Source organism: Trachemys scripta, chromosome 11 (assembly GCF_013100865.1).
Source record: "Trachemys scripta elegans isolate TJP31775 chromosome 11, CAS_Tse_1.0, whole genome shotgun sequence".
NCBI lineage: Eukaryota > Metazoa > Chordata > Testudines > Emydidae > Trachemys > Trachemys scripta.
Genome location: NC_048308.1, coordinates 28,438,753 through 28,510,841, shown reverse-complemented (window position 1 = coordinate 28,510,841; position 72,089 = coordinate 28,438,753). Strand labels below are relative to the sequence as shown.

At 41.6% G+C, this 72,089-nt stretch overlaps 1 protein-coding gene and 2 non-coding genes across 6 annotated transcripts; 2 read left to right on the top strand and 1 right to left on the bottom strand.

The window, feature by feature from the left end:
* Positions 1-1,863: 1,863 nt before the first annotated feature.
* Positions 1,864-1,934, top strand: TRNAG-GCC. Its single transcript has one exon. It is a non-coding gene; the product is annotated as a tRNA-Gly (tRNA).
* Positions 1,935-2,235: 301 nt separating this feature from the next.
* On the bottom strand, positions 2,236-2,307 carry TRNAA-CGC. Its single transcript has one exon. It is a non-coding gene; the product is annotated as a tRNA-Ala (tRNA).
* Positions 2,308-30,165: 27,858 nt separating this feature from the next.
* Positions 30,166-48,652, top strand: NR4A2 (nuclear receptor subfamily 4 group A member 2). 4 transcript variants are annotated; one of them, XM_034786208.1, is made up of 8 exons: positions 30,166-30,705; positions 42,762-42,883; positions 43,328-44,193; positions 44,986-45,115; positions 45,477-45,640; positions 46,364-46,566; positions 46,787-46,965; positions 47,084-48,652. In XM_034786208.1, the coding sequence occupies exons 3-8, from the start codon at positions 43,330-43,332 to the stop codon at positions 47,338-47,340; spliced, it is 1,797 nt and encodes a 598-aa protein (XP_034642099.1). In that variant the 5' UTR covers positions 30,166-30,705; positions 42,762-42,883; positions 43,328-43,329; the 3' UTR covers positions 47,341-48,652. The 4 variants fall into 4 exon arrangements, with proteins under 4 accessions (XP_034642099.1, XP_034642101.1, XP_034642100.1 ...); XM_034786210.1 differs by lacking the exon at positions 30,166-30,705 and adding an exon at positions 40,709-41,095 and having other exon boundaries at positions 43,506-44,193; XM_034786209.1 differs by lacking the exon at positions 30,166-30,705 and adding an exon at positions 40,709-41,095 and having other exon boundaries at positions 45,477-45,565.
* Positions 48,653-72,089: the final 23,437 nt, after the last annotated feature.

Genomic DNA, 72,089 nt, shown 5'->3' with positions numbered 1-72,089 from the left:
GTTCTTCAAATGCCTTTCCTCAACCACCAAGCAGACTACAGCAGGGAATCTCATTTCTTTGGTGTAGGAGACGACAGAACATAAATCAATCTCCAGAGTACTCTGAGGTTTTGACCCATCATGTCACTCTTGGCCACCATTGTCTAGTACCATAGATCTGAATTCATTCTCTTGTTTCATGAACCTTTTCTTTACAACTATTTTTAAAGAGGGGAGCAGGAGCACAGTTTGAGTCTATGATAAGATGTTTTTAAAGGTGCTAATATAGGCATGTTCTAATCTAGACCCATATTTGAGCCGCAGTAAGAATTAGTAGTGTCTGCAAATTGCGCTTGATTTACAGAGGTCACAGGTCACTGTACTATTTCAACCAACTCTGCCGTATGTCCTAAATAGATGCACAAAGTGGTTTAGCTGATTAGAGAAACAGTTTTCAAAACTCTATTAAGTTAGCACTCGTGAGTGCGAATGGGCTTCATTTGTGCTCTGAGAAAGACCAGAGGGTTGGTTGCTGATCGCGCAAGGCTTGCTAACCTGTAAGGCATTCCGGTGGCAAGCTCCCCTGTATAAAATCACTCAAAACATTTTCTTGACGACTGCAATTCAACATAAATAAAACCTGTCCCATTAATCACCTAAAGCCTAATCCCAAAGAGCACCACCCCGGGGATGCCTGCGGCTGTTCAGATCTCTGCTGATTTCAGCAGGACGTGGCATGGATACAGACATCTCGGCCTCCACGTTTCTTTTTGCAGGTTCTGGCCCTTAGAGGTGTATTTTACCTTTTGATGCTCCAAGGAAACGCCTATTATTAGATTAAGTCTTACAATTAATGGGAGCTGAGTATAGGTAATTAATATTTACCAAATATTTTTTTAACAAATGTTGCTATATTTCGAAATCATATATTTGCCTTAGTATGTAGATCTGAGTGAATAATTTTCAAATATATTAGAATAATTTATCTGGAACATTTCATTATTATTTTCCAAAGAAAACATAACATTTTTTCATTATTTACCTAACTCTTGGGGAAGTTAATGCCTATACCTGTTCTGTGGATAAAGTCTCCAATAATCTAGGGGGGCAGATTTCATGCAGACTCTCTTTTTACAAACAGAGAAAACTTGCACAAACATTCCTGTGTGCCTTCTAGGCTATATAATTGCAGACACTGTTCTTACTTTAAGGTCTTATTTTCTCTTGATATGATTCACATAATGGTGTTCTTGTTTTCCCATGAAAATCTTGCTTGCTTTGCATGACCGGTCTTGAGAGTCTGTCCAAGAAGACTAACTTAGGTGTCAAGACTTTATATCATTTGTCACAACACGACATTGCTGCATTACAGTGCAAGTGATGACATTACACTCATACCTCATGAGTTCATAATGCTTACTTTTTAATTAAAATATCACTATACGTCATATTGTATCAAAATGCCAAAATATTAAGACAGAATGTTGCAAATGCAGTCATGATACATTGCTTTGTTGGAGGATAATGTGAGCCCTGGAAGGCTAAAGTCATGGTCCCCTACAACAAAATCAGGCAAGCTCAGGATAAATAAGATGAAAAGGATAACTCTAGTTTGCTACTTCCATTGTACACAGTATCAGTCAATTTCCAGGACATTACACAAATCTTCATATTTATTTATTATTTTTGCATCTCAGAGACTATTTTATATAAACCTAATGTTATTTAGCGGGAAGGTGGATTTAAAAAGTATAGTCTGCTTTTTAAAAAATATTGGATTTTTTTTCCATCGTAAGAAATATAAATGCCTATCCTAAGTACAAATAAAAGATTCACATTTGACACATTCTAAGAGGACAGACTTGGTAGACTGCTCACAGCAGTGCATTGGTGGTTCAGTGGTAGAATTCTCGCCTGCCACGCGGGAGGCCCGGGTTCGATTCCCGGCCAATGCAGCTCAACTTTTGGACAGGACTAAATTCAGTTTTACAACTGTAATTAGACGCCACCCGTTCTCTGTTTTCACTGCTGTCTCCTTTCCAGCTGCACCTCACCGCCAAAGACCAGACCTCACCAGAAACTTTTGCAACGATATTTTCAATATTCCCATTATTTGGCCTGGGCTGGGAAGGACACCCACCCGCTCGGGGGCCGGCTCGGAGGTTTGCGGGAGCCCGGAGGCGGCTGGGGGCACTGGATCAGCCCGGTGCTTGGAAACAATTATTTTCAAAGTGCAAAACACACAAAAAAAAAGGCTGGAGATGCCGGGGATTGAACCCGGGACCTCACACATGCGAAGCGCGCGCTCTACCACTGAGCTACATCCCCCAGCTGTCCTCGTCAGCCCCGCCAGGCCTATGCATCGTTCCAACGGCCTCGCCCGCCCTGCGCCAGCACCGGCCCCCCTTCCCCCGCTAGGCTGCTGAGTGACCGCGGCTACAGTGCGCTCGGCGCGCCCTGCCCCGGCCCCTCCGCGTCCCTGCCCGCCCCCCTCAGCGCTAGCGGCAACGTCCCAGGCCAGGCGCGGAAACCGCCCGCGCGCTTCTCTCCGCAGCTGCGCGTTTGTCCCGGGGACAGCGAGCCCCGCTCGGCCCCGGCGACCCCGCTGCTCCGGGACGGCTCAGCTCTGCGGCGCTGGCAGGAGCCTGCCTAGGAGCAGGGCAGTGGCGGACCCTGGGGCAAGAACAGGTTGGCGGGGGGGGGAGCCCTTCCTGACTCTGAAATCCGTCCCCACCTGTCCCCCACAGCCTCAGCCAACTGCGGACCACCTGCCCCAATCCTCCTCCCCCGCAGCTGCCCCACGGCCCCAGTTAGGAAAGGGATAGACAAGAACACAGACAATGCCACTATATAAATCCATGGTGTGCCCAGACCTGGGATGCTGCCTGCAGTTCTGGTTGCCCATCTCGAATTAGATATATGAGAATTGGGGGGGGAGAGTACGGAGCTGGGCAACAAATTGATTAGTGGGCTAGAAACCCTTCCATATAAGGAGGGAGAAAAAAGGCTGGGAGATCTGATAGAGGTTTATAAACTCGTGAATGGTGTGGAGAAAGTGAATAAGGAAGTGTTATTTACCCCTTCACATAACACACGAATCAGGGGTCACCCAATGAAATGAATAGGCAGCAGTTTTAAAACAAACCTAAGGAAGTGCTTCCTCACACAGCGCACAGTGAACTCGCACAGTGAACTTGTGGAACTCTTTGCCAGGGCCAAAAGTTTAAAAAATAATTAGATAAGTTCATAGAGGATAAGTCCATCAATGGCTATTAGACAAAGTGATCGGGGCTGCAGCCCCATACTCTGGGTGTCCCAAAGCCTCTGACTGCCAGATGTTGGGATTGGACCACAAAGATGGATCACTTGATAACTGCCTTGTTCTGCTCATTCCCCCTGAAGCATGTGGCACTGGCTACTGTGGGAAGACAGGATATTGGGCTAGATGGACCATTGGTCTGAGGCAGTATGCCATTCCTGTGTTCAGTCCAGCCCCTCCCAGTAAGCCAGCAAGCCCCACTCTCCCCAGCAACTTCTCTCCACTGTGGTGCAGCTCATCTTCCGAACTGGCAATGGCATGAACAAGGATACATGTATGCAGCTAGACCCAAGCACCCTCCACTGTTAGCAGCCCCCTGCAGCATCAGCACAGACAGCGCACTCACACCCCAATTGCTGAACGCCTGGTTCTACCCACTGGAGGTAATCCACACATTGAATCTGGTTACATCTCCAGGCAGTGGGTGCACAGGCTCCCTGATGCCTGCGTCCCATCCACTGTATTAGTTAAGGGTGCAATCCACTATATCTCCAGACATAAGGCAGTACCCTCCACCCTTTTCTTTCTGGGTTCTAAAACAAAATCATAACCTTGTGCCTGATGCAACTCCACCACTTGCACCATTGTAGCAACTGAACAGCCTCTAAAGACCAGGTGTGCCTAAAGCTCTCTGGTTAAGTACCAAATGGCCTGTGTTTCCCTTTGAGAAACTAGCTCCTGAAAAATCCCTGGCAATATCAAAGAGCATGTTGCACTAGAGGAGGCAGCCCAGACCAGCTCACCCCTGAGGAAGATTTGTTTCTTGTGGCAGCCACAATGGCAAGAACTTGCTCCTTCCTTTTACCCACACAGCCTTGAAAGTCATCCCAAGAATAAGGCACAGCACTGGGAGGGATGACCAGGGAAGAATCCTGCAGCTCTTGAAGAGTTTCCAGGTTCTCTGGTCCAGAGCCTTGACCAATGAGTGACCAGTGAGAGGCTGACTGATCACTCACCAGTGACAGCATCCCTTTGACTTTATTAGTTATTTCCAAAGAATTCATTCCAAACATTATAATAAAAATATTCTGTTCTTTCACTTAAGATAAGATGTTAGCCAACTTCTCACTCTTCCTAGCTTCAGTAACCTGTTATGATCCCTTCATTTATAGTCTCCCTTTAGACATTTTTTCCCTTTCTCTCTCACTTTTTTCCAGTGAATCTGCGACTCCCATTACTGGGTACTCAAGGCTGTTTTCCTTCTTGCCCATCATGCATCTGGAATAATTTTCATTATTTTACTGAAGGAAGGTCTGCCTGGCCTTGTTTAAACAACCAGCAAACCATCTTTGTTGTCAAAGAAAATTAATACATCTCCAGCAAGAAGAAACTGAGCTGGGAGAAGCATACTGACACCTCATTATCATGTAGGCATGATCTGGCACCGGACTATAATGTTTTATCTTACAAAGCATATCTGTTCAGTATGTCACTTAGAAATAACATAAAAATCAGCTTTAGTAAATTTATGTCTTTTAGAGTAGTGTATTTTCTCATGGGATAAGCTTTCTTGCCATTAAACTCCAATTATAAATGAAAAACCAGCAAACCCTTGTGTAAGCACTCCCACTGAAGTCAACAGCAAAACTTTGATTAGCTTCAGTGGGAACAAGGACTAGTCCCTTAGTTTCTACTCAGGTATATTTCTTGAATCTAAGCAATATCTATCTCATCATAATGTAAGCTATACTGCCTTCAATTTGTATGCATTTATAACAGATGTTAACATAAGGAGTTGTATGTACGCATTGGTGCCAGCACAAACCCCTTAGTTGATGAGGATTCTTTGCCTCTTAATAAAATTGTTATAGTCCTCTAGTATTTGGGGCTTTGAAATTCATATTCTTGGTGTAGGTGCTCTTTTCAGACACTCTTATCATATCATTTTTCCATCCTATAAGAAAATAGTGTACAAATAATTTGACATTGTCTTCCACATTGCAGACACTAACCACCAGCCTTCTAGAAATTACTGAATTTGCTTTTGATAATTAATACAAAACACAAAATAATTAATTTGATTGTTAACAGAACACAAAATAATAATTGTGTTTAGCACCAAGAGCATCAGATCTAGTCAAGTGAGGCGAGAAGCCACATTCTCCTCTCATTCACCTTCCTGTAGGGAGCGGGGTCTGAATAATGCATGATAAATGCATAGTATCACTGTATCTTTAACTATCAGAGGGGTAGCCGTGTTAGTCTGGATCTGTAAAAAGCAACAAAGAGTCCTGTGGCTCGAAAGCTTATGCTCCAATACATCTGTTAGTCTATAAGGTGCCACAGGACTCTTTGTATCTTTAAGGAATGCCTGTTTTGATGGACTGTAAGTCAAATTGCAAAACTTCCTGTTTGGGAGGCAGATCAAGACACAGTATATCCATGTCACTGAGGAGAACAGATGCAGATCTCTAGAGTACCAGCAAGTATTTAATTAATGTTCCTTTTGGCTTACAACATAAGAGGTTTCAGAGTAGCAGCCGTGTTAGTCTGTATCCGTAACGTAAGAGGCTGTTTGCAGATTGTAATAAAGTGAAATCATGCTTCTGACACAGCCCAATTTAAATACCTCCCAGAGCATCCCTTAATAAAAGTAGACTGAATTGAATCACTCAAACAAAACACTACCCTTAGGCCATACTCAGAGAAATGGATAGATTTAGGTTGATCTATATAATATATTTTGCTTTCCTTACATAACTATAAGTCTGTTCAGTACAAAACTCGGATATTCCCATCTACTGAATGCTTTTAAAACTTCAGAAAGCAGAAATCTAACCTTGTTGTTGTTCCCATAACATTATGCAAAACTCCAAATGTTGCCACATACATATCACATCATTGTTCCAGATATCCCCCACGTCAGGCTTGTCCAGATGTCTGGAAGCAACCCATGGTTCCCGGAAATACTGTGCAGAGCAATTTTTAAATTTTGCTGGATACTACAATGCAAACTTAACATTCAGCTTACTCAACAGCTCTCTCACAGGACTAAATTCACCTCTTTGTGTTTGGGTTTCTATGCTGACATCAGGGAAAAACAATGTCACTCAATTATATAGTAGTTTCTCTGCATTTCTTGTTAAGATTAACTCATTCCTGGTACCTCAAAAATGTTGTACTTGTTCAAGAAAGGGCTTAGTTGTCCCTGGGGATATGATCTCCAATGCCGTACCTATTAAAGGCTAGCAGCACCCTCCGTCCCTTAAAATATGGGTTCTCAACATGGCAGTCACAGTGGCCAGAGAGAGTTACAACCACCCTCACTTTCTTTTAAGATGTGAGGGTAAGGTGACCAGATAGCAAGTGTGAAAAATCGGGATGGGGTGGGGGGGGTGATAGGAGCCCATATAAAAAAAAGCCCCAAATATTGGGACTGTCCCTATAAAATCAGGACTTCTGGTCACCCTTTGTGAGGAGGAGTCCCAAAACTTTTCTTCTGTTGTAATATTGGGTCACAGTTGGAAGAAATTATTGGAACCACTGCCCTAAAATATTCCATTCATGAGAATGACAGAGGGTATAAAATTCCATAAGATTCAGGAGGTCTTTTCTGAAACGGTTAGAGAATCTATCTGTGAAGTGGGAGGCTCAGGGTATGTCTACACAGCAAAGAAAAACCCGCAGTTGGCCTGAAACCCTCCCATCCCGAGTCCAGAAGTCTACACAGCAGTGAAACAGTACCACAGCCCAAGCCCCATTAGCCTGAGTCAGCTGTCCTGGGCCAGCAGCTGATTTTTCTTTGCTGTGTAGACATACCCCTAGTGTCCAGTCCCTCTGCTCCAGTTCCTCTTTCATTATTTATCCACAGTGGAACAGCTTCAAGAGGAGAGTTTGAGGGAGCCCCTCACCAGACTATCTCTAACTCAGAGGTTACAGCTCTCCCTTAGGTGGTGGGCAACCCTATTCAAATTCTTTCTCCTCCTCTGCTAGGGAAGGGGACTTGAACCTGGGTTTCCCACATCCCAAGTGAGTACACTCACCACAGAGCTAAAAGTTATAATATGGGCACTGTCTTCTCTGGCTGTTTTATGGGGAGTGAGGTGGTACCAAATTCATTACCACAAGAAGCTAGTTAGGCAACCAAGCCACCTGACTCCAGGAGGCAGATTCCTGTACATGGATCACTAAGCAGAGATAGGCACTTCCCGGCAGCCCAGAGTTAAGTGCATTATGTCTGGTCTACTCTACAGGGTTTGGTCGACATAAGCTGCCTTGCATCAACCTAGCTGTAGAAGTATCTTCACTTAAATTTGGGTCCCGCCAATATAAGGCTACATCTACACTACGGGGGGGGGGGTCGATTTAAGATACGCAAATTCAGCTACGTGAATAGCGTAGCTGAATTCGACGTATCGCAGCCGACTTACCCTGCTGTGAGGACGGCGGCAAAATCGACATCTGCGGCTTCCCGTCGACGGCGCTTACTCCCACCTCCGCTGGTGGAGTAAGAGCGTCGATTCGGGGATCGATTGTCGCGTCCCGACGGGACGCGATAAATCGATACCCGAGAGGTCGATTTCTACCCGCCGATTAAGGCGGGTAGTGTAGACCCAGCCCAAGTGCCTCTCTACGCCTATTTAGTAACACCACCTCCCCAAGTGGTGTAGAGTCACAGCCAATGTAATTGGGTTGATGCAGTGTGACAGTCAGCGTAGACACTGTGTTGCTTACATCAACTATTACTGGAGCCATTCCACTATGCCCCACACTGTCAATACAATCAATACAAGTGCTCCTGGTGAAGACGCACATCACTAACACAAGAAGCCAAATGTGCACACAAACAAGCAATTTAATAACTATGGTGACTGTATGCCAACATAAGTTAAGTCAACATAATTTTGTAGTGTAGACATGGCCTCAGTCTGTGAGAGGGACGGGTCTTAGTACACATCCTTCTTGTCAGCATGTCCCATTGGTTAATTTAGGTAGCTCACTGCTTAGCATGCTGGCTTTGTGGATCACCTTCAAAGGTATCTTTCTCTCTCTCCATTCATTTTATAGGGAGCATAAGAGCCTAATTCAGCCTTTTGGATCTCGGTGTTTTTGTGATTTTCTAAGTGACTAAAAAGTTAGGCGCTGTGACAGTGTTGCAACACCAAAATCCCTTTGTGGATCCCACCCTAAATTCTTTGAAGATCTTTTCTTCCTTTATGTTTTTATAATGTAAACACTGCCAAGAACAAATAATAAATAATAATTTATCATGATGCTAGAGCCAGTTGAACAATGACATCACAGCTTTGTAAATAAACAAACAGCTCAAATTCATTTGTTTCCATTTATAAGTATATAATGTACATTTTATTTGTAAATATTCACATGGGTCATCACAAAATGTTCATGAATCTTTTACATTTCACCAATTTGTACCAAAGTATATTATTTGGTATTTCCATTCTCCTTGTAAAAAGTTTCCATCAGGGATCAGAAACAAATTCATATGACCTAGGTGACTAATTTAGAATAATCCATAGAATGCCAATTACATGCTTGTGTTATTTGTCAAATATTTTAAAATACAGAATGTATTTACAAAATTCGGAGAAAGTTTTATGAACAGTTAGCAAAACCAGCTCTGTTTATCACTTAGGGAACACAGTTGTCAGAGTAAATATTACCAGGGAAGATTTTCAAAAGTGCTTAAGCATTTAGGAGCATAAGTCCCATTGATTTTCAATGGGACTTATGCTCCTAAATCCTTTAAGTGATTTTGAAAATCTGCCCCACTGTCCTTTTACATGACTGATGTTTGATTACTTTCTCTCATTTATTTGGTTTGGATTACTCATCTGAGGGAGGTGGTGGAGCATGCAAAAAAGTCTTCATGTAACTCACATTCAGACACTGCATGCCATAAAGACTGACACAGAGTCTAGATATTTAATGTCCCTAATAGGAATAGTCTAGTACACCACCTAAGATTCAGTTATATACAAATATGGTATTTACCATCCTATGATATGGAGCAATGAAAGTTAGTGACAAAAATGGAGATAGAAAGACAGAAAAACAGTATTAACGCTCTGAACTGCAAATTTTGTCATGGTTGGAGATTGATGAGTAAGTAATAGCCCTGTAGAAATTATTTGACTGACAAATTAACACACAAAACAATAATGGCTCCTTGAGCCAAATTCAGCCTGAGGAAGCAGGTACAAATCCTAATCATTTATTAAAAGGAATCCCGACTCTACTTCATCTGAGTAAAAGTAGAATATTAACATTACTGGATTTGATATTAAATAGAAATTTTGTTGTAAAACTTAAAAACAAAGAGTCTCAAGTAGTTATACAGATTTACGCAGCTTATAAAGCAGAAGTTTCCAGACAGTTAAATGACACTGCTTTTTACAGGCCTTTAATTTATATTATAATCCCACTTGTGAAGCCATGACAGAAGTTGATTTGGAAACAAACACAGCATTCCAATTAGGATAGATATTAAACAGGACACTTCTTATATGATCGGCAAATACCTGATTAGGGTTTAGTTTTGAAAATGATTCATTTTGAAAAGCATCAGCTTATTTTATGAACCTTAGTCCAAGCATGCAATTCTCCCCCTCCTTCCTCCCACTACCCCGTGAAGGCCTTTAGAAAACACACGTCATGAGAGAGAGAGAAAAATTACTTTATTTGCTTTTTAAGTAGTAGGTTATTTTTAAGGAGGAGATGCTGTGGACTCAGTTATTGAAACAAATATCCTCCATACTTTGGTCACCTATTGAAAAAGTTTTGGTGCACTGAAACAAATCATCTTTTTGGCCCATGTAACTGATGATAATGTACATGTGTGTTCATTGGCTCATTCTCAACCAACATATTATTGCAAATACTAGTGAAGACCGAGGCCGACTGCATGAAACTGCTACATGAAAAGTGAAGGCTCATGCTTATCATAGTGACACAAGAGAATGGCCACATCATAAACAGCAAGTAGGGGTCTAATTCCAAATACTTCCAGAGAAATTTCCATCTGTGCTGTTCCTCATTCTCAAACAGAATCTGATGCCTCAATATGCTCGGCATTCTTAAAATCAGAGTTACAGACAGAGTCCAAAACTGTAAGTCTTTTCAGCCCCTCCCCCCGCTCCCCAAAAAAGGCAAAAGGCCCATATGAAATGCTTTGGAAATAAATAATTTTGAAAAGTTGAAGAATTAAACCAAATTCTTCCAAGCTTACATTGCCTGATCTACTAGGTTGAACTAGTGATGTTAAAAAAAAAAAAAAAAGTAAAATGAAAAAAATATGAAGCAAAAATGTTGTAAAAAGAAATACACTCCAAAGGATACACCAGGATATGTGTACAAAAATATTCGGAGCACAATTAAAGTTTCAGTGAAAATGTGGGATAAACTGACACATTAATAACTGAGAAACTCTTGGGACAATAGTTTTCCACTATGAACTTCAACTTCAGTTAATAGATTCCTATAAGGGCAAGAAAGGGAGAGTTATGAAGTCAGTTTAAAGTTTACTTCCTAGAAGACACTACTAATATATGCCTTGGTGATTATGTCAATGGGCCTTGAAGGTAAACTTTCTGTGCCTCTTTACATGTCAACATCCACACATGCTGTCAGGACTGTGCAACAAGTTCACAAAAAAAGATGAAAGAAAAAAGGTCATCCAGGAAAAGAAAGCAGAAATAAAGGAGAGAAACATTAATTTACTCTTTGAAATCACTGGATGGTGGAGGTATCAATGAGCTTAGAGTGTAAATTAGAAAATTTAGTAATAGATGTCTTTAAAAGAGGCATACTCCCAACCTTTGTCTTCCCACCTCAGCACTGCTGAAAATTAGGCGCAAGATGTCTCAAATTAAGCACAAAATTAGAACAGTTCTTCAAATGTTGGTCATAATATTTACAACTTGAATGCCATGCCTATTTATTAAGAATGGTTATTGGATTTTACTAATTATAGAATATTACAGCAAATACCCTACTTCATCATATTTTTCTGACTTACATGATATGGATTTCGCCCATAATTACAAACACTAATTATAGCACTAAAATCAGGCCTTACAACTAAAGGTATTTTGGGAGTCTTTCTCTGAATCTGTAGGATTCTTTTGTTTGTTGATACAAGTGAAAGTGAATGTGTCGGTAGTTGGTAGATGTGTCTCTATGAATTATTTTGTGTGTACCTTCAGAGTCTACATACCTATCTCAGTCTAGCCCCTCTATCTACAAAATTATCAACATTTATACATACAGGCATGTGCATTTTTTTCTCTTTGATATTCAATTAAACACTCATTCACTCGCCCCATTATTGTACCCAGTCCTGCAAACCGTTACTCTCACAAATAATCTGAATTCCTGATAGTAGTCTTATTTATATCAATGGGATTGTGTGACTAAGGATTTGGAAGACAAGGTTGGTTTTTTCAATATAATGCATGTAAGTATAGGTATATAATTACCTCTGAAAAGCACACAAGATGAGTTTCCAGATGTTAATAGTTATCTGTTACAAGTTTGAGTATATTGGCTATTACAGCAAGTATGCAGAGTTATTATTCTAATAGATGCTTATTTGTCACTTTGATCAAAGAGTTTTGCATGGTCTAGAACATTTTTAAAGTGCTCCAGGCTTGTTTTCTGTGAGCATGTACTGTCAAATGTGTAATGAAACAATAATTAGATATACTACTCACTGTTAATTAAAAGTGTGTTAAGCAGTTTCTTCACAGAAACTATAATTATTTAAAGTAAATTCTTAGCGACTCATAATGTGACCACAAAATGTTTTAGTTAAATGGGGAAGAGTAAATGGTTTCCTGTTAGAAACTTTAACATAATGATTTGGAATTCCAATGGCACAGTGGGATTTATTTAGCACATTTTCAAGTCAATGATAAAACTACCCTGGATTACATAGAAGTAGGATTGGATTTTATATCCACAAAAGACTGTGGGCCAAATTCTGCTTTCGGTTACTCTACTGTAAATCCAAATATCAGAGGGGTAGCCGAGTTAGTCTGGATCTGTAAAAAGCAACAGAGAGTCCTGTGCATCCATGCATCCGACGAAGTGGGCATTCACCCACGAAAGTTTATGCTCCAATACAACTGTTAGTCTTAAAGGTGCCTCAGGACTCTCTTTTGTAAATCCACAGTGACTCCATTGACTTCACTGAAGATATTCCAGATTTTCACTAGTGTCAGAGAGCAGAATTTGACCCAAGGTGAAGTCGGAAGTGGGCAGAATGTCACAACTAAATAAAGCAGAACTGTCCATTTCACCTTGAATCATCTCTTGCAATCTTATCTGTTCCACCCTTGTATTTAGCTGTGACACTCTGAGTACCTTTCCCAGACCTGAGAAAGAGCTCTCTGTTGTAAACTTGAAAGCTTGTCTCTTTCACCAGTAGATGTTGGTCCAGGCAAAGATATTACCTCATCCGTCTTGTCTCTGTAATATCCTGGGACCAACACGGCTACAACAACGTAGCAAACACCTTTGAAACTAAGTTTTGATTTAAAAAACATTAAGCATTTTTACTCCAAAGTGGGCTTATTTTCCTTCATAAATTATCCTTCTTTTCATGTAAAGACCTAGAAAATGTTGCTGTACATCATAGAAATACAGTCCCTGCCCCACAGGGTTTCCAGTCTATTGGAAAACTTTTAACCACTGGATGCACACATGCAGTTTGCACTGACAGCAATCTAAGAAACACTCCCACATTTGTAAAGAGCTTTGAAATACAGTGCTTTTCATCTGTAGACAAGGGTTAATTACCACTAATAAATACTTTTGAAAGTAAAGTTTAGCCCATTGTTTAGAGAAGCCACACTGCCTATGATTGGAACTGCAAATCTGTGTCATTTTAAAGTGCAGTTTTGTTCTGAGGAGTTGACTATATCAGAATTGCTCCTTGTTACTCAAGGTGGGGGGGGGCATGGATCAGTGTTCACATCGCACTCCCCATCAGTACCCGGCCCAAGCCAGGGAAGCTAATGATACAACCAGTGGACCAAATTCGGTGATGAATCCTGGTCACATGCCACCTGAGGCATGTGTGCATATACTAAGAAGAAGAAGACTCAAGAGATTCTCCTCCCTTTTCAGAGTATCTGCTTACTTTCATGTTAATAATAGTACCCTGGCCCTTAACTGATTTTTCAATGGTACAACTCACATAAGTAAGGGCTGCAGTATTAAACCCCTTCCATTAGCACTACAGAATCTATGTATCCATGGGAGAACAAGCTGGATTCTATTCTTATTTGCATCTCATGAATGAAATCATTAACTAAGGCCCAGATCCACAAAGGTACTCACACACCTAAATCCCATTTTTAGGTGCCTCTGTGATCCACAAAGCCCTTACTCAGCTGCCATCTAACCTGTAGGCACCTAAACTCAATCAGCTGCTAAGTTTTTACAGTAAGAAATCTCCAGGTACCTACGTTCCTGTCTCTGGGTATGTGCACAACTGCCATACTCTAATCTGTCACCTATCACCTGCCTAAGCCCCAGAGCAATCCATGAATCAGGGAAAATAGAAACTCGTCCTCCTAATTGGCATGCAGGGCCCAATCCAGTAGGCATGCCCAGAGGCAACCTAACTCCACACAATGCGGGTAGGGGGGTAGGGCATGCTTCCCTTATGATTTTTTGCCCAGTGGTCAGAACACTCACCAAGCATGTAGAGAGCTCAGGTACAAGTTCCCCCTCTGCCTTATGAGAAGGGATCTGAATAGGGATCTGTTATGTCTCAGATGATTGTCCTAACCACTGAGCTAGAGAGTTACTCACTCTTTCTCTGCCCCAATTAATAATTATTCAACTATTGAATAATTAGTGGAACAATTTCAATAGGAGAGACTGATGAGAGGCTCGCTACAATATTCCAAGGCCTAGTGGTTAGACCACTCAGCTGAAAGGTCCCTTCAAGTCCCTTCTCCTCACCAAGTAGAGTGGTGACATGAACCCGGGGTCTCCTACAGCCTTGGCGTTCTGACCACTGAGCTACAAAATATAAGGAAAGTCCTCCTTCCTCTCCCTGGATGTTTTTGTGGAGTTATGTGGCCTCTGATCACACCTATTGGATTGGGCCCTGCACAGGAGTCAAGCAGAGGTGCTCACTAGCAGAGATGTGCACCTCCCTGCAGTCTGGACTTAGGTGCCTATCTCCATGAGAGAGGCAGGGTTTAGGACACACCCATTTTAGGAATACTCCACCTAGCATGTTGGCTTTGGAGATAGCACTCTAAGGGGATGTCGAAACAGCAATTTATGCCTGGATCTGAGTCTGGGCTCAAGCCAACTCCCCTTTGCATCCACATTGCAATTGTGCTAAGCCAGGGCTTGGATTCAGGGTCCCAGGACCCTGCAGGACTGGAGGGTCTGAGACCATGTTAACTTGGAACCTATGGTCTGAGCTCTATGAGTTTCCTGTGTACACATGGCCCTGGCTTGACTTGGGTCCCAGGAGCCCTCTGTATGTACCCCACAGTACAGCTCCCGGAGGCAGAGTAGCAACACTGCAGGCAGCCAGCACAGCAGACCAGAAGCACCATTACCGCCTGGCTGAGCCCACTCCCTGTTCCTGCTCCTCCCTCAGCGGTGACTCTGGCTCCTCCTCACTGCTGCATGGAGCTTACCCAGAGCAGGGAGCAAAGTTGCAAGGTGGAAGGTGGCTCTTGGCTGCTGGGATGTTGGGGTTCATTATTCCCTGGGCCAGCTGAGCCAGGAGCTTTGCTACTCCCTTGCTCCAGGCTCCCATTGCCCTCTCTGGGACTGTGTGTGCAGGGGCACCCGGGCTGTGTGCACTCAGGGCAGTGAGTGGGAGCCTACTCCAAGACTTCCCTGCAGCCTCCTGGGGTGTGGCAGGGGCAGGGATAAGGGATCGATGTGTGGCGCTAGAGCACACTGCACCCCAAGCCCTGGAGATGCACTTCACCGCTCCACAGCCAGCAGCAGTCAGGCTGGGGGGGGGGTCCTCCGATACCTTCATTTTATGTCAAAATTTTAAAACAGACAAAAATAAACAAACAAAAACACTCCAATTTAAAAATTAAAGAATTTCAAAGTTTCATTTTAATAGTTTGACAGCCCTGGAGACTGATGTCCTAAGTATCCTCAGAACAGGTGCAGATGGGCATTTTCCTGCCAGTGTGACAGCCTAGAGGTAGAGAGCCCATTTTCAGATTACATGGTAGTTCACTATAAAGCCTTCTCAAACTGCAGTCATTATTGAGACAGCCACCAAAGGGGCTAATTATGTGGTTTATGTAGTCATGTGCTCCTTATGGGCACGAGTCCCATCAGTAACACTGCCATAGTAAGGAAACAGGGTGGAAACAGAGTTTTCTCACAGTGCAACACATTCCTAGGGCTAGAGTATCAACATGGAGGGCACTAGGCACTTTGGGATAGAGTTACTTTGACTCAGGTCTGTGCACTGCATTGTGGATACCAGAGCCCTGGTTCAAGCACAGGTTAGAAAATTATTAACCAAGAGTTAAAATGCAGTGTAGATGTTCAAGCCCAGGGTTCCCTGACACAGGTCAGCTGACTCAAGTCCCACTAACCCTAGGCTTACTTTGCTGTGTAGACATAGCCTAAGGCACCTATCTCCTCCCCATTCATTGTATAGGAACCTAGGTGCCTAACTAGCACACTAACCCCTCCTGAGAGCTGGAGACCTCTGTTCAAATCCTTTCTTCCCCCTCTGCCAGGGAGGGGGAATTGAATTTGGACTTACCACATCCCAGGTAAGTGCACTAACCACTGGGATAAAAGTTATAAGGTAGGTACTACAACATTTTGTGTGGAATGAGGCAGGCACCTAACTCATTCCCACAGGAAACTACATAGGCTGCTAAACCAGAAGAGGGGTTCCTGTTTGTGGATTGCTAGTATAGCTTGGTGCCTCCTTGCAGCCTGGATGCCTATCTGTGAGAAAGGGGCAGCATTTAGCACAGAGGTTCTAAGACTTTTGTACTGATGACTCCTTTCACAAAGCAAGCCTCTGAGTGCGACCCCCCTTCTAAATTAAAAACACATTTTTATATATTTAACACCATTATAAATGCTAGAAGTGAAGCATGGTTTGGGGTGGAGGCTGACAGCTTGTGACCCCCCCCCAGGTAATAACCTTGTGACCCCCTGAGGGGTCCCGACCCCCACTTTGAGAACCCCTGATTTAGCACATCATTGTCTCCCATTGGCTAGTTCAGGCAGAGAGTCACCTGGCTTTTGTGCATTGCATTCTAAGGTGTCCATCTCTCCCTATTGATTGTCTGGGGAGCCCTGGTGCCTAACTTGGCTTTATGGATCATAATGTTGTTCTTGTGATTTTCTGGGCACCTAAAAGTTTAGACCATGACACTCAACATCACAACAGCTAAGTCCCTTTTGTAGATCCAGGTCTAAGAGCCGCATTCTGTTCTAATTTACCAATGTAAATACAAAGTAACTCCATTAACATTGGTGCAGTTACTCAAGATTTGCAGCAATGTTACAGAATAGAATTTTACCTGCAGAATTTTATTGTGGTGATGATGCATGAGCCAGAAAGGACTTGCAACTGATCCCAGGCAAGGATTACAGGACTGACCATCTTTTTACTTGTTAAATGAGCAAGTGCTAAATGACTCTAATGAGGATCAGATACTTATTTGATTTCCCTGGAATTTGAATGAAATCATTTTTAGTTAGCTTTGCTTTTGGTTTGAATCCCTATCATCTGGAAAGCAATATATTTGCATTTACTTACCAAAATGTCAATAAGAGCCTATTTCTGTAGGCTTTCTTGTTAAATAATATGGACTAATTTAATAAGAATTTGATTGATATAAAATGCTGTTTTGATGTCGTTTTCTAATGATTTTTGTATTGAAATGTTGTGACCCAGAAATTAATATATTTGTGCTTATTTATCTTATCAATAGGGGCTAATTTTGTTGGCTTTGCTGTTGAATAATCTGATAAATACAAAAATCAGTTTTGATTTGGGTCCTTATACATTTTTCTTTTATTATTAAAGCGCTTGTATCTGAAGAGTAGTATGTTTGTTTTCACTAATAATATTAATGGGAATCAATTTTCATCTCACTATTAATCTAATTTTTCATATTGAAGAATCAGGTCCCATTTAGCTAAAATACAACAGACAAAAAGTGCAGTTTCCCCCTAGTTGTATACATGTGTTAAATTTCTTTAGCCCAAAATGTCCTTATTCAATATTAGTATTCTTTCTCAAATCAATATTTCTTATTTAAGGTATTCTTAGAGGTAGCCAATGTGTTTCTATTATTTTATTGTGTATTGTTGCCTTAACATTGTAAGGAATATGTTAGTCCATTTTAAAATAATTATGTTATTGATCTAATACACTAAAATTATTAAAAAAAATAAACCGAGCAGATTAAGACCCCAGTCATGCAAAGGGATCCATAAATTCAAACTTCCCTACACCTGAACTGAGTCCTGTTGAAGTCAATGGACTTTGCATTGGCAGAAGGAACTGCATTGTGTGATTGCAGCCTGGATTTGTAGCTCATTGAGAGACAAGATGTGTGGCACCCCGCTATGTCATTTTAAAAGTGCCACTTGTCCGACTCGAATTACACCTTAAGACTGCTATGAAGCTGTAATTTGAGAGCATTTAGGGTGGAAATGTTCACTTAGCCATCTTGAAAGCTCTTCGTTGTCGTGGAGACATTCTGTCAGAGAGCAGAAACAATATCATGTGATGCAGGTGACCAATCACACAGCACAAATAGTGAATCAGAACTAGTGAATGCTTAACACAACAGTCACAACACATAATATGCAAGCAGCTTGTAGGCTGATCTAGGTACACATGAACTATTCATTGAATGTAAAAAAAAATAATGTGTAAAAATCGAGGTCTCTGAGGAAATTTGTAAATCTTATCATAAAAGCTAACTTTGTCAAAATGTTTGCTGTATGTAGTTTGCCCAGCTCTAGTCTGTATGTACTTCCCACATAACAGTACAAAAATCTGCCTCAATATAAATAAACTACATTCACTAATGAAAATGCAAATATGCATTTCAACTGGTATTCAGTAATACCTAATTTCAACTTTTTGAAATTGATAATTTAAAAAATATAAAATTATGTTATGATCACTAAATCATTTTCAGTTTAATCTTCCCTTTTTCTAAGAGTTGGAAATAATTAACTGTTTTAAATGTAATTCCTTCATATTCTGTATTCAAGTCAGGCATTTAAAAAAAGCAAAATGATATTTTAATCACTATTTTCATAATTACAGATCCCATTCTCCATTCAAGTCCCTTTTTCAATTAACATCCCATATTAATGGGCTTATTCTCTCTATCATTTTCAAGTGTAGCTTTCATTATCTCTAATGATAGTTACATTTACATGTATATGTAAAAGAAAGAATGTCACAAATTTGTAACTAACAGAAGTTTTTTTCATTTCCCGATCCTCCAAACTGTTATTTTCAAACTTTCTAAAGTGATGGCTAAAGATGACTGGAGCTATTCAGAATTCTCATATATTCACTCTGAGTTTCTTGTCTGATACTTACCAATTGCTTTACATCTTTGACTGAGTTCTGTCAGAAATTAGTTGCTCATGAGTTACACTGTTCAAATGTGTAGCAGCTGTAAGTCTCAGTTTATGATTAGTATAATACAATGCAAATCCAATTCATTTATGCACCATTCCTAGTCTTCCTCAATTGATTACTCCAATTATTTTATCACTAAAAATTAATTTAAAATAAGTCTCTGGTCAGAAAAGTGACTCTCAAAATAGGTTAATGTTTCATATTTATTCCATATTAATGATTTCCAAATGAAACTTGCTCAATTTACAAATCAAAAATAGATTTGTCTAGCCACCACCTCATCAAGCACAACCTGGTATTGGAAAATCAAAAACAGCTTGTACATTATCATCAACCATAAACATTTTTAGATATCAACTAAGGCCTGGATCAGAGCGTAATTTCAGCCAGAGCTGTCTGGAGTGGAGCGCCAGTAAATATTTTCAAACCCACGGGAGCCCCGGTGCCTTTTGCGAGGCAGAAGCCCCAAGCCCTGGCACGTTCCATGGGGCTGAAGCCCCAAGCCTCGGCACCTCCCGCAGGGCTGAAGCCCCAAGTTTGAAGCACCAGGAAATACTCGAGAATTTAAGCCTGGCCTTGATCCTGTAAGATGTTCCACATGGGCAGACCCCTATGCCCTGCAAAGCTCCAGTGGAGTCTGTGTAGAGATAAAGATCCAGTGTACAGAACAGCTTGCAGCATCAGGGCTTAAGGGTCCAAACCTGCACGCCCTACACAGTCAAAATTTTCATTAGTTTCAGTGGGAGTTTTGTCTGAATCAGGAATGCAATGTCAGGTTCTTAGCTGACAGGTTTGTTGATGATGCATGAGAGAAAATGACATATAGCTCTGGCTTTTCTGTAACTATTCTGATTTTGTGGTGCTGACTCCAGTAAAAACCTGTTTGTCAGCTTTCCACTGAATCTAGGTAGCTATAACTAAAAAGAAACTTAGCAAACCGTGTTTGGGTGATGATAATTACACTTTGGGTCCACTCTTGCAAGCCCTCCATACACAAAACTCCCATTGAAGTAAATAGGAATTCCATGCATTTAGGGCTAGTGGAATCTCACCCCTAAATTTAACAATTTACAAAAATATGGGATAAAATACTCAATACATCTCCTGTGGGGGTCTTTAACAATTATAACCACCAATGATTGAAAAGACTTATTTCTAGCCAATACATATCAATGAAAGAGAAATCATTGAGGACATATAAATAATGCTGTGTTGAATTGGATAAAATAATCCATGGTTTTTGGTATGTAATGGCATTTCACAGATACAGAATCAAAATCCTTTATTTTCTACCCCAAGGTAACACATAGATAAATTGTATAAAAGAGAACAGGAGTACTTGTGGCACCTTAGAGACTAACAAATTTATTAGAGCATAAGCTTTCGTGGACTACAGCCCACTTCTTCGGATGCATCCGAAGAAGTGGGCTGTAGTCCACGAAAGCTTATGCTCTAATAAATTTGTTAGTCTCTAAGGTGCCACAAGTACTCCTGTTCTTCTTTTTGCGGATACAGACTAACACGGCTGTTACTCTGAAACCTGTATAAAAGAGGAGTCACATTGTCATATTTACTATGGATGTTCACTGTAATTAGTCCCTGGCATATGTTCACCTGTGGACAAACAACTCATCATTCTGGTAATTTATCTATTCAAAGGGAAAATGTTTGAGAGAGGGAGTCTAATGAGTTATTTTTAAATTAAGAAACAAAACAGAATGTGGGGTCCGATTTTCACTCGTCATTTCTAATCCCAACTCCATCACTGGTTTGCCATTCTACCTTGAAAAAAATCACAATCTCTCTACCTCAGTTTACCTAAGTGTAAAATACCATAAATACAATAATACCAATCTTAAAGGATTATTATGAGTCTTAGTTAATGTAAACACACTAAGAACCTTGGATGAAATGCACTAAACAAATGAAAAATATTTTTATATTCATCATGCTCGTCTGGGTCCCTTGAAAATTTTGTAATAGAGTCTTAAATGCCAAAAAATTGAGAGAGAAAATGAGGGGCAAATTCTGCTCTAGATTAGTTTATCTGGAGTAATTCCTTCATTCTTTTATTAGTAATTCCATTGTTAACAGTTACATCAGTGGCAATCTAGAGTAATTCTGTTATTATTCCAGTGTTCCCAATATTTCAATGGGTCATTCTAAAGTGTGCAGAACTTCCTGAAATAAATTGTTCAGTCTGTAAATACACAATTCAGCACCTTTCAGGAGCACTAAATTATCTTTTTAAATGAACCAGAAAAAATATTTCAAACTCGAGTAATTATAAATCCTTTCATCACCACCCTCTGGAGGCAGCAAGGAAGGGTGGTCCACTGGTGAGGGTTGCAGTCTGTGATTCAAAAGGCCTATGTTCAATGTCATGTTCTCCACAGATTTCTGGTGACTTTAGACAAGTCAGTTGGCCAAGATTCTTGAAATCAATGGGATTTAGATGTCGCCTAATCCTGTAGGTGCCTCAACTCACTTGGTGTCTAAAGTTTTGCTTTAAAACATCCCTCCATGCCTAAGTTTCTGCCTCTGGCCATAGGGTGGCCAGTCACACATTTCTGGAATAGCAAACATTTTGGTACTTCTTGGAATGGGGTGCGCCTTCCCGCCCCCCCGTGGGATCCTGCCTCCACCACATGACCTCACAGGCATAGTGTGTGTGAGGTCACACCCCACAGGAGTGCCTATCTTGCCTGTGGGGCCCAATCCAGTCCCATTCAAAATCCAGCTAGAGAAGAAGAAGCCTCCATAATTTTTAGCCCACTGGTTAGAGAACATCCAGGATGTGGGAAACCCACATTCAAGTCCCACCCTCTGCCTGATGGGCAGAAAGGATTTGAATAGAGCGCTAATCTTTTAAAAAAAGATTGTGAAACATTTAGATACCATGGTAATGGTACCTAAATACCTTATAAATACCTAAAATGAGAAGCTGTGAATTTTACATGTAATCCATAAATATGTGTGGGTGTTTTAAGATTTTGGGGGAGTGGGTGGGAGAGGGGTGCATTTGTATAGCATATGCCTAGATTCCCAGGCCAGAAGGGACCATTGTGATCATCTAGTCTGATGTCCTGTATAACACAGGTCATAGAACTTCCCCAAAATAATTCTTAGAGCATATATTTTAGAAAAACATCCAATCTCGATTTAAAAATGTTGGAAAATGCACCATGACCCTTGGTAAATTGTTCCAATGGTTAATTACTCTTACTGTTAAAAATGTATGCCTTATTTCTAGTCTGACTTTGTCTAGCTTTATATTATGCAGCAGAATAATTTCCTTTTTACATCTGTGATTTTTTTAAATGAAACATTTAAGGTGTTTTTAATGGAAGAATGAGGGAGGGAATCACAAATACATAGGAAGATATACAAAAAGAACAGGAGAAAGAAGGCTGACAAGACAAATTAAGGGATCAGATTTTAGAGGGATAGCTGTATCCACAAAAACAACAAAGAGTCTGGTGGCACCTTAAAGACTAACAGATTTATTTGGGCATAAGCTTTCGTGGGTAAAAAAACACTTCTTCAGATGCATGGAGTGAAAATTACAGCTACAGGCATAAATATACTGGCACATGAAGAGAAGGGAGTTACCTTACAAGTGGAGAACCACTGATGACAAGGCCAATTCAGTCAGGGTGGATGTGGTCCACTCCCAGTAATTGATGAGGAGGGGTCAATACCAAGAGGGGGGAAATTGTTTTTGTAGTGAGCCAGCCACTATCAGTCCCTATTCAAACCCAAATTGATGGTGTTAAGTTTGCAAATAAATTGTAGCTATGAAGTTTCTCTTTGAAGTCTGTTTATGAAGTTTTTTTGTTGAAGTATGGCTACTTTTAAATCTATTATTGAATGTCCAGGGAGATTGAAGTGTTTTCCTACTGGCTTTTGTACGTTACCATTCCTGATGGCTGATTTCTGTCCATTTATTCTTTTACATAAAGACTGTCCGGTTTGGCCAATGTACATGGCAGAGGGGCATTGCTGGCACAAGATGGCATATATCACATTAGTAGATGTGCAGGTGAATGAGCCCGATTTTTCCCCGCAGCACCCACTGGGAAAAATTAGCAGATGCTCCACACCCACAGGCAGCCAAGCTCCCCCCACCTCCCAGCACTGTTTGTCGGCGCTTAGGACTTTCCAGGAGGGAGGGGAGGAATGGGGACATGGTGCACTCAGGGGAGGAGGCGGTAAAGAGGCAGGGGCAGGGACTTGGGAGAAGGGGGTGGAATTGAGGTGGGGTGAGGGTGGGGCAGGGGTGGAGCCAGAGGCATGGGGGGTTGAGCACCAACGGGGCAGAGGGGAAGTCAGCACCTACGGTCACTAGAGTAGATATGGGGACAGAGTAGGCAACAGGGTTTGTTACAGGGATTGGTTCCCGTGTTAGTGTTTCTGTGGTGTGGTGTGTAATTGCTGGTGAATATTTGCTTCAGATTGGGGGGCTGTCTGTAAGCGAGGACTGGCCTGCCTCCCAAGGTCTGTGAGAGTGAGGAATCATTTTCCAGGATAGGTTATACAGTAGATTGTTGATGATGTGTTGGAGAGGTTTTAGCTGGGGCTGTACGTGATGGCCAGTGGTGTTCTGTTATTGTCCTTGTTGGGCCTGTCCTGTAGTAGGTGACTTCTGGGTACCTGTCTTGCTCTGTCAATCTGTTTCCTCACTTTCCCACGTGGGTATTCTAGTTTTAAGAATGCTTGATAAAGATCTTGTAGGTGTTTGTCTCTGTCTGAGGAATTGGAGCAAATGTAGTTGTATCTTTGGGCTTGGCTGTAGACAATGGATCATGTGATGTGTCCTGGATGGAAGCTGGAGGCATGTAGGTAAGTATAGTGGTCAGTAGGTTTCCGGTATAGGGCGGTGTTTATGTGACCATCACTTATTTGCACTGTAGTGTCCAGGAATTGGATCTCTTGTGTGGACTGGTCCAGGCTGAGGTTGATGGTGGGGTGGAAATTGTTGAAATCCAGGTGGAATTCTTCAAGGACCTCCTTCCTGTGGGTCCATATGATAAAGATGTCATCAATGTAGCACAAGTAGAGGAGGGGCACTAAGGGACAAAAGCTGAGGAAGCATTGTTCTAAGTCAGCCATAAAAATATTGGCATTCTGTGGGGCCATGCGGGTACCCATAGTAGTGCCGCTGACTTGAAGGTATAAGTTGTCTCCAAATCTGAAATGGTTGTGGGTGAGGACAAAGTTGCAAAGCTCAGCCACCAGGTGTGCCGTGGCCTCATCAGAAATACTATTCCTGACAGCTTGTAGTCCATCCTCGTGTGTAAAGAGCTTCTATATCCATGGTGGCCAGGATGGTGTTTTCAGGAAGATCACCAAGGCATTGTAGTTTCCTCAGGAAGTTGGCGGTGTCTCGAAGATAGCTAGGAGTGCTGATAGTGTAGGGTCTGACGATAGAGTCCAAATAGCCAGATAATCCTGCTGTAAGAGTGCCAATGCCTGAGACGATGGGGAGTCCAAGATTTCCAGGTTTATGGATCTTGGGTAGCAGATAGAATACTCCTGGTCGGCGCTCTAGGGGTGTGTCTGTGTAGTTTGTTCCTGTGCTGTAGCAGGCAGTTTGTTGAGCAGATGGTGTAGTTTCTTTTGGTACTCCTCAGTGGGATTGGAGGATAGTGGCCTGTAGAATGTGGTGTTGGAGAGTTGCCTGGCAGCCTCCTGTTCATAGTCCGACCTGTTCATGATGACTACAGCACCTCCTTTGTCAGCCCCTTTGATTATAATGTCAGAGTTGTTTCTGAGGCTGTGGATGGCGTTGCGTTCTGTACGGCTGAGGTTATGGAGCAACTGATGCTGTTTGTTCACAATTTCAGCCTGTGCACGTCTGCGGAAGCGCTCTATGTAGAAGTCCAGTTTGTCATTTCGACAATCAGGAGAAGTCCATGAAGAATTCTTCTTCTTGTAGTGTTGGTAAGAGGGTTCCTATCCGTCAGTGTGCTGTTCAGTGATGTGTTGAAAATATTCCTTGAGTCAGAGATGGCGAAAGTAGGCTTCTAGATCACTGCAAAACTGTATCATGTGCATGGGAGTGGTGGGGCAGAAAGAGAGTCCTCGAGATAGGACAGACTCTTCTGCCAGGCTAAGTGTAAGGTTCGATAGATTAACAGTATTGTTGGGTAAGTTAAGGGTACCACTGTTGTAGCCCCTGTGGCATGTAGGAGTTTAGATAGTTTACTGTCCTTTTTCCTCTGTAGAGAAGTAAAGTATGCGTTGTAAATGTCTTGTCTTGTTTTTTGTAAAGTCCAGCCACGTGGACGTTTATGTGGAAGGTTGGTTTTGTATGAGAGTCTCCGGTTCTGAGAGCTCATTCTTGATCTTCTCCTGTTTGCTGTACAAGATGCTGATCAGATGGTTCCTCGGTTTCTTTGAGAGTGTGTGGCACAATCTCTCACCATAGTCAGTGTAGTATGTCGATTGCAATGGATTTTTTACCTTCAGTCCATTTGGTATGATGTCCATCTGTTTGCACTTGGAGAAGAAGATGATATCTGTCTGTATCTGTGCAAGTTTTTTCATTAAGTTGATGGATTTCCACTTCATACGGCTAAATTCAGTGCCTTGCATGGTGTCAAGTATCAGGGGGGTAGCCATGTTAGTCTGTATCCACAAAAACAATGAGGAGTCCGGTGGCTTTTTTACCCATGAAAGCTTATGCCCAAATAAATCTGTTAGTCTTTAAGGTGCCACTGGACTCCTCGTTGTTTTTTGGGGGGGATCAGATTTTGTTATTTATTACATTAATGTATCTCCCAAAGAACATGTTAAGCATGTTTAATAATTTCACTTTGGAGTTCTGATGAAATAAACAAATCACTTGTGTCATTTTTGTGATGTTACCAGAACCTCTTAACAGGAGTTGGTGGGACAGTATTCCTGAAACGTACAGCCACTGAGAGAGTTTACAAAAACAAGCAATTTACTAGGTAGGAATCATACATTGAGTTTTCATCTTTTTTATAGAGTGGTTTAAGCCTCAAGAAATATTTTATTTTAATTTGTTTAACATGATGACTTTTTCATAACTAGCTACTAGGGGAATCATGATAAAAGAAATAGAGGCAAACAGAAAATGTTCACTTTCAAATAAACTACATTCAGCTTTCTGACCATCTGCAGAAATTTGAATCAGATGTCTGCTGTTCAAGTTATTTACTATCTACTTAAAGCTTCTGGCAATGTTATCAACAGGAAAATGAGAAATGAGGTGGGAAACAGTAAGAGAACTTGAAAACAAAAGCTTAGGGTAGTGGATCCTTTAAATGTAAATAGTTTCCTTTATCTCCAGGCTTATCTACTCAGCTAGCCACTTGGCACATTGTACAAAAACTACATACATACAGCCCCCTAATTACCAACTTCTTAGTGATTGTGTTGGCCTTGATAGTCAGATATTACTGTTTCAGCATCAGCTTAAATTTAGTTCTTAGCATATAGTCTGAGATCTAATTGGTTGGAAACTTCTGCTTTTCTATACGCAATCCCATGGCTTTCACACATAAATTCATAAAACTTTCAGATTCATTCAGAAGTTCAACAAGAAGCAAGCTCATTTCAAAATCCTGGAAAATCCCAGTTCTAATCATTTATTGTCATTTTCCCTGTAAATTACCTATGTGGAGATAAGTGGTTGTTTTATTTGTAACCTTGAATGCTAATTTCCAGTATAAAATTTAAATGATCAAAAAGTACTGTACAGTGCATGACAAATACTTGTGGTTACTCGTCTATAGAGCCAACCCTGTTGGCTTCATTGTCTGATGACAGAAAACAAAAATGAACAAAAGAAGCTATGATGCTTGCTCTAGTAATTCCTACAATATAGTTTCTGTATTGTGGTCTTTTCAAAGCATTCAGGGAACTACTATCAGGTTATAAATCATATATATATATTTTAAGGAACACCTTACTTGTGTTACTAATTCCACCACATATAATTAAAAATGAAAAATTTTGAAAATCTATTCTCCTGATTCTGCAGTTGGAGCTTCCCATATGGAGCTCCACTGACATCAGTCAAGCAGGAGCAGAGCCTAATTTGGCCCAATCTTGTTCTGCACAATGCAAGAGGTCTGTCCACAGAGAGCAGTTTGGAGGATCAGGGCCTTAGTGTTCACAAGAAATTGATTGTTTACCTCTGTATTTCATGCCACTTAGATAATAAAAGCAGACTAATTTGTTTCACTTTTGTTTATATATAGTCGTTTTCAGTCTGGGGCTTTGGCACACTAGGTCAATTTGCAGCATTTGTATAGTTAAAAACAGCAGGGAGAGATTTGGCTTTAGGAAAAAGCTATTTTCATTTGAATTTTTAGACAATTATACATACAATATGATGGGGGCTAATTTAGCTACAACGAATCAGGAAAAAGATCTTGGAGTCATCGTGGATAGTTCTCTGAAGACGTCCACGCAGTGTGCAGAGGCGGTTAAAAAAGCAAACAGGATGTTAGGAATCATTAAAAAGGGGATAGAGAATAAGACAGAGAATATATTATTGCCCTTATATAAATTGATGGTATGGCCACATCTTGACTACTGCGTACAGATGTGGTCTCCTCATCTCGAAAAAGATATACTAGCACTAGAAAAGGTTCAGAGAAGGGCAACTAAAATGATTAGGGGTTTGGAACAGGTCGCATATGAGGAGAGATTAAAGAGGCTAGGACTTTTCAGCTTGGAAAAAAGGAGACGAAGGGAGGATATGCTAGAGGTATATAAAATCATGAGTGATGTGGAGAAAGTAGATAAGGAAAAGTTATTTACTTATTCCCATAATACAAGAACTAGGGGCCACCAAATGAAATTAATGGGTAGCAGGTTTAAAACAAATAAAAGGAAGTTCTTCTTCACACAGCATACAGTCAACTTGTAGAACTCCTTGCCTGAGGAGGTTGTGAAGGCTAGGACTATAATGGGGTTTGAAAGAGAACTGGATAAATTCATGGAGGTTAAGTCCATTAATGGCTATTAGCCAGGATGGGTAAGGAATGATGTCCCTAGCCTCTGTTTGTCAGAGGGTAGAGATGGATAGCAGGAGAGAGATCACTTCATCATTACTTATTAGGTTCACTCCATCTGGGGCACCTGGCATTGGCCACTGTTGGTAGACAGGATAACTGGGCTAGATGGACCTTTGGTCTGACCCAGTACGGCCGTTCTTATGTTCTTATAATTCTGAAAATAATATGATCTGAATTGTGAACCAAATTTGACCTGATACAGCCCTTTAAATATTAATGACTAGAAAATACTTATATATTTCAAGATACAAAAATGTTTTATCTCAGGAATGAAACAAAGGGAAAGCTAAGAAAAAGCATAGCTGCAATACTACTAGGGGTATGTCTACATGATGGAGCCTATGCTGGCCTAGCTATTCTCATATAGCCCCCTAGCATAGACACAGCCTACACTAAGGCCTGGTCTACACTGCAGGGTTAGGTCAACGTAAGCTCTATAAGCTGATTAAGTAACACAGCCTCCCCGAGCAGCATAGAGTCAAGGTCAATATAATTAGGCTGATTCAGTGTGACAGTCAGTGTAGACACTGTGTTGCTTACATCAACTGTTACTGGCTTTCAGGAGCCATCCCACAATGCCCCACACTAACAATACAATCAGTACAAGCACTCCTGGTGAGGATGCGCACTGCCAACACAAGGAGCTGTGGGCACACACACAAGCAATTTAATAACTGTGGTGGCTATATGCCGACATAAGTTAGGTTGACATAATTTTGTAGTGTAGACATGGCCCAAGAGAAGAGTTTTGGGGTTGTTGGCTTTTTTTGGTTGGTGTGGGAACACCACCTCCCCAAACATCATTAGCTATGTCAACAGAAGCACTCTTCTCTTGCATAGCTGTGACTACACTAGGGGTTTTGTTGACACAGCTATTTTGGTCAGGGGTGTGGTTTTTTCACACCTCTGATTGATGTAGCTATGCCATATAATGTTGAAGTGTAAACCAAGCTTAAAAGGCACAGAGCTGTAACCTTTAGCAGAAAAACTGCTAAATGACTCCCTCAAGTCGTCAGCTAGCTAGCTTTCTCAGATTTAAAGGGCCAGCTGCCAGTAGAGACCATACTGGGAAAAACACTCCTATAAAAGGGAGCTCCAAGTACAGTGCTTATTGATATGGTACCTGCTTTTTGTATATTTGGACCTATGATGAAAAGTATGGCAAAGTTTTCATAACTAAAGTTAGGTGTGTGATCTATAATTTAAATTTATCAAATGTGTTAAGTAGAACACCAGCACAAGGAGCCAGGTCTTGATGGTGTGTTTTCCAATCCTGTTAGATCAATAAAATTGAAAAAAACCCTCAAGATGCAAGATAAAGTGTTTAAAGCTGTTAGATGGGCTTCAGACTTGTTAGCCTGCATATTGACTGGGCTTTTCAATGTGTGTTAAACTAACTTGATGAGCTAACAATTTAAAAATCCTTTTTTGCCTGTCAAGACAGGGCCCAGTGAGAAGGAGAGGGGGAAAGAGAGAGGCCCTCATTCAGCAAGTTACTTAAGCACTCCTGAAAATGTAAACCTTAATCTCTCTGAGCCTCCGTTTCCCCCTGTTAAAACAAAGATGATGCCTACCCCCCAGGTTTGTTATCAGGCTTCTTCATCAATGTTTATAAAGCATTCTGCGTGCCACAGAATTGGAAAGTGCTCTACAAAGCATGAACTATTACTGAATATGCACTAACTTCTGTTTTCAAACAATCATTTATGCCAGTTCTACTTGATCATGAATCATGATAAACTTTACAAAGTAAAGAAACCCCAGGAAGAAGAGGCCAGTGAATTTTCATGGGAAGGACTCATCTTGTGTGGTTATTAAAGGAACTTTGCTGGGGGGGAGCTGAGACCCAACACCTCGGCCTTGTGAAAAGATTTTACAAAACCCAGGATTCCTAGAAATGGTTTTCGCTTAATAAGCGGTTTGGGTTTAGAAGTTCCCCTTGCGGTGTTTTCACCGAAACATCGCAGCACAGGGCCGCTGCTAGGAGCGGCAGCGCGCGTGGCCTCCCCGGCCGAGCTCAGCCGCCGCGAGCAAGGAGCGCCAGGGGGGAGAAGTTCTGCGGCAACTTTGCTCGTCTCCTATTGGAAAGGGGAGGTGAGCAGACGTGGGGGCGGAGCGGGATTTCCGTCGCACGGGGGTAATGCCGGGTTCTCCAGAGAGGCCTCTGGGGTCACAGGCGGGGCAGAGCCCGAGCTGCGCAGGCTGGGGGTGGAGCTCTGTGCCAGCCTGCTGCCGCCGGGGGAAGCCCTGCGCCGGGCTGGCCGGGAGCCAGGCCGCAGCCGCAGGAGGCTCCTCCGTGCCCGGCCCCCACTGTGCGTGCGGGGAGCGCGCCTGACCCAGCCATTGTTTCCTATCTCCGCACCGGCGTCAGTGGAAAATCTCCCCACCTGCCGCGCCTGGGTCGGGCTATTTATCCGGCAGCGCTGCCGTCACGGAGAGCGGCGCTGCTGACGGGGGAGCTGACGCTCTTGTCCGCTACCGCTGGGCTTGTGGCGGTGACAGTGGGGCTCTGGGTGGCGCTGGGAACGGGGCGCGGAGGAGCGAGCGCCCCGCCGCAGCCCCCGCTTTGGCCTCCTCCTGGCCCCGGCTGCGGCAAGTGGGGGCCGGGCGCTGCTGCTAGCGCCGCCCCCGGGACGCGCCTGGCCGTGTCCTGCCTCCCCTCCTCTGGCGGCGCCCGGGCTGAGCCTGGGGAGCGCGGCCGGGGCACGGCGCGGATGGGAGGGACGCGCGGCGGACAGCGCAGGCAAGAGAGGAGCCAGGTAATGTCACAGGCAGGTGCGGGGGGAGGGGTGCGCGCGCCGCTTTATGGGGGACCAGTCCTGCAAGCAACACACAGAAACTTCGGCTCATAGCATCCTCCCCTCCCCCCCCGGAGAAAGGGAGGCTTCTCCCCTTTCCCCCCCCCCGTAGGCGCTGCCCGGGGCTGTGGACGTGTAACGATGCTCCTTCAGCTGCCTAACTCTCTGTTGTCCCCACACGCCCACTCCACCAGTGCGGGGCTTCCGAGAGAGTCCAGCTGCAGTCCCATAAAGTAGCAATCGTGGGGTGGGGTGGATGACTGCCCTGTCTGCTTCCCCAGTAAAGGAGCGAAGGTAGGACCCGGCCTTCCAGCCAAGCGTAACTGCTTTTTCTCGAAACAGCCCCGCGAATTTAAAGTTGAAAATTAAACTCCAATAAAGCTTTTGCCTAATTTAACTTAACCGAGGTTTCTGTCGCCCTGGCAGGCTGCCTGCCTGTCTCGATTTAATGGCGTTAAGCTAGGCTTTTTTTTACACAAGTACAATTCCATCAATAGTTTTCTGCACAGCTGGATTTCTGCTGGGTGCAGATGTTGCTAATGGCAGCTTAAGCACGGATGGGCAGATAACATATGGAATGCAACATGTTGCCATATGGTCCGTTTAGCCTTTCACCTCCAAGAGTATCAATCAAATATGTTCTGGGAGAAATTTAATGACTCTCTGAACAGGAAGATGAATTGCTTGGTACGATTTATATTCCTTGACCTGATGCTATATAACAATAAGACAGTAAATGGAACTCACAGTTTTTATAATAAGAATGTGGCCAAATGGGACTAGATTTCAAATACTATAAACATTTGCATGTTAGGATCTTGACAGCTGTCAAATTATTCAGACAGTGAAGCGTGCCCCAATAAAAACATGTCCACAATAAAAATGGACAACCACAGCTTCCACAGTCTTCAGTAAAATTGCCTACATGTATCTCTCAAAACATTTGAAAGTATAAAACATTATTATTTATAAACATTCCAATATCTAAAACTATCCACACTTGTACAGCGTGCTAGTATGGACCAGGAATGGGGAAGAAAGGAGAGGTGCTATAGAACTAAATATTAGGATTCTCCAAAAAAACTAGGGAAAAAGATCCTGATAAATTTGTTGCTTCTCAGTAACTTCAAACAGGTTTACATCAGGGACCACATTTATCTTTTTATGACCTAAAGTTTTTGACTTCAGTATGATTGATTAAAACTTTTTGGCAGGAATTGCACTTGCAGAAAAATTAAGTAGCTAACAATTCTAACTGGAACGGGTATGTGTACCCTTTCATTTGTTTATCTTATACTTTGAGTGTTACATATATCTTGGATGTAAAATACTTAGGTCCCAAACCAACCCCCAAATAAATAAATGGAAAGCCTCCTATTGCCTCCAGTGGCTGTTGGATTGGTCCCTTAGAGAATTTACAAAGCCTCTAGTGTTCTATTTTAGTGTCACAGTTGCAGTGTTTTGAAGTGTGAGCAGACTCTAAAGGACCTGCCTACCTGAACCTCTAGAGTATTTATTTATAAATGGTTGGTTACCTGTGTATAAATAGAATAATTTAAGATTAAAAAATATCAGTGACAGACTCAAAATGGTTATGTGACGGATTAGAAATCTCTTTCCTTCTTTTATTGTATTAATTTATTTCCATCTTGAATGACATATCAGAGGGAAAGAATACAATACATTAATTAATGTAAAAGTGCCTTTGAAAAACTCTGAGTTAATTTTTCAAAGGCACTTTTACATTAATTAATGTATTGTATTCTTTCCCTCTGATATGTCATTCAAGATGGAAATAAATTAATACAATAAAAGAAGGAAAGAGATTTTATAATCCGTCACATAACCATTTTGAGTCTGTCACTGATATTTTTAAATCTTAAATTAAATTACTCTATACACAGGTAACCAATATAGATTGCAAGTTCCTTGGGGCAGGGACTGTCTCTTTGCTATATGTTTATACAATGCTTAGAACAACAGAGCTCTGGCCTCTAGGTGGTATTGTAAGACTAATAATAAATATTACTATATATCTTTCTATTATGGGATAAACCTGATACATTAGTAAGAACAATTTGGTCAGCTAATAGAAAATGATGTTTTATGCTCCCCAAAATAGATATACCATAAACAGGATATGTGATCATATTTTAATTAATATACCATATGTTTGGAGGTGTGTATGTATCATGTGAAAAAATTCTGTGTTACATGAAGTTATTTCCTTTTCTCAACAGAAAACTAGACTCTTTCTCTCAGTATACTGGCACCATTCTTTTTCCATTGGCTGCACAAAGAGTAGAATTGAGCCCCTATTCCTAGTACATAATTACAGAAGCCTTTCCATCTAAATATGTGTAGGCAAAGTTTGAGTTGCCCACATATGAAATAACTTATCATGTTAGGCACAATGAGTTATTGCCATTTTGCCAACAAGGATAAAAAATGCTGTAGAGCCAAGATTATCAAACCACATAAAATAACTCGTTTGACTTAAAACAAACAAACAAACAAAAAAACATTTTGATCAGAACATGCTTAGAAAAAAATGGTATTCTGTTAATGCTTCTTGTATTTAACAGGATTTCCAATGGATGAATATTGTGGCAAGTACATAGGGGGCAAGTGTCACTGTGTTGTGATTTAATCAGTTATTGTGTTCCTTATACAACTACTGTCTTCCTTATACAACTCTGCCTGATTGAGAACTTTTAAAAACAAACAAATAAAACTGCACAGAATTATAAAGGTCCCTTTGAGGGGACCTACATTTCTATGAGTCTCTATGATTTTTGTTTTTACTCATTTTCACTTTTAAAAAATGCAAACCTCTTCTACAGGCATTAGTTCTGTGGATTTGTTTGTTTGTTTGTTTGTTTTGTTCTCTATGAACTGATTCTGTTCATGCATGTCCCACTCCCACAAATGACTTGTGTAGAATTACTGTTTTAAAGTCCTAGGTAACATCCATTATAATTTTAACTTAATCCTGTAGTCCTAAACTCAGATAAAGGTCCTCATTAAAGTCAGAGGGGAGCTTTGGCTGAGTAAGGACTGTGGAGTCAAGGTCTATGTGGCTGATTGCCAAAATTAGCCCTATAGAAGGATTGAACTGCATTTGAACCTGTCACCATTATTCTAATGACCTGGAGAGGGAATCACATTGTTAGTGATTGGTAAAACATTGGATTTTAAAGTATTTGTTTAGATATGGGCCTTCTAAAATTTGGACTTCAATGCCAACAAGGATTCATTATTCACATTCTTATCTCTTAAATTGCCAACTGACTGGAACATTGATTACATAATGGTGCATATACTTCATCTGGGGAAGGAAAGGAGAGGGAATTTGAAAAAATTCAAACATCACATATTGTGGATCCTAAATGCATTAATTTCCTCATAGCGTAATTCTGATTGCATTACAACCACAGCTGTTTATTGTTCACTCTGATGTATTAAAATATTTTGCACTTTTGCTTCTCATTTTGATGTAAGAGCTATAGCAATATGTGACAAACTTTAGAGAAAATCAACATTATGCTGCTCCCCACATTTGAAAGTGTGCGTCTGATTTGTATAGTAGTACTATAGTACTTCTTTGTGTATAATGGTGGAGAGATTGTCTCCCATCTTTAGTAATAAAAAGTGACTTTTTAAAATGAAAGTGACCAGTACACCTCTTCTAAAACGGTTCAATCTATTAAGTTACAAGCATGTATAGACAATCTCACATTGATATACAGTTTTTAGTTTATCCCGTTTTAGTGGGACTATCATGTAAATATATAATGTAAAAGTGCACTTCCTATTTAATACTTTATCAGATTGACAGTTGTTTTAATTGTGTTCTTGTATTTAGATACCAAAATACAGCATTTCACTATATTTTATAAAATTGTGTTTGCATTTATTTAATGTAAGGTTCTTTTTTAAAGCATGTAGTCTTGAATGTTTGTTCTCCCTTTTTTCACATCATTACTCTGATACTGCTTGATTAGCTCCCTCCCCAGTCATGATTGGTAATTAAAATAGGCATTAAAATTAGTCACTTAGCAATTTTGCTGTTCAATTGGCAATTAAATTACTTAATTGCAATTAAAGTCCTAATTTTAATTGGCAAAATGATAGATGTAGATTTAAGATAATATGTATAAATACTTTAATAAGTGTCTATATAAGGATTACTTAATTACTCAACTTCAAGTTTATGCTGTTAACTTTAGAACTTTTAAGTGAGCAATGAAATTTATATTACATCTATTCTAAGGATATGATAATTAGATGTATTACTTTATCATGATAAGGGTCTTCGCTATACGTTATTTCTCTTAAAACTATGGTGTGGGCTAACCATTGAAATATACACTATTCATCGTATTACAAACTAGTCATACTTTTAGTTTTGTAATTCAATGGGACTTTCATTCAAATGGCAGATTGGCCTACTGAAGTAGTCTAAGGTTATTCTGCTGAACATAAGTGAGATTGAACTACAGTAAACCGGTTATAATTTCAGGTGAGAATAACTAAATCCTATATTTTATTTCAAGTTGGAATTTTCAACTATTTAATGGATATCTGTTGAAATAAAGGATCATTAGAAAAAGCAAACATGTTTTAGAAAGAGATTCTGAAGATGAAACTTAAAATATTGTTGTACATGTGAATTTTCACTTACTTTACTTGTGGTCACTTTACCATAACACAGGGTTTCAGTGAGACTTACTCAACAAATCTATAGTTAAGAACTTAAATCACATGCTATGAAACTTATTTGCATTATTTCCCTTTATTTCAGTGGGACTAGATATCTGAGGTAAAGCAAGCAGTTTGGGCCTCATGTTCATATGTCAGGTGCCATATTTACAATATGTAATATAAAAATATTTTTAACTCTTAAATTGAAAGCATTCTCAGTTTAGACACAGTATAATGGAATAATTATTGATTGATACAGATTGCATGTTTATGAGTAATTTTGGACTTGTATGTAAATATCCTCTTAATATTTTAGATGCGTTAGAATGCACAAGTACTCCTGTTCTTTTTGCGGATACAGACTAACACGGCTGCTACTCTGAAAGAATGTCTATTGTATGCATTAAAAATAGGGGGGGTTCTTTTAAAATATTTCTCTGTAAAGTTCTTTTTGTTCAGTTCATTCTAAACTGATTATATTTACATATAATCCTAAAGATGTTTTTTTTTCCTAAGTCAATTTTTGTTAGTTTTAGTCTATTTACATTCATAATAGAAGAATATAATCGTTTTCAACAAGTCAAAAACAAGGCAGAAAAGAAAATTGCATGCAAATTGCCAAAGATCTGGATCATACATATTACAGAAATACCAACTTTCCTTATTCTTAAACTGTCAGTGAAAAACAATGAAATAAACTGATTTGTGTGGTTTTTTTTTTGTTTGTTTTTAAATATACAGACTTGATTGCAGCAGAAAACTCAATTTGAAGACACACAGCAATTCTCAGAAGTCGCATTCTCTCAAGAATTCAATATATGGGACAAATTTTTATTATGAAACTACTGCCAAAGTCAAGCTACCTCTCTTTGCTCCTAACTCCAAGTGTGGTACATCACTACACTGTTTAAAGTGATTGTTATGTTGCCTTTTAAAACAGATTCCTAAAGTGGTTTTAATGAAAAGGTAGTGCTCTTACTTTCACTCTATGTAACTTTACTCCGTGAATTAAGTTTTTGCTTTTTTCAGAATTCTGTTCCTGTCATTGATCCCACTGAAGTCACAGGGAGTTTTACCATTGACATCAATAGGGTAATGCATATACAGTGTTTCATACGTTTTTGAGATGAGGGAAAATACTATTTCATGCAAACCTTTATTAACCATTTAATTAAAAGTTCCCTGGTTACAGTTTAATTTCTAAATTGTGATGTATTTTAAATGTATATACAGATTATGTGAAATATATACAATAAAATATTATAATTGAGTTCCCTAGAGTGGCCTTTCTTTTTAGATTTTTAACACAGTGGTATATAATTATTATAAAAATGCACATATAACTACTGGTCTTTTGCTTATTTTCATGGTCAAATTTTCAAAGTTATCAGAGCAATAAGACCACTGATCTATTATTCTAAAAATGTTACTTTAATTTTTTAAAAGATGGCATACATTGTGGATTTAGAGGAGGGAGGGAACAGTGTCAACAAAAAACAACCCTCATTGTTGAAATGTTATTGGTCTGAGGAGAAAAGACACAGTGAAAACATCACTGCCATCAGTCTATTCTTCTTAAAAACATATTTGCTATTTTTGAAAATCAAAGCTTTTAATTTTGCTTAGGCTCTGTAGAACTTTTCATTTATTTTAAAAGGACAAAGGCCAATAATTTTCATATTTTTATTCCCCTCTGTATTTTTTTCAAGAAGATGGCAGCAATGGAATAATATTTAGAAATACAGATACAGTGTTTTTTAAGAACTGTATGAAGTCTTCCCATTTGACTAAAAATCTTTATAAGGTTAGTCATTAGGCTTTGGGCCTAAAAAAAGACTGTACTTCCTGTCAAACTGCCACATCATGGTTCCTCGGTATACACCATTTTGAACAGCTGGAGTCATTTTTAGCATGGGGAAATCACTTACATTTAGCCCATTGTTTTACTGTTTATAGATATTGCTCAACTGGGTGTGGGTGTACGTACGTGTACACACACATACTTTCTACAGTCAGGAATCCTCTTGTTATTTTATTGTTTTAAAAAATATGTCTTTGGTTTTCCAAACCTGATTTGAATTTTGTTAGGTGATTAAAAAGCCACTACTTCAGATGGCATTTATGTGGACATAAAAACTCTTCCTTCTGAGGAGTTAGATTCTAGGAATCTGTCCCAAAATAGAGAGAGCACCATGCCAATTTATTTAGAAATGATTTAAAGGCTTGAAGCAATACACAAGTTGTTATAGTGATGGTTTCTATGCTGCTGTTTCAGATCCATATGCCATTCTGTACTAGGGAGACAAGGTGGGTGAGGTAATATCGTTTATTGGACCAACTTCTGCTGGTGAGAGGGACAAGCATTTGCGCTTACACCGGGCTTCTCAAATGTTTGTCTATCTCACCAGCAGAAACTGGTCCAGTAAATGATACTCCTTTATCTACCTTGTATCTTTAATATCCTGCGCCCAACACAACTACCCCACCACTGCCCAGGTTGTCTAGGTGCAGTTTTGTATTGATTGTGAAGTCTAGCCTCCTACTGGTGGGATCCCTGAACTGCAGTGGCTGATGGTTCTGATTGGACTGCTGCTGCTGTACTTCCACCACTTTGGTGGTGGTTTAAACTTCTTCACACGCTGTGTGCGTGTGTTAACACATGTGGCTGTTGGACATCAGGATTCCTACTTAGCATAGGAGTAGCTGAAGCCCATTTTGTCACAACTACTGCTATCCCTTCCAGAGGCAAAAAGAAGACCCAAAGATGTCAAGTAGAGGTGTAATTTTGGTACAGAGCAGTGAGGAGAACTTTCAGTAATTTTTTTCCCATGGGTTAAAACAGTACCTTCCAAGTCTTTCTGGAAAGTAATTGTCCTCTTAGAAACTTGCTTCTCTTGTATTTTAGGAATGAGAGTGATAAGGAATCAATATAGCTACATGAAACCAGTAGACAGATCATCATCCTTACCTGCAAGAAATCATGGGGAACTCGCAACGTTGCACAGTTGCCACTGCCATTAAGAAGAGCTAACACAAAACACTACAGGGGGGAGAGGGGGTGCGATACACTTGTGAGCTCCTTTGAAGTACAGTGGCTCAGGGGAGCTTGTAATAAATAAGAGTTTTGACAATGGCAGACACATAGCTTAAAAAAAACCCCACCTCTCCTTCTTTCATAGTTACTTGCAGTGCTGGTGTAGCCATGTCTGTCGCAGTGTATCAGAGAGACAAGGCAGGTGCGTGAGGCAATATCATGTATCCGACCAACTGCTGTTGGTGAAAGAGAGGAGCTAGTATCCTAGTGCCAGTAGCACACCCTGTCTCGGATTGCTAAGGTACCAAGCACACAGCCCCTAAGGAACTTTGCGGAAAGCCCCTTTTGAACGAGGGTCCTTCCCGTTTTGGGGTGGCTTTTAACCAGTGACTCCCACTGGCAACCCGGGAGCCCGCGGGCACCGAGCCTTGGGGGCTCGCGAGCTTCCGCCCGGGGATACTTAAAATAGCCCCGCCCACTCTCGGGCTATAAGCGGCTCCCGCCACTGCAATGGAGCAGGGAGCCGGCCAAGCAGCTGCTATTTTTGGCGCAGCCGGCTGGTTGCGTCAATAGCGGCGTCCCCTTGCGTCACGCGCCGCCCCGCCCAACTCTCACTTTTTCCCTTTCGTTCGCTTCAGCCCACGGGCGGCGGCTGACGCTGCTGCGTTCATGCTAATGAGCCGCCCCCCCCTCCCCGTCTGCGGCTAGCCCAGGCTGCCGCCGCCGTAGAGCTTAAGGTGGCTGCCTCAGGTTCCCCTCGCTCGGCGCGCCTGGGGCGCCCGGGGCTATTTATAGCGCTGCCAAACATAGCTCCCGTGACGGCCAAGGGGAAGGGGGCCCCCAGCGCAGGCACGCGTCCTGGCTGCAAAGAGGGCTAGAGGGGCTGTAGCAGGGCAAGCTCCTTCCCGCTGCTGAGAGGCGGATAAAGCCATCCAAAGGGAGCTGCTTCCCTGCACCGTGGCCGTCAGCTGAATAGAGCTTTGAACCCCCGTACAGGGAGGTCAGATGCTGCAGTCGTCCGGGGAACCAGGATAGATGAGGTGCTTCTCTGGAGCGTGACTAAAACCCCACAGGGCAGGGGCTGGGCGGGGACACCCGGACTGTCTCCGAAGGGGCCATGCCCTGCAGGAAAAGGGGATAAAACATGAAGCACAGGTCATACCCTCAAGTCGAGAGCCAGCTTTCCTCCGGCAGAAGGGGAGGTGGGGGCAGGTGTGGCTCTTGCTGGGTCCCTATAATTGTTCCTGTTACGTACGGGCAAGTACTTCTCTTCTTAGCAGGCATTTTCTGCGCGCCTTCCTTTCCTTTCTGAGAGCTGGAGTGCCCACTCCGAGCCTATGTCAGTGGATTAGCATGCAAAGCAGAGACAAGGCTGTGTGACAGCTTCTAGTATTACCCTGGTCTGAGTAAAGGGCACCCCCACCGTCACCCTTGCTCTGCACTTTTTCTCTCAGTAGAGCACAGAGGTATTGACAGCCATGCTTTTACATTGCATAAGTTAAAGTATAATGCGTATAACTCCGTACAATCGGGTTCTTCTTTCCCCGCGTACGGAAAGAAACGGTGTCCGCGGCGGGACAGGAACTTTCCTCCCAAAACAAACATTTATTTCCAAGGCCTTTAATTAGCACTTTTAAGTGGTGCTGTGGGATGTAAACCAACCGCCCCACCACCTTCCTGACAATTGGACAACTTGTTGCGTGAAGCTGTATGGTTTTGAGAGAAGGATGATTTCAAGGCATCGGCGGACTCCGATTTTATACGGTGACGATTGCTCTGCGCCGCGTAATAAAACATTCTATCAGACAGGCCTGGAGAGAGTGAATCTGGTGCTAACAGGCGCTGCTGTTTGTTTTTTTTGGGGGGGGGGAAGAGGGGGTCCTCATTTCTAGCCTGTAGAAAATGCTTCCATGGGTCACAAAGAAGGGGAAAAAACTGTATCTAGAAAATGCATGAAAGTAGCGATGTCCGTATGTATGTACGTATGCAAGAAAAATCCCCGTACCGTACTGTGGTATAGACACACAACTTAGCAGACCCCACGCAGACAGAGCAGCACACGTTATTATACAGTGTGCCTGCGTGCGGAGAGCCGCAGAGAGATCCTCTAAGGTTTATGACACGGAGTGGGGGGTGGAGGGAATCTAGTTCTTTGTTTACAGTCTTGCACATCTAGGGGGGTGTACGTGCGGGGGGGGGGTTGCACCTATTTTGGAAAAGCTGTAACAAGGTGAACCGAGGGAGCTTGTTCCCACCTTAAAATCTGCACTCTTGGTGATGTCACGTCGGAAATTTACCAAAGCAAGAACTGGCCAACTGTGCAGAGAGATCCAGCCCCTCGGATGGCTGATTGGGCGGGCAGCACTGACGTGCACTGACGCTTGGAGACTTTAGGTGCATGTTGGCTGTGGAATACGGAGCCCACATAAACAAAGGCACATTGGAGGGAAGGGCCAGTCTGTCCGGCTTGCTCGCACTGTGCTTTACTAGTACTGTACTTCCCAACAGAGAATAACTAGCAAGTGCTCTGTCATCGGTTGTTTTGTCCGCCGATCTGCCCTTGGGAAACTGTTGTTCAGACGGTTGAATGAATGAAAAAGACATTGCTAACAAGTGAGTATTGATTTTTGTAAAATTCCCCTATTTAATCTTGTCGTTGATTTACAGCCATCTGCAGGATGCCCTCAATCTTCAATATGGACTCCAGTGGAGGGGGCTGGGAGGGTAGATGGAAATAGGAGGCGTTAAACTATTTTGTGTGTGGCTTTCAAATGCAACCTTTTTCCATACTGTATTTCCAAAGTGTTAGTCAGTTAATTCATCACTCAGTGAGTCTCGGATCTGGTTCTGTAAAAGATGCTAACGTGAAATCAACTTTGGTGCAAGAATATGCCCCTGACTTTCTGCTGTAACTTTCACCTGTTTGGGGGACATAGGGTGTCGAAGTTGGGCTGTTAAGGTAAACGTGTGTAGCTGGGACCTGAACTTCCACGGTTACATAGCAGGAGAAAAGTTCTTCAGCGTATGTGTTGCTTGGGAACATTTTTCTTTCTCCATCTCCAAGGCTAGCAAGCGGTGCTGGTGTTATAGGCAGCTCTGTAGAGTTCTGTGGTGTCCTATCACTTAGTTGCCTTTGATATGTATTGCTGCCGTGCGCGTGTTATAAGCTTGTGTGTGTGTGTGTGGGGGGTGGCTTGCAAGGCTACCTGCTTGTTTCATCTAGCGTAGTTATTCTTTTCGGCGGTGATCCTTCGCCCCCCCACCCTATTTACTTAGTGTATACTGACCATCAACAGAGCAAGCTGTCATGCCAGGCGTTAATTAGCAGAACGCGGAAGAGAAAGGAGTGAATATTTTGATCAATTGGAGTTAGATTGAAGATGCGTAGTCGCTGCCTGTGGTATCAATGAAGTCTGGAGATTTTAGGGATGTTAGCGTGGTTTGTTTCACCTGGTAGGGTAAATATTAAGTTTGTGGTTGTACAACTGGTAATGTATTACATGTGTAAGGTGTCACACTATGAAGCAAATAGTATTGGTGCGGGTTTAAAGTCACTCCTGCTTAAAGAAGCTGCGAGTTCTGTTTATTTCACATGTCCCCTTTTAACTTTAGTTGTGCATATTTACAAAACAAAGCGAAAATATATTCGGCGGCGTTCATTTATTGTTAATTAAGATTTCCCTGGGTCAGTGCATCCACTAAAAGCATTTTACACCTCTGTTAACCAGGTTTCTTTCATCTAAAACTCCTTTGGCTTCTTTGATTGTCTAGTTACCTTATTTAACGTGGTTTGTTGTCATTTATGCCCCTTTTTAGAGCTGTCGTTAAAAAGTCACATTTGGATTTTAGGGACTTTCAAGGGAAGGTGCAAAAATGTGCCTTCCCCCTTTTATTCTTCAATAAATGGACTCAGATGTTATTTGGGGAGGGGATAGGTGTTAGAAATCAAACCAATCCCCCCCGTAGACATAATAGAACAAAATAATTAAAAATAATAATGTAAATAACAACCTGCTTTCAGTAAGTTTTCTTCCCGATAATAACTCATTGGGGGAAGTAGTTTATATGCCAAAATGCCATAAGGACAACATTTCATATTAGCTCTGACTAGCTCTTTTCTTAAACTATTTTAAATCTGATTTCTTTATTAAAAGGCCGCACCATGTCTCTTACTAAAACAGGCAAGCTTTGTCCTAGAGAAGCTCATGGTTTTGTGATACATTTGTTTCAAATCAATCCTTAGCAAATCTGAACATAAAGTCTATTGTGTCTGTTTCAGAGAGCGTACTGGGCAGTCTGGAGTCCTCACTGATTTTCTAAAATCTTGGAAACTTTGCCTCCATTGAATTCCGACACTGTCCACCTTTAATTCCCTCGAAAACGCCTGTAACTCGGCTGAAGGTTTGTGAGCTTAATTTCTTTAATATTCAAAAGAAACAACTTCACACTGAAAGCCAAGTAACATAAGTAAGACACGTGCGTAGATGTGTTCCAAACAACTTCACATTGTGCAACTCACTTCATCGTGTTTCTTTACAAATGAACTAGCTGAAAATATCATTGTACACAGAAATAAAGCGACTGGTGCTCATTCGGTCTGTTTGTGGGGGACTGAAAGACATTTTGGGGGTACACTATGCACTTTAAACATTCACAAACATCAGAGCTCTCTGTACTTTAGTGTAATCTCTTTTTTTCCCCTGTGAACACGTTTTCTTTGCGCAATAAGAAGTGTGTGCGGCTTCCTAATGTGGCCCGCAGTGTTGTAGAAAGCAGGTGTACAAAGCAGGGGAGAAAGTATGCAGTTGACCAGGCTGAGTATATATTACACTGTTTCATTTCCAGCCATGCCCTGTGTTCAGGCTCAGTATGGGTCATCGCCTCAAGGAGCCAGCCCAGCTTCCCAGAGCTACAGTTACCACTCTTCAGGAGAATACAGCTCCGATTTCTTAACTCCAGAGTTTGTCAAGTTTAGCATGGACCTCACCAACACTGAAATCACTGCCACCACTTCTCTCCCCAGCTTCAGTACCTTTATGGACAACTACAGCACAAGCTACGACGTGAAGCCACCTTGCTTGTACCAAATGCCCCTGTCCGGACAGCAGTCCTCTATTAAAGTGGAAGACATTCAGATGCACAGCTACCAGCAACACAATCACCTCCCCCCCCAGTCGGAGGAGATGATGCCTCATTCAGGCTCCGTTTACTACAAGCCTTCGTCGCCCCCGACTCCCACCACCCCCGGCTTCCAGGTGCAGCACAGCCCCATGTGGGACGACCCTGGCTCCCTCCACAACTTCCACCAGAATTACGTGGCCACCACCCACATGATCGAGCAGAGGAAAACGCCAGTGTCCAGGCTCTCCTTATTCTCATTTAAGCAATCACCCCCAGGAACCCCAGTGTCCAGCTGCCAGATGCGATTTGACGGGCCCCTCCACGTGCCCATGAACCCCGAGCCATCCGGGGCCCACCATGTAGTCGATGGCCAGACATTTGCAGTGCCCAATCCCATCCGCAAACAGGCATCCATGGGCTTCCCAGGGCTACAGATTGGCCATGCTTCCCAGCTGCTGGACACCCAGGTGCCATCCCCTCCCTCCCGGGGATCTCCATCCAACGAGGGCCTCTGTGCAGTGTGCGGGGACAACGCGGCCTGCCAGCACTACGGAGTGCGCACCTGTGAGGGCTGCAAAGGGTTCTTCAAGGTGAGCTGGAGGTGCTGAGAGCGCGTGGGGAGGGTTGGGGAAAGGGTTAATTCACACACTCCAAAGGGATCCCCCTCCTGCGCTCACCCATACAAATGCAAAGCAACAGCCTGGCCAAAGAGCTCAGGCGCAGATCCCACTGGGAGGGAGGGAAGAACCGCAACCACAGAAGGAGCTAGCAGGAGAGGAGAGCAAATGTTTGCAAATAACAGCGCCTTGTGCTCCTCTAAGCCCGAGGTCGTTTTTTGCAAAACTCCCCGCTGCAATGGGCCAAGACACACTGAGGTCCTTGGTGCCGGCCCCAAATGGCTGCAGGTCCTTGGCGAGAAGTTGCGTGCAGGAGTTGAACAGGAGGCATTTGCATGTGCTAGAAGCTGCCTTCCCCTTCAGATTGAAATTGGTTAGGACAGAGAACCGTGTCTAAGCTAACCAAGTGGAACAGAATTCCCTATGGTAAAATTAAGTGATCTCTTTATTTCACCATCCTGATTGAATAATCTTATCATTTTAAATAGAGAAGGTCTCCAAGGAATGTAAATAATATGAATGCCCACGGATTTGTATTTACTGAGCGTCTCCTTCTCCTTCTCTTGGCATATAAAACACTGCTAGGAGCTGCAAGGTTAGCTCAAATGTTAACGCTATCAATTTTCTTCTGTTAAATGCCCTGGAAAAAAAAAGGAAGGGGAGGGGGGAATCCCAGCCATGGAGACACTTTAACTTGATCAGTTGGGGGCTGCAGAATTTAATGGAAAGTAACAAATAATTTGTCATTTCCTTCTCTCTGTGTAGCGCACTGTCCAGAAAAACGCAAAATACGTGTGTTTAGCAAATAAAAACTGCCCAGTTGACAAACGCCGCAGAAATCGCTGTCAGTATTGTCGGTTTCAAAAGTGCCTTGCAGTTGGCATGGTCAAAGAAGGTAGGTCTTCAGCGACCCACGGATACACCCTCTCCTTTCCTCTCAGATACACCCTCCCCCACACATACTTTCTGTTCCCTCCCGCCCACCCCAGAATTTCTTTGTGTCAGGCCTCAGCTGGGAGAATGATCTCTGATTCCCTGAGAGCCATACAGATTTTTATTTAAATAGGATCCCCTTGGAATAAGAAATAAAATAAAGCAGCATTTTTTACCCTTCTCGGGTGTAGCTCTTTGCAGCCTTGGCGATGTATACACAAGAGGCCTAGGTACCTTTAGCGGAGGGGGGGAGGGGCTGTGTGTTTCACTCTCGTGTGTTATATGTGAGGGGAAGGAACGCTGAACATCCTTTTCTTTCGCAGTGGTACGCACAGACAGTTTAAAAGGCCGAAGGGGTCGCTTACCATCCAAACCGAAGAGCCCCCAGGAGCCCTCTCCCCCCTCTCCCCCGGTGAGTCTGATCAGTGCCCTGGTGAGAGCCCATGTCGACTCCAACCCGGCTATGAGCAGCCTGGACTATTCCAGGGTAAGCTGGAGACAATATTAACATACAGACATAGCTGCAAACACGCACACACATGCCCATATGCAGAGAGAGAGAGAGAGAGAGAGAGACTATAACCAACCCCCCTTCGCTCACTACACGCTGCAGATGTCGGTCCCATTTGTTCCACAGAGTTTCGGGACTCTCGTGACATTGTCACGCACTCCTGTATACTCTGAGCACCTGCTTTTCAGCTTCTACACACCCGAGTGCTGGTAGTCCATGCACTGAGTAGTGATCCTGGGGCAAACTGGACTGGGAGTGAGGCAGGAGCATAGCAAGAATATTGTGTGTTATTCCAGCTGCGCGGAAATATAGGAGCTAATGAAAGGGGGGTTATTAAAATACATCCAGTGCTATAATTTTTATTAAGGGGTTACCAGGCTTTCCAGGAGGCTAACACTGGGACTGGCATGAATACTAACTTGCTAATTGTGTTGTGTAGATAAGAGTGAACGCTTCTCAATGCAGGGTGACCCTCTGTTTAGTCTGTATAGAAATGGCAATTTACATATTCAAAGCAACGACCTCATAGCACCATCCCTAATTGAATTAATTGCCCTGGAACATCTAATTTCCTTACTGGTCAGAGAGAGGTTTAATTGTTATAAAAACCTGGCTCCCCTACTAGAAATGGGGTTAGCAATTTCACGGGTTATATATTTTAGAGAACCTCATTAAGTGCTTTTTAAAATGAAATTCCAGTTCCAGGCTAACCCTGACTACCAGATGAGTGGAGATGACACTCAGCATATCCAGCAGTTTTATGATCTCTTGACCGGCTCCATGGAGATCATCCGAGGATGGGCAGAAAAAATCCCTGGTTTCACTGACCTTTCTAAACCAGACCAGGACCTCCTCTTCGAATCCGCTTTCTTGGAACTGTTTGTGCTGCGGCTAGCATACAGGTAAATGTCCAAAATTCAAAAGGCAACTTCTGGATTATTATGAAATCAAATCCTTTCATGGTCCACTGATCTGCGTTTTATTAACTCCTGGGTAATTAGGTGCCTCTTAAATCCTCCATTTATTGCTCTTCGCGTAATTAGTTGTTTAGCTTATCTTTTATTTTTCCCCCTTTTCTCTTTCTTGCCTCCACCACCCTCCCTCCCGTTGTATTAATTGCAGGTCCAGCCCAGTGGAGGGCAAGCTTATCTTTTGCAATGGGGTGGTCCTGCACAGGTTGCAATGTGTCCGTGGCTTTGGAGAATGGATTGATTCCATTGTTGAATTCTCCTCCAACTTGCAAAATATGAACATCGACATATCTGCCTTCTCATGCATCGCTGCCCTGGCTATGGTAACAGGTCAGTACAGCTCTACCTTCTTGTGTTTGGTGTTTCAACATCACTACACAGACCATTTGCCCTGTTCTGGTATCCACATTGTCAAACCTGTGATGTCCTGCATCCTTGTCTTTTGCAGAGAGGCACGGGCTAAAGGAACCCAAGAGGGTGGAAGAACTTCAGAACAAGATTGTAAATTGTCTCAAAGACCATGTGACTTTCAATAACGGAGGTTTGAATCGCCCCAATTATTTGTCCAAACTCTTGGGGAAGCTCCCTGAACTTCGCACCCTTTGCACACAGGGGCTGCAACGCATTTTCTACCTGAAACTAGAAGATTTGGTGCCACCTCCAGCAATAATCGACAAACTTTTTCTGGACACTTTACCTTTTTAAGACTCTTCCCATGCACTTAAAGTGAACTTTAAAGAAAATAAACTCGACCTGTCTGAAGGGGAATTCACCTGTGCGCAAAGCAGCACCTTTGGGTGCCAGATTCCCATCCCCAAAACTGTTGCTAACCTCTTGAAGGCAGAACGTGAATGGGCATTTTGGCTCTGGGGCATCAAGGATTCAGATGATGGACAACTTAAATACCATGGTATAAGCTTTTTATTATCGGCTCAAAATATTAAGAAGGACTTCTGATTAAAAAGACGATCATATTTGGCAACGCCGGGCTAAGACTCATATGATGACAAAGTATTAAGGTGACCGACAAGTCTCACCCTCTTAAAGACTAAAGTTTTCTGATGTAAAAGAAAGCTGTAATATATACTAAAAACTAAATGTTGCGTGGGTGGCATGAAATTAAAGAAGGCAAAGACTTGTAAATTTATCAAATGCAGTTTGGCTTTTTAAATTATTCTGTGCCTATTTATGAATAAATATTAAAACCAATTCTAAAAGAAAGAACATAGATGTGTTTGCAAATAAAGAGAATTAAGTAACTCAATGAAATGGGAAAGCATGATGATTCTAGGATGATAATGTTATAGGCACTTGCTATTTCAGTAATGTCTATATTCTATAAATAGTATTTCAGACACTATGTAGTCTGTTAGATTTTATAAAGATTGGTAGTTATCTAAGCTTCAAACATTTTCTCAATTGTAAAATAGGTGGGCACAAGTATTACAAAACCGAAATCTTGGACAAAGGGGCACATAGTGTTTGTAAACACCGTCCAACATTCCTTGTTTGTAAGTGTTGTATGTACTGTTGATGTTGATTAAAAAAAGTTTATATCTTGATTATTTTGTTGTCTAAAGCTAAACAAATCTTGCATGCAGCAGCTTTTGACTGTTTCCAGAGTGCTTATAGTATATATAACTCCCTGGAAATTACTGAGCACTTTGAATTTTTTGTTTTGTTTTTTATGTCTAAAATTGTCGATTAATATATTATTTTATGTTTGAGTAATATTTTTAATATTGCCATATTCTGTAGTATTTTTCTTTGTATATTTCCAGTATGGCACATTATACAAGTCACTGCCTTTTTTTCTATGGTGTATGACAGTTAGAGACGCTGAATTTTTTTTCTTGATAAACTCTTTCTTTGAGGAAAGACAATTTTAATGTTTACAAAAATAAAACCATGTAAACGAATAGAATTTCGTCTTCTTTCTGTCTAAGCGAGAAGTACCAATACCAAAATCCATTGCAGATAAAGAAAATTGACTGTGACGATATAGTAATAAAAAGTGAAAAGGAGAACGGATGAGCTGTGTCACTTATTTAGTAATTTGTGGAGATGAATTTGCAAACTCTGAAGGAGGAGCAAGAGGAACACTTAAAACTGAAAGGTTGGTCCAGATTTTATTCTTAGGAGGTCTCTGTCCTTCTATTGAGTTCAACAACTACTTTTAATGGCATAGAAGTCATTTAAATCTTCGTGTATATTGTTTTTGTAAAAGCAAGGCACTTTTATGGATTCTATTTCCGAAATCCTGTACTGTACCTCTTGGGGTCTGTTTGGGATGGGGAGAGAAGTAAAGGGGACAGACGCTGGTGACAATCCCACAGACGTTGTTTTCTGAAGTCTGAAGATTTTTTTAAAAAATGTGTTTAAATATTGTTTACATGAAAATATTTTCATTTTAGGGATCAGTGGAGCCTGGCTTAGAACACTTAGAGTTCTCTTTGAAGAAAGTATCTGAATAAATAAGACAGGAATTGTCTGCTTTGACTCCGGCTTGCTATAAATAAGTTTTGACGCAGTCACATATTTAGCGACTTTTAAAGTTTAAAGAAAATGAAAGCTAGAAAAGCTAATTTAACTGTTTATAGTGACCCCAAGCCTCTTGTATTTCAGGGTGAGACTGAGAAAAGATCTCTTGTTTCATAGCTTTGAACGGTGCAGGCTGCAAATTGGTACAGAAACAAAACATGGATTTGAGAAATTGTGAAACAATATAATGTATTTAAAATGTGGCTATTAGAATGATTAGCGCCAACATATTATATGTGGTAAAATTTACAATGAAATGAAAGCTTTGGTATTATGTGCCGGGAATTGAGATAACTTCAGTCTCTTATGTTAGGGAAGGAAAATGTATGTGGAGATGTATCCCGGAGTCTATGATGAAGTCTATTATTTTCAATTTGTTTTGAATATATTATTTGCAAAGTATAATAAAGAAAACGGATGGACAGATTAGGGAAAAGGAGATAAGACCAGTTTTCCGGGTTTCCAGAAAAGGGGATTGAGGAGCGAGAGATTCTCAATCTATTTTCAGAGTCTAGGAGCGTGGGAGGTAAAAGCCCAGGTCACAGCTAACAAACCTTATTAAAATAAGGAAATCTGCTGAGCCCCCGTAGTTAACTAACTGGAGGCAAAGGAATGAGAAGGCGAGAGACAACGCAGGGGAAATGCGAGTGTGTAGTTTAAACCTATTCCATCACATTGTGCGGCTCAAGACTGCGCAGGTATCATCATCTAGTTATTTCACTTCTTACCTATTCAGGCTAACAGTGAATCAGGCTGATGCTGCACTAGGATGTGCTGTACAGCGTACAACCCCGGGTCTCACTGAACTCCTGTCCCCGGGGCTGTACCGCAGCGATGCCCCGGGATCTTCATTGTCTTCTCTTCTGATACAGGCTCTCCGATTCTCCGCTTCACCCCACAGGCTGCGCTTGGGCTAAGGTGGGCAGAGGACTGTCCAGCTCCAGAGCGGAGAAGAGACAGGTCCTGTGTCCAGCTTGTCTGTTGTTTGTCCCTAAAGGGAGAAGGACCGGGGGCTCTCTGCGGTACAATCTGCTCTCCCAGACTCTGACTCTTAAGCAATACAGGGGATGCAAAATCTTCCTAATGTCTCATCCCCCGTGTCTCTCCCCAACCGCAGCTGTTTGGGGCCAGGGAACTGAAAGTCTTTGAGCAGGAAGCTTCTGTCGCTGCGGATCAAACTTTTTTAAATTAGTGCTCTGACCGATCCCTTAAGCGGAGAAAAGGCAAAGGATCAAAAGGCAGGGTCTCTATGATACCCTCACGCAGTCCTCGAAATCCAAGCCGCAGTGAGGTTCTCCAAAGATACTCGAAACTTTCCAGGGCAGTGTTTAGGTTCGGGGTCATTCGACTTCTTATCCCCAAATGCACTGAAACAAACGCTGAAACTATCCCCCCGTTGGGCCAAATTCTGTTCTCATGATGAAGTTATTTCGGATGTACCCAGGTGTAGTTTATAACGGAGTTACTCCGGCTTTACCCAGATGTGCATGATATCAGAATATAGCCCAATGCTTTTAACAGATTAATGTTTCTCTGGGTAAATGTACAGATTATGCAGAATACACGTCAACAGAGGGACAATACTATTAATTTATGGAGACACCTATTGTTAAATCAATTTGGGAAGTAAAGTTATTTTTATTTCCTGATGCTGATCGTCTCTCTTAGCATCTCCAAAATGATTTCCTCCGTTTCGTGCGCTTCTTCTGAAAGTCTTTACGCTTCTCATTCTCTGGCACGCCTCTACCGTGACTTTGCTTATTACAGTTACTTTAAATGTAAAGATGCTGTTATGTCAAAAACCACGTTTATATTTAGTTACGGACTCGCATCGGTCTGAAAGCTAGGGCACAAGGACGGAGCTTGTGTTTTTACAAGTGAGGAAGAATTCACTTGTGCCTGTGTGACTTATTTTCTCAGTTGCTGAACACAAATAGCTCAGCCTTCCCTTTTAGGTGCCTCCTGCACATCATTGACGGACAATAAGTGTGTCTTGGGAGTTATTTTATATCTCTCTGTGTATCTAATACACGTAGCTTTCGAGAAGAGAGATCCATTGTCATATGAACACTTCACTTCATGTACACTTTATGTAAATACCTCTAAAAAGAGAGGATTACTTAGCTCCATAATATATAGCTCTGTGCACACAATTAACAATTATGGGAAGAACTTTCTATGTTTTCTGTGTTGTTATGGATTTCATGTTCCCAGGGAAGTTCTTTGAACTAAAGAAAAATCTCCAGTTAGCCCAAATATGCAGCGATTCTTTCACAGTGACCTTTCGTTGTTCACATACTCCCATCCACTCATACCCCTTAATCCAGAGCTCATCTGTTGCCTCTCTGGCATGGAGGCTGCTGAGCCAAAGCCCTTTGCAACAAGGCCTAGCCTCTTCTGGGAGGCTGCAGACCTAATCACTTTTGGAGGTCAATAGGGGCAAAATATTGCCCCAGCAGGGGACAATATTCTGAGACAAAAACCAGAAGGTGAAGGGACAATATTTTGCAGCTTTTAGTTGATGTAATCTTATCTGTTGTTTTGCATGTGTGCATTGTTCTAAAATGATAGATCCTGGCTATATTCAGCACGTGAAATGCTTCCAATTCTTTACACAGCAAACACTCCTATTTTGCCAGAGCAGTTATTTGATCCTGATCTCTGATGGACCATTCCATTGTCATAGTCAATAGAGGGGTGCTGGGCATGTAATGAAAGGATACACAACAAATCTAACAGGTGCTCAAGGCCTAATGTGCTCTCCATCCAACAACCTAACAAATAATACCACGTGCAATAATGTCAGGGATGTATTTCTTTTTATTATATAATTTACTTTTTTGGTTCTCTGTGTGAGTTTTAAAGAAATCAGGTCAACACCTTTGCACTTACCGGTAGTTATTGGCATATTGTAAACGTCACTCTTTGGTAGCTACTCGGAGTGCATGATTTGTTCTTAGTTCTATAATCGTATTTTGCAAATCATTTAGATAGAAAACAAAAATCCTAGTGTGATTCCTCAGCCCCCCCAAACCCTCATAACTGATAATAAGTTTAAGATGATGAGGCAATACATCTTAGTGGCAATCTTTTAACATGTCATCAACCATTCGCATCCCTTAGCTCGAAGAGACCCCGATCTTGCTTCCATCGAAGGCAATGGCAACCATCTCATTTACTTTAAAGAGCGTAGGGTCTGCCCATAAATCGTTGATGTACCAGCGTGCCTGCAAGTGTGGCCGGACTTGTGAGCATGTGCGCTTCATTCTTTTGTCCTATGGATGTTCCATCGCCTTCTGAACTAATTTTTCAGGCACTATCACAGATCTTAATAGTCAAATGAAGCCTTTCAGGCATTGAGAACGGAGGGAGAACTCAGGCTGTCTCTGGGATGGTACTCATCAGAAAGGAGGTGCCACACCTGTACGCATACATTTCCAGAAGCGTGAGTATACACACCAAGAGCGAAACTCCATTTATTTTTTTGTTCGTTGTTTATAATACATCGTCACTGTGCAAATAGCATCGTTTCAGCTATGCCTATAGGTCATGTTGCTTCCACAGCAGCAGCTATGTCATATGTCACAATAACTCGGCTGGTTATTGCAACAGAATGGAAAGGATACTGGTTTGCCAGGCTTGGGAAGAGTTTCATCTTCTACTCAAGGCTTATTCTCTGTAAATACCCTTAAACAATCCGGAGGTCACTGACTTTAATGGGAATCCCAGGACTAAAACCCGGCGCACCATTTTGAAAATATAGGGGATAACCATCAGTGTCATTATAAAAGAAGCCAGGAAATTCAGGTTTCATCTTGAAATGCCGTTCTTACAACACATGTGGGTCTCAGTTTTGTTCTTAGACAGATGGGGCTTATTGCCACATACTCTGTAAAATCGGCAGCTGCTTGTGCATGCATATGCACTAGATGGTTTCATGTATATGTGGCGACAGGCACCCACCTACTAGGAGCAAGTATAAAACAAATGCAATTACTCACGGTGCAAACACCCCTGCAATAAGGACAGGACGCTAAAGACGTGTAGGAATCTATTCTCCCCTGGGTACCACAAGGAACTTCCATTAAAGTGAATGGGAGTAATGCACACATTAAAGGGAGGATGCCATTTCAGGTTACTTCAGAGCAGTTGTTTGAATTTAAATGTTACATGCTAGTATAGACTGGAGTTTATATCCCCGAAGCATTTTAATAATAATACACAAATTCAGACAATTACCAATAATTTCTGTGCACATTTACTATATGTTATGCGGGCTCACCTATTTTCAGGATTTTCAGAGTGCCGTATAAGGCAAGTAAAAGAGCTTATGAGACTTCACGTCAATTCATTATAGTCTTTTAAGCATATTTCTTTAGTGATAGCCATAAACTGACATGTGCAGCACACACACCTGGGTAAAGTGAGTGAGGTTGCATTTACTCATGCACGCACACGTTTATGTAATAGGTATTACGCCTTTTGTCAAGTCCTAAGCATATCGGAAATGATAGCAAGTCCTTAAACATCTGCCAAACGTCCAGCTAAATCTATCGCTGAAAGTTTTTGTTAGACATAAAAAGCGATCCCATTTTCAGTAGGAGAAAACTGTCTATTTGATCAAACCACAAAACACTTGCAAGTATAAGGAATGGATTACCCCGCCCCATAAATAACAAGAAATATAAATGCTAAGGTGGAGAAATTATGGCAATCGATTGGATTTCCCCCACTGCTTCTTTATCATCAACTATTATTTCGGTGATCGGAGAAAGAAACAAAGGCTGTGGACAATACAAGCGAGCACAGCCAAATTGTGCTGTGATTCGAGCTCAGCTATTGCAGGGCTCTGCTGCTGTGGGGGTGACAGATATTTGGTAAAGGATTGTTTTACTTCCAGCAACTAGGGAAAGTGCCTGTCCCACTTCCAGCTCAGAGGGCTCGCACAGGGATCTAGCGCTGATGGAGGATGCTGTCATCTTTAGTAGGCAAACGCCGAGCGCTCGCGCTTATTATGGGGGAGTCTGCTGTGGTGTTAAAATGTGAGGCGGTGTCAGACAGAGGAACAGGCAAAATGTAACCCTCCGGGCTGCTGTGGAGAAGGAGAGAGAAGAGAGAGACCGAACTTGAGTTAGATGGGGAGGGAGATGAGCCGGGCGAGGAAAAGAAAGAGTGGGACAACTGGACACTGGGAAAGGGGCGGGGAGTGGCGGAAAGAAGGGACAGGAGAGAGCAGACGGGTAGGTGCAGTGGGAGGAGAGATTACGTGGGGTAATTGAGAAAGAAGAGGGAGAAAGAGGTCGGAGGGGGCAAAGAGATGGGAGAAAGCAAGAGACGGGGGAAGAGAGAAGCAAGGGGTCTTGTGGGTTGGAGGGTAGGGAAGAGGGCACCGAGTCCTAGGGGGAAGGAAGGAGAGATATGGAGATTGATCCGCTGGAAATGGGGGAGATCAGAGACAGCCGCTGACCTTGAGCCTGGGGTGGACTTGGAGGAGGCAGAGTGAATCCGAAGGAACTCAGGCATGTGTCTGGGTCTGGTGATCCTCTTCCCATTCAAGTTTCCTGCGGACTTCAATGGGAGGATGGAGCCCGGGGAGCAGAGCTGTGAACAGATGTCAGGATAGACACCAGCTGACAGTGGGTATCTGGGCACAGGGGACAGCAAAAGGGAAGCGGGTGTCATGCTGAGAGCAGGAGACGAGGAGCCAGGAACATGTGTGCCTGTGAACATGTGCACTCTGCCAGCGACCACTGTGAATTGGCTGCACCCTTAGGTGCCTCCCTTCCCCCTCTTTTTAGGATCATAATTGGGGCCCTTTGATTTCCTTTATGTTCGGCCCCGTCTAGTGAACTGGGCGCCTGGAGTTTGCCTGGGAAGGGCCTCTCCGAGAGCGGCTGGGGTGGAGGAACGAGGCCGTCCTGCGAGGGAGGAAGAAGCAGACACGCGGGGAGACTGGCGGTGGGTCCCTTCCCCACAGCGGTCTGGGAGCAGGTGTCAGGCACATACCGACCAGCGCGGCTCGTTGTCACACGGGCGGAAGTGGGCCCCTGACGCCCAAGGAAACCCACGGGCCCTGAGGCAGCACCAGGCTGCGGCGCTAGACCCCTGCAAGTCCCTCACATCCCCCAGCGTCCAGAGGTGGGAGCTCAGCGCCCCCTTGAGCTCCTGTGCCGCTCACCCCCCTCCGCGCCCACGTGCTCCGCTGGGAGCTGGCCCTTTAAGTCTGGCAAAGAGAAGCCGCTGCCTGCCTAGAGCGGCCATTTTGTGGCTGGCTCCATTAGCCATCGCCTTTCCTCGCGGCTCCTGGGCGCTTGGGTGTGGTCGGGAGTGTCCCTTGGCTGGCTCGGGGCCCGCAGAACGAGCGGGCCGGTGCATTAGCCAGGCAGGGGACTGACTCCCCCAGCAGCGCCGGCCGGGCGCGGGAGCCTACCGGCTGCCCGGTGCCTCTGCAGCAGGGCAGTGGGAGGGAAGCGGACAGTGTGTAAGTAGCCGGGGGCGGCGGCTGTCCCGCTTTAACGCCGGGTGGGGGGAAGAGGTTGGGGAGTAAAGGGCCCCTTGAATGGGGGAGAGAGACCGGCTGCTCCTTAGTTTGGTTTCTCCAGCCCCAGGGAAAGGCCGAGGCAGGCAGCCGCGTGCAGGTGTAGTTCAAAGAACGCAAACATCAAGCGGAGCATCAAGTTGCAAATTGGAGGAGTGACTGTACATGCGCTTTACCAGGCCCTGTCTATGGGCAATGCAAACATTTGGACTCTTTTTACCCCCAGTTTCCAGGTCACTGTCTTAGCTATTGTAGCTCCATAGCCGGTGATGGAAGTTCTCTCTCTCCTGGGAGCAAGTTGTCACATGATGGTAGAGGAAGAAAAGCTCCAGCCAGGCCTGAGCTGGCCCCGAAGTCTCCTTTTCTCTTGCACCCACCATTTGAACTCCTTAGGCCTGATTCTGACCTTATTCATATTAGTATCACTTCATTGACTTCAGAGGAGTCATGAACTCTGTATCCTGATGTGTAAGTGAAAGGAGATCCAGGGCTGTTAGCTTGATTAATCTTTCTTTAAAAGCCACACTTCCATTTCCAGCAAAGTCCATACAGCATTTCCATGTGACGGCAGTGGATTGTCTTTGTCTGCCTCCTTCCAAAAGACAGTGGAACGCCTAGCTGTGTCTACTTTGGAAGGATGATGGGGTTACACAAATATATTAATTTACCAAGTTTATTAGAATTTGCGCATTTGACAAAAATATGGTGGATTTAGGTCAGGTGTTTGCTTTTACAATAGATTCTGTTCCTCTTTAACATTTAATTTAAGCTTCATTTATCTGAGGGCCAGGGCCGGCGCTTCCACTAGGCGACCCTAGGCGGTCTCCTAGGGCGGCAGGATTTGGGGGGTGGCATTTTGCTGTCCTCGGCAGCAATTCAGCAGCGGGGGTCCTTCCGCTCCGCATCTTCGGGGCGCTTCGGCGACGGGTCCTTCACTCGCTCCGGGACCTGCCGCCGAAGCGCCCCGAAGATGCGGAGTGGAAGGACCCCCGCTACCGAATGCTCTGAGGAGGAGCGCTACCGCCTAGGGGGGCAAAAACCCTGGCTCCGCTCCTGCTGAGGGCCCAGGGCCACCAAGAGCAGGTTCGGGCCCTGGTGAAAATTTTTTTTCAGCCCTCCCTCCCCCCCCCCCACAAGGGCGGACCGGCTAAACAGGGCCGACTGGGGGGGGGGGGGGGAGTTGGGGAAGCCAGGCCTCGGGTCCCCTTCCAGACCGCTGGGCCCCAATAATTTGTACTGGCTTTCCCCCTCCCCCCCCTCCCATCAGCTTTGTGAGGGCCTGGGTAGTATAAAAGTACGCTTTGCATGTATTATGCTGAGTCCCATAAAACTATACTTGTCTGCAGTTATTCTGAGATAATTCACAATTGGTGACTTAGGGACAAGAAAGTTATGCAACATTTTCTGAGACTGCCTTTTTAAGATGAAGTATTGAAAAGATATATTACTGTAGGCAGATTTTTACAGGAGCTTTATTAGTTTTGGAATGCAACCAGCAATGCTTGCTTTATTAATCCTTTACTTAATTACCATAATTGCCATAGGATGTACAGTTAGAAATAAGTCAGTAGGAATTCATGTTTGATGTAGTCAAAACTTGAAGATCCCTGTTCTGTGTACTTCCTCCTGTGCCCTCTCAGTTGTAGGAATCCCTGGGTTGGCTGCATACCTCAAAACATATTTGACACACCTGTGGCTCATTTTTAAGTATAAGAAAAATAAAATCCATAACTGCAAAATCTGTCCTGGCAGGGGTGTTAGCCCTAAATAACCTTTACAGCTGGTTATGGTGTGGTGGGAGATATTGGTATTCATTAATGTTTTGACATGTTTGACATTTTGTATATGGTGTGCTGCTTTGTCTCTCTGCCTGATTTTCTCTCTCTCTCTCTCTCTCTCTTTTTAAGTAAAATATAGCTTTTGCCAGGTTGGTGTGGTGGGCTGGGTTGGAGACAGTGAGCTCGGTCTGAAAAGAAATGTATGGGATTTAAGCTTTGTTTTTGTTTTAAAAATGTGTTTATGTAAATAACGGGATTATTTCTATTGAGCATGACATAACTGTAAGCAGAGCAGTTCTTGTGAGGAAAGAAGTGATTTGTGTTTTCTTTCAAAAGTAAGACATATCTATCATGAGCCATTGAAAGACTTGAAGGCAATGGATTATGCATATCTGAAGTTTGATGTAGATGCTCTATAAATATGGGGTTCTTATTACTGAAAATCAATTTAAAGTAGGGAATGCTATTGTAAATACATTAGGATGATCATACTCACAAAAATTATGGGTTTGTCAGCATTTGAATCTCAAATGCAATGTTTTCTACAAGCTAGGTAGCATACCTGACCAATAAGTGACTTTTTTGATTGTAAAGGATTGATTGTGGATTACAAACTCACAAATACACCTTTGCTGAGTAGGCTGCAAATATGATGAGATTATGTCTAGAGTGGTTGTGTGGGTGTATATTTGTTCTTTTTATAAGAAATGAAACCTAATTTGTGTAGGATCAGGAGGTTGATCTGTAATCCTGAGTGTGATAGAAGAATTGGTGTGACATTTTTGGCCCTTTTATTTTGATACTTAACCTATATTGTACATTTTAGAGTAAAGGGATCTTTGAAACAATGTAAGAGTAATTTTAACCTTTATGCATCTGCCCATTTATCAGAAAAGATATTGTAATAAAATAACACGTTCCCCCTATATATACAGTGCTTTTTATTCACATTTCCTTCACAGAGTATCCATGGAAGAAACAGAATCCAGTGCCTCTGACAACCAGTCCCTTGTAATTTTTAAAACATAGTGTGGGCATGGTTGTGCATGTATGCTTGACTGTAGTGCTTGTGAGAGATGTACCTCAGCCCTGCGGATGGAAGTACTTTATCAAAACAAACAAAACCTTCTCAATACAGTATTGTCACATAATGTGTCCATTCAGTTACACTTAAATGAATAGAATACATTTTCAACATTAAATATCTACTAGCCCTATGTTATTTTGTTTTCTAAAACAACACACCCATCCAAAGCTTTAGACAGTCTGTCATTACTTAAAATCACATACAAAATAATACAGTATAATACAGTCACCCACTCAAGACCTACACGTTGTCAAAATTTAGCTGTAATCCAGTAATAAAACAAACAAAGCAAAAAATCATTGTTTGTGCTCCCACCCTCCACAAAAGTCTGGGCAAAGAGATGCGACTTGTGATGTGCCTAAAATATTAAGGGAAAAAGTGATTAGTGGTACATTAGTTACTGAATTAAAGGGTTGTGCTATTTTGGACCTAGAGGTACGTAGGTAAAATATCCAGAATGGAGGGGCTCTCATAGACAAGTCCAGTGAAGGGCAGCAAGGCATACTGTTAGGCTCACTTTGATTTAATATCTCTATTAATGGTTAAAGTATCTCCTTTAAATCAAGAACAGTCTCTGCAGAAGAGAAGAATGAGGGGGGATTTGATAGCTGCTTTCAACTACCTGAAAGGGGGTTTGAAAGAGGTACCAGATGACAGAACAAGGAGTAATGGTCTCAAGTTGCAGTGGGGGAGGTTTAGGTTGGATATTAGGAAAAATTTTTTCACCGTTGGTGAAGCACGGGAATGGGTTACCTAGAGAATTGGTGGAATCTCCTTCCTTAGAGGTTTTTAAGGTCAGGCTTGACAAAGCCCTGGCTGGGATGATTTAGTTGGGAATTGGTCCTGCTTTGAGCAGGGGGTTGGACTAAATGACCTCCTGAGGTCCCTTCCAACCTTGATATTCTGTGATTCTATGAACAGCCTCCCCTTCCAATTCTCTCAAACAATGGCTCCAAAAAGAGCCTACAAGAAGGGGCAAGCTTTGCAGCATGTCTTAAAGGCCAAAAAAGATGGGCTTTGCTGGATGAAGGTTGAAGAATAAATTGTGGAGTTGAGTTCCCCTTTGATAATGTTCTGCCTCCATCCTCCACATCTAGGGAATGTGACCTTGAGAGACTGAGATGTTCTCTGTAGTTGGATTATAACATGGGGAGTGAAGTAGTCTCTAAAATACACAGCATCCAAATTCGAGAGGTCTTTATAGATCAAAACCAATACTTGGAATTGCACCCAGAAGCAAACTGGAAGCCAGAGCACACGTGTCATTCATGAAAGAATTATCACTATGTAAGCAGGCAGCCACATTCTGCACCAGCTGAAGTTTCTGAGGTGGACTCCAGGTAGAGACCCAAAGAATAACTATAATTTAGTCTGGCACTCACAAACGAATCAATAACTGTGACTGCACTATAGTTGTGGCTATGTAAGTTAGAGAACGTGGTACACTGTATGGTATAGTGTCTGCTGTAGTGTGTGGCTGTGTAATAGCTGTGTGTTTATTTTAACATGCTCATAGGTAACTGCCAAGTGTAACAGTTTTGAATGAAAACTATATACGGACACTTATTTCCATAGGTGATGAACGTAAATGGTATGCAAAACCTTTTCTCTGTGCCAGATCTGTGAGATAGACTTGGCAGAAAGTTCTGCAGGTGATTTAGTAACTATAATATACCACTAATCACTTTTTCCCCTTAACCCTGTTGCTAATTCTGTAGGATTATTTTAAATGTTATTCTCTTAAGAATGTTCCTAACTTTGTAAGGTCTGACATTTTTTTCGTCCCACATATTTCTCCTGTTTTTATCTCCACTTACTTCTTGTCAGCTGCCATGACAGCTCCTTACCTCCAGGTGGAAGGGCAGGTGAGCAGCTTTCTCTGGAAATGATGTCAGGGTTGGTTTACTTCATGGAGTTGCTAGGAATGGATGCTTTATGAGCAGTTTGGTCTGTACGCTTTCCCTGGGGTCTGAACTCATCATTACTATGACATGCTCAGCTTCAGAGGCCTGGGGTCTGGGATCATAAGTCCACCCCCAGTTTGCAGTGAAATTTATTGTCCATCTGCGTCCAGGCAAGCTAAATTAGTCTATTGGCATTAAAGCAGGGGTGCTGGAACAGTTGTTATAGTGGAGGGTGCAGAAAGCCATTGAACCAAACTGCAAATGCTGTATATAATGGAACCACTTCAAAGTAGGGTGTGTGGCAGCACCCGTAGTTTCAGCACCTATGCATTAAAGGATCAGTTTGAAAAGTAATGTTCGGAAGGTAGCCTTACAAATTCTGCTCTTTGTTATCAGAATGTGAAGCTATAAATTCTGCACACTGGTTTAAAAATTCCTTCTAAGTATCAGCATATCTCCTTAATTATTTGGAGATTTAGGGTAAAAAATTACTTAGAATCCAAAGTGTCTTCTGCGATTTTGAAAATTGTATCATTTCCCTTTATATGGAAAGTAATTTTAAGTTACACTAGGAGTGTTTGTATGCCTGAAGAGACTTCTATTATAAGACTACAAATGAACATGGTTCTAATTTCCAAAGTTAGGGTTTAGGGAATTAAAATAAAAATGTTGAATGAATTGCATTTTCCTGGTTAAAAAAAATATTGAGCACAGATACACCACTGTCCTTAACTGGAGCCCATGAATAGGATGAAGCCATATCTATATCTGCTTTCTAGAGTGCATTTTTTTCTAAAACTTTATATTTTGAACAGATTGACAAAATAAAACAGTATAAGCAAAATGGCATAAATGAAGTTGGATAACCATAAGAAGGTGCTGGTGTAGGTATCAAAATAAACAGGATGACATCATGGTTATTTAGCATTAACCTGATGATCATGGTTATCTATTAATTTGCTGATATCTTCTGGGTCATCAAAAAGAAGGGAGCATCAGAAAGCAAGGGGCTCGGTGTAGGCATCTAGTCATTGTTAAGAAATTTTTGTATCCCTGGAAAGGTTTGTGTCATGCAGATTTCTTTGTAAATTTTAGTTCTGGAATAATATTCCCTTTGTGAACAGAAAACATACATGCAATTTCTGGGAACATTTATAATATGTTTTAGATGCAGGTGAACTAAGTATTCAGTTAGTATGAAAAATGCAATATTTATTCAGGAAAGTTATGTAAATAATATGAGATTTTTTTTTTATACGGAAGAAATCTTGCCAGTCAAGCTCAATCATTTTTTATAATTATTTACAAAGTTAGTGGATGAAAGGGAACACATTAGATGTAATATATGTGGACTTTTGATACAGTGCCTCACAAAATCTTACTTCAAAGATTAATTCAAACTGGCTAGGTTAGGATACGAGCACTTTCACGTGAATGAAAACAACCGAAGAGCGATAAATAAAATGGTAAGTAAGATAAACAACAATGTATCGAGTTGTGAGAGGTGTAGAATGGAGTGTTACAGTGATCAGCATCTTTATAATGATTTCAGAGAGAAGAGGTGAACAGAAACTGAATTTAATTTGTAGATAATACATTACTTGGGAGGAGTTGCAAACATCAGTGAGGACAGATAAATAATACAAAGGGGACACTGAGAGGTTAGGAATATGGATCTTGCTCTTGTAAGCAGATCCATGTGGAGTCACACTGAATGCAGTAAGGTGTTCCGTATGGTCTGCCTCAGTGGATCTGATTAAGGTCATGGTCAGGAAATAGATTTAGATTTTTTTTTAAGGTTGATTCTCATTTTGTTAGCTGGTGAAAAATAAACACAAAACAGACATTTAGTGGGAGGGAGATGTATGGAAAGTAGTGATGTTAAATCAGAGCTAAGAGTGAACAGCAAGTTTAATTTGTGTTTGTAACTTGATACGACGACAAAAGGAAAAAGGCAAATATGATTTGTAGTTGTATGTGCAAAGGCATTGTGGGACAGACCCGGGCAGTGATAGTCCTTATCTATATGAGGAATCTGTACCTGCAGAAATATTGTAGTCTGTCCTGAGTATTTAATTATTAGAAGACATCAAAAAGTTAGATGGAATTTGGGGAAGAATAATTAATTAAAGCAATTGGGGAAGAGTAAAATAAATAAAGGGCCTCAATGGCATGCCAAGATCTGTGCCTTAAATGAGTAACCTTAAAAATGGGTAAGTATTATTGTATGTGTGATAAGGTTGCAATACTAGAATAATTTTGCTTCTACTGCCTTCAGTCCATTTCCTGCCAATGCTTGCCCTATATTTTAGAGCTTGCTTCCATTAAAGTCAGTGGTTAAAGTATTCTCTGCTTCCCTAAAGGCATGTTTCAAACACTATTAGACTATAGTAAGGCACTACTCAGGGTGAGTAAAGGTGGAATAATTGGACTTTTAGTGAATTTTCAAAACCAGATTTGTTTTGGAGTTAAATATAAAAAAGTGATGAAAACAAGCAGATACCTTTTTTTAAGGCATTATCCTAAACCAGAAAAACAGACATATTCATTTAACAATTAAGGTCCAAACCTAAGGAGCTTTGCTTGCATGGGCCCTGGCACCTACATGGATACCTATTGAATCAATAGTGCTCTCTGCAGGGGTCTGTCTGCATAGATTTTTTTCAAATGTATTTTATATGTTCTTTAGTATAAGGGCTTTAATTAGAAAAAGTCTTTCAGATTGGGATCATGTATGACTATGGAGACTATTTCCTGCCAACTTATAAACCTCATTACAATAGGATTTTTAAATGGAAGCGTTAATACAGCCTTGAATATAGTATTGCAAAAACTGTCTGTATACATTTTCCCCTGTTGATGTTCAAAAAGACCTGTTTTCAAATCTTGCTAGTCACAAATAGGAATAAATGTCAGTTTCCCCCTAGTCCCTACTGGACGTCTGTCCACATCAACAATAAAAAACCCTCTGCCACATGGTTTGGCACAGCTAGGCACAGTTGGCAGCTTCTCCTCAGCAGAGGGCTGGGACTGGAAGAACAGATGTGTTGCAAGTCTGCTTTGTGGTGCATTGGCACAGCTGTGTGGGAAAGCTTGTACAACAATTTAATGCATTAGTTTGGCCCAGTTTGCAGTTCTACAGCTAGATTCTCATGTTTCTAAGCAATAGAAGTGAAACTACATTTTTTTAAAAAGGTAAGGAAGTGATATTGTGTGTCAATGTTTTTTTTTTCTTTATAGCACTTGTAAATAGGAACATTGTAAATAGATGAAACCACACAGAGTGTCTTTAATGAGCATCCATTGCTTAAATGTTTTTGGAAGATAGTGAGAAAAAGGGAGCATGTATTAATGGAAAAAGTATGTATCAGTCAAACTGCTAATGAGAGCAACTTCTGTTTGAAGCGATGCTCAATGTATTGTGCACATTTGTTGAAAACAGAAGAAAATCATTGTTTGAAAGTACTTTATTTTTTTTAACTTTTGGTGTCACTGAATGCCTTAAGTAGTGTTCTGCTAATATCATAAATGCTCCCACAGTTTCTTTGAGTCAAAAGGATCACGGATCTGGACTGGGAAAGAATGAAAGTGAGGAAAGAAAACTTCATAGTATGCTCCCTTCCTCATTTCTGACCCTTCTAGGGGTCTGTGACACTCACCCTTTGCAGATTGGGAGATGGAGGGACATGTGTTGAAAGGCCAGTTGGGTGCAAGTTACTGCTTACTAAAGTCATGCTACTGGTAAGACTTAGGTGCATGGTTAACTTTAAGCTTGGTGAATAATCCCATTTGAAGTCAGGGGAATTGCTCACAAATTTAAAGTTAAGCATGTGCACAAATTCCTCTTCCATGATGTCGAACTTCATGGAGGGGGATTCTAGATGCAGTGGTTGTCAAGTGAATTTGCAGTTTGGCTACTGATGGGGCGGAGGGGAACTGTGAGGGGAAGCAAGGTTTCCATTGATTTAGGGGTCTGAAATCCATTGATTTAGGGGGCTGAAACTCTTGTTACTTCCATGAGAAGGGGGACCCTGTGCCCATCACAGGAGAATGAGGGCAGGGGTGGGGGGACTACACAAATCAAATTTGTGGAGTTTTCTAGCTTCTACATAGGGGAGCTTGGAGATTCTTAAGATTTTGCTGGTCTTATTTACAATATTTTAAATTTGCTACATTAATATGTGGTTTTACATCTACTATAAATAGATGAAAATGTATGATTTTGTTTGTTTCTTACTCATCCTTTCAGATTGTGGTAGCTGTGAATCATCAGATGACCTTCTTTAGGTGGCATGTGGTAGACAGTGCTGTTAGAGTACGTCTTATTTTTCTGAATCCTCCACAGATAGCTGAGATAGCAAACCTTGGCAATATGCTTGCCTCCTTTAAAAAAAAAATCTCATTTGGAAGATAAGACATGCAGCTTTCCACTACAGAGCAAGGGCAGTCTGCCATTATTGGTTTAGACTGTAGGGCAAGTTTAGTGGTATAGACACAAAGCTATGGAAAATGTCCTATGAAAATGGAGTGAAACTCGGTGACTGGGTGGTTGTTACTGTGACAACACAGCATTTTCTATGTAGTCAAGACGGAGCATTTACCTATTAAGGAAAAAGTGTGTGAAATATATTTGCCTTTGCTGTGACTGACTGAAATTTTGTCTCAATTTTAATCAAGCAAGTTAACACCCAGGTAAAGTGAAAGCTTTACTTTCAATTGCCTGTCCATGTTGTAATTTTAGGGTTTTTCCTGTATCATGACAGTAGTTAGTCTCATGTGTCAAAGGCTGTTTCCATAATTATGGTTTGCCTAATGGTCCTTTTGTTATGATTCATAGGCTAATAGAAGTCAGAGATGGAAAAAGCCTATTAGATTATTGAGTCAATGCCCTGCAAATGCAGGATATAATCTCCTAGATAGAAGATGTATCAGGTATTATTAAAGAGATTCTACACTTGATCTTAGCTAAATAATGGGTAAGTAGTCATCAGAGTTCCTTGGATGGTGTAATAAGGATTGTTTCATTTCAGATTTTGTATATATTAAATACATTTACCATTTAGCATTTTCATATATTGTCTGTAGATGCACACTCAGTGTAAGGGAAAGAGCATATTTCTTACAGACAGCAATGTGCAAAAAGTCCATCAAATTTTGCTCAAAATCATTTACATTGTGCTAGGTTAAAGCAGTTTTAAATATTCTACTTTGCCTAGTGGAAGAGGAAAACTGAGGAAGAACAAATCATCATCAGCATGTGAGTCAACACTAGAGCTATATGAAATGCAGCTGTTTTATTTTGTAGGGCTTTGTGCAAACTTTTTTTTTTATTTTGATCCAAGTGTGTTGTACCCATCTGAGTTTCAGGTTCAAGTGAGCCTAAAATCTTAAAATAAAAATTAATTTAAAATATCATCCTTCACCTGGTTCTATAATAAAGCTATTGTGAAATTATAATTTTTCCATGATTTCAATGCAAAACCATAACTGTGGCCCAAGTTCACTCCAGCCTAGCCGACGTTTCTTCAAAGCTGAGCTCAGAATCTTCTGGGGTTTGGAGGTTCACTGCAAATATTTGCCTAACACCGGTGTTCATTTGTAATAAAAGAGGTGCTGGGGCTCAAACAATATTTTCACTTTCATAACTGACACTGACAGTGGTAAGCGCTGGGGCTATGGACTGCCAAGTCTTGAGGTGCCGGGGCTCAGCCCTGGCAAGCCCCGGCACAAACTAAGCAATGCCGAAAACTAGGCAACAGAATAACGTAGGTTTCCATTTTCCCCCTCCTGAGGTTAGTCTATTATCTTCTGGTTTTCCCTTTACATATTTACAAGCTTTTCTCAAGTTATGCTCCCCAAACCTTTATGAACAAAAGAGGGCATGTTCCATAAAATGTCTAAGAATGGGGAAGAGACTATTGTATAAATACAGCATGATTACTCTGTAAGTGGTGAAGACCCCTAGTGATAGACTGTGCTTAAACCCATGATTCTGCTCAACCCTGGTAACAGGAAAATCCTTTGACCACATGAGAATCTTTGAAAACCTCTTTTTGTTGTCCATTTTCCACTTCTCAATGTTTAGACAAATGCTTGATACTCAGTGTATTGCTGGTAAAATCTTCAACAATGAATACCACCAAAACCATGAAGTGATGATAAGATTTGTTTTAATAGGCAGCTTCCGTAAGTTCATGTCATACTTTCAAAGCATCAGGCTACATTGTTCACCTGCAGTGCAATGACATAATTTATAGCTGATCTGTTTTGTGGAGTCTGAATATTCTCTGACCCTTTTATGTATATATGTATGTATGTATTTGATGATAGCAAAGTTCTGGAGAAAAAAGTGATTGCCATTCTGGTTCAATATAGCTTTTATTATTTTTCAAGTCTGATAATGTAAATATGCAATCTCTTTTAAAAGAAAGGAACATACATGCAGTCTCTCACAAAACCATATATTGTGATCTTTTTGATTGGGGAAATGCATAAAATACTTGTGCATATGAAAATATTTTAAAATGAACAGATGTCTTTAATGAAGGTAGTTTTTTTAGAACTGCACTTGAGCAAAACATATTTTTGGAAATAAACCAGAATATGTAAAGAACTAAATGCAAGGAAATAATCTTAAAATGATGATGCTTTGCAGCATAGGCATGAAATTTAGGTTTTGTAAAATAGTTTATCAAAATTTTATATTAAATGGAAGGTTTTTTCTTTGTTTGAATTTAACATTTCCCTACAGTGTTTGCCACTGTTTGGAAACCAGAGGGTATTCTACATTTAGTGAAGGAGAAGATGAAAGCTGGGAAAGACCAGGCATTTTGAGTCTTTCATGATTATCCGGTGCTGATCATAACTCAGTTTGACTTTAGAGGAAGGTAATATATACTTTGTCTGTTGTGAGAGAAGATACATACAGTGAATCACTCATTAGGCAGGGTTTCTTTGGGTTTTCTCAGGGTCTTAATCAGACCTTCTCAGATGTATTCTGCTCATTTTGATTTGGTGTTGGGTATGAGTGGGAATGTCATCTGACTTAGGTAAGATGCATGTGTCTTTTCAATCTATGAAGAACACATTCTGGTCTTTACATAAAGTATGCAGAGACAAAAAGTAATAGAGGAAATACTATTGTCTGTGTCCCGCTGATGAGGAAGTTTGGTCTCCATCATCTGACTTGTGACTAGTGCCTGGTGATGTTCCCAGCTGTGTCTATGTTTTGGGATCAAGGAGCTCAGAAGAGCCATATAAAAATCCCCATCCAACATCTTGTACAATAATATGAAAAGCGACGGAAGATCTGTGTGGTTCCCATGGCAAGAGGAGAAGTTGTCTTAATAGTGTAGCATCAAAAAGAAGTGTTCAGCACTCTCCCTGGAATTAAGTAGGTCGAAATACTTAAGACTGAATAACCAGACTGTTAAGACTTGGGGTCTTCAGTGGTGGATTCTTGAACAAATGTCTCTGGCATATTGAATATACCCTCTTTGTTGGTCTGCCTCATCTGTATCAGAGACTTTTTATCCCTTTTCTACATATCTGATTCTGATGGAGGTCTTCCACGGTGGTCGATATAAATCTGTGAGTGGCCAGTTGGAACAAATTCACAAGTGTAATGGTCCAGAAAACTTGAGATGGGTGTAATAGTATAGTAACATGAGTTTGAGTGTTGGCAGCCATGAAATTCTGTATGAATATCAAATGTACTTGCTGGAGGTAAGAGACCTTGTCAGAAATGTTCAAATGCCTTGTTGAGCTTCTACACCAATGGGAAAGGAGATATGAGTCACATTATTTAGCTTTATTCTGGATTATCATACATAACTAAATTGTTCAGGTTGGTATGAGTTTTTTTTTTTTTATTCCAATTGAAGGGAGTTTAGTTACGCAAAGGGAATAGAAAGATGTATTCTAAAGGAGTTGCAGCCTCTATTTATTTTCAGGACTGTTTCCACCAGCTTTTTCCTCTATTGACTTACTATACAGTGTGTCAATAAAGAGAAGAAGGTTGGTCTTGTGGCTAAATAACAGATTTCCTCCTGTGGGTAAAAGGAATAATACTGCCTCCTTTCCTCAATGGGTATTGCAAAGCTTAATTAATATTTGGAAAGCTTTGAGATCCTCAGACAGAAGGCACTATAGAAGTGAAAAGTAATGGTATAGTACAGCACCCTATCTCGTATGTTTAACTTCCTATTGCTCTGTATGTCTCCTAGTTTGGCTATTACTAGAGGAAGTCCTTATGATTATAATGAATTTCTGAAAGTTTGTTTTGTAAGAATTATCCTGTTTTAATATACATATGTGTCTATATGAATGTTAAATGCTACTCTGGAAAACAAATCAAATTGGCCTAAATTTTCAAAAGTGAGTAGTGATTTTGGGTGCCCACAGTGATTCATGTTAGACACCTGATTTTCAGAAAATGGTGAGCATCAACCACCTGTATAAGGTGTCTTAAGTTAGGCACAAAAAATTGCTAGTCACTCTTGAAAATTTAGATACCTTTTGTTTTATCTAGATTGATGAATAAGTAGAAAGGAAACCTAAAAGTTTCAAAGCTCTTGTATTTGCTGTGTGGGGCAGAGAGGCGATGGCTATGCAGCTTATGCAGAGATGTTTCATTCTCATTCCCCTTGGTTTCCAGTTCCTGCATCTGATGATGCACACAGTAGCAACACACCAGTGGGGGTAAGAACAAAGAGGCATAGGGTTGTGACCCCTTGTATAAATAGAGTGACATCACGCTTTGGATCACCAGTAGTAATGAATGCTGTCTTTTGTTTGTTTAAAAAAAATATAGCAGGGGTTCTCAAACTGGGGGTCGGGACCCCTCAGGGGGTCGCAAGGTGATTACATGAGGGGTCGCGAGCTGTCAACCTCCACCCCAAACCTCGCTTTGCCTCCAGCATTTATAATGGTGTTTAATATATAAAAAAAGTGTTTTTAATGTATAAAAAGAGATTTGCTATGTGAAAGGGGTCACCATTAAAAAAAGTTTGAGAGCCACTGAAATAGAGCGTCCAATAGCCCTTCAGAAAGATATAATAGTTGGGACAAAGGGAAATAATTCTGCAGGGGAGACTTCCTTCTGCACAGCATTGAAAGGGTTTCTTATCCTGTGAACACATTCCCCCTTTAGCAGGTATGCTTATGCAGTTTCCAGTATGCCCTTTACCTGCCAAACTGTATTTGATCTAAGTTTTTCTCCTCAGGGTCTACAATAAGCTTTAAAAACAATATATGAAATAGGGCCCGAGGACCCCAAAACACTGAAGCCAGGGTTCATAAAGCATTTATAAGGAAAAGCTGATGATCTCCTGAGGCTATCTGTGTTTACCCACTGTTTCTACATGTGTCTGAGAAGCATATTAATATGCCTATTAGTAATGGAAGTCTATTTCATTTTGGGGTCAGACAGCTAAAAGAATATTTCTCTTTTCTTTTTCTGATTGCCCTACCTGGACAGTAACTAGCTGAACATTTACAACTCTGAATGATATAATGCAATTAAGACTCTCTATAGCATTCTAATTTGCATATCTCATTATATAGAGTGACACCATTAGAAGACATGTGTTGAAGCTTTCAAAATGATTATGATATGTGAAGGCATTAGGGACATGGATATGGCTTGCTGGATCTTAGGATGCCTGCTGCACTGGCATTGTACAGAACTCTCACAAGTATTGCTTAGCTTAGTGGGTGTTTTCAATGGAAAATAATAGATCCTAAAGGGCTAAAGTCAACTGAGTAATCAGCTCTTATTCACACACAACTCCTGTTGGCTGAGTAAGGACTGAAGGATTTAGCTGCAAGTTAGAATATTAATTACAACTGTATTTAGTGTATGAATAGAAATACAAGTTCAAGTTTTGTTACAAACTCCAAACTGTTGAAAGGTTTGTTTTGAAAATTTTGGCTTGATTTTCAGTTTTCTTCAGACCTGCACTTGAGTCAGAAATGGAAGGGGTGGAGGACAAAGGAAGCCTTAAGTTACTTTTGTATTCTGTATTATTGGACCAAGAGGCTCCTCTAACTTACATTCTGCTTCTTGCGATCCCTTGGAAACAGAGAGTACCTGTACTGTGGTGCACTTTGGCCAGGACTCCTCCTGTAGGGAGAAATTTTCCTGTTTTGTAATATCCCTATAGCACCATCTTCCCCATAACATCATCTTAGATAACTGTAACAACCACTTGGAATCCATGTTAGGTATCCTTCATCACCCACTGTTGTGTTTTGGCGCCCTTTTTCATTTAAGGCTGGGAAACTGGCAGGTCACCTGACTGGTAGTCTGCCCAGTGACTGGGCAGTATATTAGGCTTTGGTCTCCAGTCACTGCCTGTCTGGGAGGTAGCAAGTGCTGTTGCTCACCTTGAAGGGTAGGCCTAGGACCACACTAAGGGTTGTCGGGAGGGCACATACCTGCATTGAAGGACGAGCTATTGCCTGCCATTCCTTCTCATACATCCACCCACAATGACACAGGAAAGAAGAACTGCAAGAAGAGCAAGAACAGACCATCCATCAGCCTGTGCCAGAAGATCCTGCCTGCCTGCCGAATCATTTAGATCTGGAACCAGAGCCAGTCCCGCCGTGACGGTGCCATTGGTTAAAGCTGCAGGATATGGTAGATACCCAACATCTTTCTTTCTACCTAGCCTAATTTGGGAGTAGCCTTGGGTTAGGGCTTCAAGCCCTCCTCCGTTACAATCAGTGTCCGTTTTTGTATTTGGCCCCATTTGGTTGTATTGTGGGAGTCCTTAGTGTTTTATTCAATACTTTACTTTGATATACTTTTCTGTTTTACTTACATAAGTTTACTTTTATCTTGTTAATGTTGTCTGTCAATAAACCTGTTCTTGTTTTGCAACTTATCCTTTTGTTAGTTCTCTTTGAGGAACAAAGGCCCCATTGAAAGACACGGGATAGGGGAGACGTATTTGAGACTGATCCTCTGGCCAAGTTAAAAATCCAGTCAATGCTCTCTGCCTCTGACATGTGGTCTATGGGACATGGGAGCAGAGCTAGGTTGCACAGGCAGCCTTAATTCTGGCATTTCCTAACTTCTGAGTGCTTGACTTTGCAACCTTAATAATTTTCTTTTAAATGTAGTTTTGTGTGTGTGTGTAATTTCCTAGGTGTTTAAAAAAAACAAACTGAAAAAACAGAAACTCCATCATGTGACCTCATATTGACACTTACATGGGACATCAGCAGGCATGGAATCTTTATATCCACTGCACAGACTTCTGCCACTGGAGTTAACAGTAACTGATAATTAAGGCTACAATTTTGTCATGGAGGTCATGGATTCCGTGATTTTAAGAGATGTCTCTTAATTTGGGCATCTGGGCTCAGGGTTGGGCTTCAGCCCTGGGCAGCGGGGCTCGGGGAGAGACCGCCACTTCCTCCCTTTGACTCACCTCAGGGGGCCACCCAGCCTGTGGGTCTTTGTCAATGCCTCTGCATTACACTGTAATATTTTATTGTTAAATTGTTGCAATTTTTTTGTTGCCATGACCATACCCTGATTTTGTACATTTTTACCATGACCGTTTTGTGAGTTTTGCCTAATTTTACTGTGACAAAAT

Coding starts and splice junctions, on each gene's coding strand:
- NR4A2 (XM_034786208.1), top strand. CDS start 43,330: ATGCCCTGTGTTCAGGCTCAGTATGGGTCATCGCCTCAAGGAGCCAGC. Junction 44,194..44,985: donor GCTGCAAAGGGTTCTTCAAG/GTGAGCTGGAGG, acceptor CTCTCTGTGTAG/CGCACTGTCCAGAAAAACGC. Junction 46,966..47,083: donor TGCCCTGGCTATGGTAACAG/GTCAGTACAGCT, acceptor TGTCTTTTGCAG/AGAGGCACGGGCTAAAGGAA.